A 72,089-nucleotide genomic window follows, 5' to 3' on the forward strand; every position below is an offset into this window, starting at 1 on the left:
CTTTCTTCCTTTCTATCCTGAATCCTTGAGAGACTCCAACTTGGTTACAGTTCTCTCTTCCTAGTGACAGAGCTAACAGGATGTCCTTGGTCACTCAGGTAACAAACCTCTGTTCTTCGCAGTTCTACTGCTGGTCAGGGCTAAAAATCTCTGAAGAGACAGTCTTCTAAAGATCTCAGATTCCACAGAGGCAGGGTTGTCTTCCTTTTGTTGTGCTCTTCTGAGGGGACCTCTGGCCTGTGCCTCTCTCTGCCCCAGAATTTAGACAACATCATTCCTAAGAGCATAGCAAAGTAGCTGCATTCCTCAGTCCAGTCACATACTGGTTCATTGCTGCTCCAGAAAACTAAACAGCCTGGGGAAACATGCAAAAATGAAAACAAAACCATCAGATAAAGGTATGGACACAGAAACAGCACACAAACCGAAGAGCATTGTTGTAGATGAATTTCTAAAATGGTCTTATTAAATAAAAAACATGGAGCCAAATATAGGGGTGAAAGCCTTAGAGAAAGATCAGGGAAATAGGGGGAGCCACCAGCCAACCTTACCTCACCAACTCAGCAGCTTCCAAATGCGAGCTGCTTCTTGTCTACTCACACCTTTATTGCCTTGCTGCTCTGCCCTCTCATTGGCTCTCTTAGCCCAGCTACCTCACTCACTTCCTCTTCCTACACCGCTCTGCCACTTTCTGTCTGTCTGTACAGACCTCCAGGTCTCTACAGTTGGTACTGGGATTAAAGGCGTGTGTCACCATGCTTGGCTCTGTTCCTTAGTGTGGCCTTGAACACACAGAGACCCTGCCTGCTAAGTGATATGATTAAGGGTGTGGGCTACCACTGCCTGACTTGTGTGTTTACTTAAAATGGCTTGCTATTTCCTCTGATCTCCAGGCAAACTTTGTTTATTAAAGCACAAATAAAATATCCCCACACATTGTCAGGGCCGGCACTCCTTTATCTCCCCCTCCTTCTGTTAGGATCCTGCCCTCACTCCTGCACATGCACAGTTCAGGGCTTTGCATCTTACATCATCAGTGTGCACCGGTGACTACGTACACGCCTTAAAAGCCAGAGCAGACCCCACCCTCTTTCTCTGCTCTGCTCCCCCCCCCCCATCTTTCTCTCTCTCCAGGCCTGGCTCTCCTCTTTCCCCACCCCCTTTCCCTCCTAGTAAAGTTCTGAGAACTAACACTGGGTTCTGTCGTGACCGTGACCGTGATCTTTCCACGCAGTAACCAGCACCACAATCAGCTCCATTTCTCGTCCTTTCACCTTCCTCATCACCAGGCTTGGGCTGGTTGTCTTGGAGTAGTCTGTACCACTTCACCTTCCAAAGCAACCCTAACACGCTGCTTTCTCCTGTACACAAGCGTCTGAGGGGGAATTCGTCTTTGCTCCTAGTTTCTCTTGTTGGATGATAACTGTTACATGCCTGTACAACACTTCAAACATCCTTGGTTTTTGCAGTTTCCTCTTTCTGGAATGGATTCCTCTGTCTCTTTACCGGAAGAACTCAGGTTCAGCTGATAAACATTATCATTACCTTTGTTATATGAGCCCAGGCTCCCTTTCACTGGAAACCCTGAAGCATGAGGTCAGCCCTGCTCTGTGCCCTCACAACTCCTTCTGTGCTCTCTATTATAGCTCTTACTCCATTGTGTCATTGTATTGTAATTAGTGTTTGGAATTGGTCTTTCCCCTATAGACTATGACTGCTTGAGACCTAGGGTAATTATGTCTTATTCTTTGTGCCTCCAGTGCCTGCAGTCTCTGCCACTCAGCGGGGGGTGCTGAAAAGGCTAAAAATGACTTTGTTGACTAAACATGTCATATATGCATGATCATTTTGTACAAATGTTGATAGGTGGAATGAAGTGATCCCTGGCACTCTGCTAATAAAAAGGGAGAAATTAATGCACAAAGATTGGGTGAAAAGTTTGTGGGTTTGCTGATAACCGTTCCGTCTTCACTCCCTTAAAACTGCAAAGAACACTTAATCCTGATGCTTTTCCACTATCCAGCCCAGGTCAACTGAAGAGTTTTGCTCTTATCAGTCTACGTGGAGGCTGGGCACAGAGATCTTAGAATTACAAACAAGAGGTGACTTATGGGATACAGCCGAGTTTGCTTTATGTTGCTGTGATGGAACACTGACCAAAAGGGACTTGTGGGGAGGAAACTTGGGCTTACAAATTACAGTCTATCACGTAGGGGGCCAGGGCAATGGCTCAAGGCTGGAACCTGGAAGCAAGACCTGGCACGGAGGCTATGAGGGAATACTAATGATTAGCTTACATCCTTGGCTTGCTCAGCTTCACCTGGCTTGCCTAGCTGTCTTTCTGATGCAGTCCAGGTCCACCTGCCTGGGGATGATGCCGAGAGCAGTGGTCTGGGCTCTCTTACATCAATCCTTAATTCACTAAATGCCCCCACAGACCCGCCCATAGGTCAATTTGATGCAGACAGCCCCTCAGTTGAGAGTGAGGTATATCTTCCAGGTATATCTAGGATTTTGTCAGCTTGACAAAAACCGGTGACAGAAATGTCTCTCCCTCCCCCCACCCCAAGAGGACAAGGGTCTGCTGCAAATCTGTCATCGACTAGGACCTCTTCTTGAGCAAGAAATTCCTCAGAATAATTTAGGTCTCTTTGGATCACTTATTAACAATGCTACCAGCCACCTTAATCTGACCTTTCAATTACCAATGATCTGTTGGCCCCAAGTTTCTTAGGCTCTTCAGTACAGGGGAGTAGCATTGCCTGAGAGAGAGACAGAAACTGAAGCAAACCAAAATCGAGTCCAACACCCAGCTCTGCTGCTGCCTTTCTGACGCCGGAACCCCACAACAAAGGCTTTTTGCTTCTGTTTCATTATGTGACAGTCACAGACTGTAAACACTGTCGGGAGCAGAGAAAACAGTGTCTAGAAACAAATAAGAAAAATTGAAGATGAAGCTAGGAATGTGCACGCAGTTTATGCTTTAGTAGTCTGTGGTCATGACAGCTTTTGCTCATCTGAAGGTACTGTGTGTGTGGTGTTCTTTTCTCTGTGGTGTAATGATCGCTGAAACTGTGTGACTTGTGGAATTTGCCTTCAAAAAAAAAAAAAATGCAGTGAGTGTTTAATCGCTCAGGGTGTGAGGAACCACATTCTGCTCAAGTGTGCTTCCAGCCCTCACATTCCTGCTTATCAGTGACAGTACTCCAAACACTTGTCTCAATTTTCAGATCAAAGCTGATGAAAAACAGACCTCTAAAGGGTTGAATTGCTTTTTGCATTTCTGTTCCTCAGAAGAAAATACACTACTTGAAAGAACTGCATTCTCTCTCTCTCTCTCTCTCTCTCTCTCTCTCTCTCTCTCTCTCTCTCTCTCTCTCTCCCTCCCTCCCTCCCTGTCTGCCTCCCTCCCTCCCTCTCTCCTTTTCAGACAGTGAATTCTGCTTCATCTTTCTGCTTTGCTTATTTCTTACTCTGTCAATGTCATCGGCTTCCTGGAATGTATCTTTTAATTAATTATTCTTGCCTAAAATGGTCTGCAGTGGCTTGCTGTCAAGACAAGAATACATATTAGCGAAGTAAGATCTGCCACCAAGGGAAATATCTTAGCTTATTTCAACACAAAATTAACCTTATTTACCTGATAGTAACCTCAATTGATTTTTCAGATAAATCTTTTTTGTTGTCTATGTTCTTTGAAGTTGCATGCTATGTGGTTTTTCTACAAAGAGTAGAAATTCAGATGCATGAAAACCCTGAATTATATACGAGCTAGAGGCCTGATTGAGAAAGCATTTGGAGAGAAAACCAAAGTTAGCAGCCAAATCCAGCAGCATAAACAATTCCATTCAGGCTTACTCTATGGGAGATCTTAAAAAAAAAAGAACACATCCTCCAAATGCATGTTAAATATGGGTAATTTTATACAGATTACATTATTCTCCGTAACTCTATTAAGATAATAGAAGAGATTCTAAATGACATAGCAAAGACCCAGGTAAATGAAAACCAGTGAACGGTAACAAACAGAAACAAGTCAAATGATCAGTCTGAAAGGAAATCTCTATGACTTTCATGGCAGACCTTAAAAACAATGGTAGATTTTCAAAGTTAAAAGATTTACTAAACTGAATAGAGCCAACCTTTCCTATGCTTTGTAGAGCTACAATTTAGCCCTCTGGGAAATGAATTGAGGTAGGAGGATTTACATATATTTCTACACTCTTTTCAGTGTAATCCTTCAGCAATGAGTGTACTTTTTCCTAAGAAGTGGAAATGAAGGTCACTCTTCTTTTAGTCCAGGTGCTAGGAACACAGTGAGCATTTGATGTCTAGTCATAAGGACTGACTGCATGGAGTTGAAAAGTCACCGGACTAGAAAGAAAGTATTCTCCGTCTTCACGCTACTTGCATTATTAATTGGCTTTCTGACCTTGGGGCGGGGGGGAATCAATGGATTTGACAGATTTTGCTTAAGTGTCTGGATATTATGTAAGTTGCTAGAGGTCCAAAGGCTGTGGAGATGTTTTCTTGAGTCAAGTGTTTCGTCCTTGTGGGTGGAGACTATGATGAACAGTAATGGCAGCAAAGAGCCTGAGAGGCAGTAGTGAGAACCAGATGGGATAGAGCTGAGGCTGAGGCTGGAGGAGAGACTTGGGAACCTCAGACCCTCTGGGCTTGCTGGCTGTATTCGTCCTTTCCTGTCGCATTGCTTGACGTGATGTTAATGTGCATGAAAAGGAAGTTTATTTAGCTCATGCGTTTTTTAGAGAGGGGCTTGCCGTCATTCTGCTGATGGTCCTTGGCTGCATCACAGCATGGCAGATAGCTTCATTGAGCGACCACGTGCTAGAAGAAGAAAGAAATCATATGGCAAGACAGGAAGTGAGAACAGTTTAACTTAACCTTTTTAATACAAACCTTTCCTGATTTCAGGGGCACTAGCCCTGTCAGTTACACTGATCCCTTCTAAGAGTGTAATCCCAATTACCAGCTAATCTTCCACTGGGTCAGACCTCAATATCATCACAGGAGGAACGAGCCTTTCTAGCACATGAAACCCCCGAGAGAGAACTGTCTGTCCATTGACCCTCAGAACCATGAGAAAGAATACTTACTTCTGCTTCAAACCACACAGTGGAAGGTGGTTTGTCATGCAAGAGTTAACTATAACCTTGGATGTCTATATTTTATCTTGCATGCAAATATTGCAGTCACTTTGATAAAAATGAGATTATGAACATATAGTGCAATCAGACAATTCTGCCTTCAAACTATGACTCTGCCACCCCTAGGCTCTGTAGCTTTGGAGAAATTATTCAACTTCTCAAAAAAATGTATTTTTCATCTGAAAAACAGGATGGGGTCTTCTAGTTCACAGAGAAATGGAAAGACTTAAGAAGCACAGTCTATATATTCTTCATGCAGGCTGACTATAAGGAGATTACAATGGTAGAAGACAGTTGACATACCAGCTTCCTTCCTTCGGATCCGAGGGAGGAGAAAAAGGATTTTGTAAATGAAAAGTGTGGATGTTAGCTCAAGAACTTCTGAGAATATGCATAGTGAGCAAGTGACTATAAAGCCTGTTCATGCTCTGTGGGTTTATGAAGATGCATTGATTTCTTGTGGTTTATTTCAGGTATAAAACATGTGAATTCAGATTGCTCAGAAGCATATTTCCCGGTTTTTAGCATTATCTGTCTCCTCGCTTTCCATCTCCTGTAGAGCTCTCCACTTTGGGCCCTCTCAGTGCATATCAGATGAGAGCAGAAAGGGGCAGAGGTCACGCCGTCAGTGCACTTGACTGTGGAACTAGTCTGTCTGAGAGGAGGAAGGAGAAGCATGCAACTGAATGTGATTTTTTTCCCCCTTGCAGGGTAAATTGAAGCCTGGAAAGAGAAGATAGAAGGGTGATTTTAAAGAAGCAACTTGTTTGAAAGACGATTATACTCCAGGAAGGGTGAAATGTGACCACTGAGTATCCCACAGATATCCTCACAGGATAATTAAAGGCACTTTTTACCCTTTCTAGGTTAGCTGGGTCCTCAAGCAACACGGTTGGGTTGAGGAGGATTAGCAAGACATCAACCAGGGGGTAAGCACTGTTGTTCTGAAGTGCTGGCTGCCCCATGGAGCCTGTGAACCACCAACATCAACATTGACTTGGGCTGCAGGGGCTATAATGGGAACCAGGCCCAGCATGGCTGCAGTCCGGGCAAGGGGCAGGCTCTCTGCTGCAGAACCTGGAGTGCATCAGGATCAGAGGACGACTTCCCTCTGTTCTCCACACTAACCAGGCCAGAACAAAAGGGATGGATCAGAATCCAGCAGGAGGCATTTGAGTTCGATGAGCTGCAGAAGTCTCTTTAAGCTCTTGTTCAATGAGCAGTTCATCCTTCTTATCTCGGAGAAGAGAACAGGGCATCTTTCTCATCTCCTGAGAAACTTGGTGCACTTTTGAAAAAAATTGTGCTTGTGAGATAGTCCTTGAATGTTCAAAAATTTCTTTGCTTTCCTAAAACAAAATTCAACTGCAGTTAAATGTTTAGATTCACCACAGAGCTGCTAAAGAATTTTGCATAATTTTTTCCATTATGTACTTCTCTCTTCATTAACTAAAATCGGAGAAGAAAACATAAGCTGCTTCTTTTCCCAATAAGTGCTACTACTTTCAATAATCTGTTGTGGTTCATAGCAGTAATCATAAGCATCGGAAGGTAGAGTAAAATCAGTGGTTTGAACCTCTGAGTAGAGGTTTGGTGCTGTCTCAGTCAGCTTTGCCTTACTGTGATGAAATATCCAAGTCATGAAAAAGAGAAGAACTTACTTGGCTCACAATTTTGGAGTTTGGGAGTCCAAGCAGTCTGGTGCAGGCTTTAGTAAGGTCCTTGTTGATGTCACCACATCATGGCAACAATACGAATGTGTTTTTGTCTGTGTAGTCTCTTTCTATTTCTTTAGAAAACCACAAGAATTCAGCTATACCTTTCTAAAGTTCTAATCTAATCTGATCACTTACTGAAGGTCCTACCTCTAAACACTAACACCATAGTCAAATTAAGGCCCCACATTCTTAATACCATTCTTAGAAATAATACTTTGTAGATTGAACTCCTGTGTGCATTTATGGAGACAGCCAATAGTCAAAACATACCTGTGATGTCTAAGCTCTGTTGTCAGGAAAGGGGAGGATCTCTGGACACTAGGAGACTGTGAGGGATCTTTGGTAGGTATGCGTGCATTATGTTCACCAGTACACAGGTAGAGGACAGTAGGCACATACCTGCACACTAATGGCAGGTAGCCGTATATAGGTATACACAGGATAACGTAGGAACACCTGTAGCTTGACACGCAGGAGGTTGAGTGGATGTAGGCATGCAGACCTACAAACAGACACACTTTTTGTAGGCTGGCAGCATCCAAGGTGAAGGCAAGGGCACTTTTCTCTGACCTGAAGGCCACGTTTATACAGAATTTCACAAAGTGGCATTTTGCCAGTAATAGTTATATAACAGATTGCATCATTGCTTACTTTGGGGTTCTCTAGACATCCAGTGCCAGCCATTTTGTGATGACTTACAGTCCCTGGAATGTCTAGTGTTAGCCATTTCGGCCGATATCAGATATTCATAACAGTTTTACGTTGTCTAAACATAAACTAGCCTGTACAGCCTTCTGTTCCCCTGAGTATCCTTTACCTATCAAGGTCTTGCATTGTTTCAGAATGTGAAATAGCGGGATTCTATTATTTTCCTTTCATTAGGTAGAAATACACTTAAATTCACATTCTAACTCACTATATTCCCCTAATACAGGGCAATGTGACAAAACCCTTTGAAACAATTTCACCTACAGAAAAATTGCAGATATAGGGCAAAGAACCTTCAAGTGAAATATCTGAAATCAATTCGCTGATCTCATATATTCGAGGACATATTTCTACAATACAAATGTAAAATATAGGTCTCGAATGTGGTATTTTAACTTCCCTCTATTCTTTAGATCTCATCCAAGGTTTACCAGTTGCCTTCATGATCTTCTTTGTAGAAAATAAAGACCTGTTTGTAGCAAGCTTTTCTTGACTTGACTTTCTTTGGCCGCCAAATAACACAGAGACTTATTTTTTATTATGAAAGCTTGGCTTTTAGCTTAAGCTTGTTTCCAACTAGCTCTTACAACTTAAATTAACTTGCTTCTATTAATCTATGTTCTGCCCTGTGACTTTTTACCTCTTCTCCATCCTATATGTCTGACTCCCTCCATGTCTCGCTGGTATGCTCCCCCCCCCCCAAGATTCTAACTCCTGAATTCCTCTCTCTGCCCAGAAATCCCGCCTAATCTCTCCTGCCTAGCTATTAGCTATTCATCCTTTTATTAAAACAATCACAGTGACATCTTCACTCAGTATAAACAAATGTTCCACAACACTTACTTCAAAATCAATCTAGTTATCTTATGTGTTTAGTTTTTTTCTAGTTGAATACATTATCTTAGTTTACCCTTGACTTTTGTGACCTCAGTACTTTTAAATATTAAGATAATTTCTTCATAATTAGGTCCATGTTATACATTTTTGTCAGGAATACCACTGAAAAAATTCTAGGATATCATTGTATTCTTTCTGAGGAAATGTGACTTTAATTCGTCTGATTAACTGATAGCATTAATTAGGTCACCTGATTAAAGTGTCATCTGCTCATCTTCTCTGTAGTTACATTCTCTTTTTGATTAATAAATATTTTTGCAGGTGTGATATTTTAAGCAACATAACTATCCCATTTCTCATGACTTTCAATTTGATTATTTATATCAATGTGCACCCATGGGTCCCTGTTTCATTCAATGGGTTATAAGCTTCTGTATTTACTTTAATAGTCAAACTACCCCAGATCTGAAGCTTGTTTTTGTGTCTTTCAATATATCTGTGCAATCCTTTTAACAATTCTTTAGGATAGGATGTGTCAGGACCATCTAGGCCTATCCCTCTTCCAGCTCTGGAACCAGCTATTCCTCTATGGACCTTTGTGCATTAAATCATGAATGGCGTGTGAAAACCAGATTTGGATGCTGGGGACACTTATTTTTACTAGGATATTGATGCTTCCTGATCCTCTTAGTACCTTTAAGATATTTTAAGGAAAGTATCCATTAGTCATGACTATAGCAAGGAGTTTTACTCAGTTTGAGGGTTTTCTTTGAACTCTTTGTGATTATTTTTGTTATGCAAAATAATTGATCAAATTATAGCTAATTTTATTGCAGTGAGTTGCTGGTCTGGTTCAAGGCCCCTGGTTTCTGGTACATCATCATCCCTGGATCCTCACCAGAACTCCTCTGGGATATCCTATGGCTGCCGTGGGTTTTGGAGATCTTCCTGGTTAATCCATAGGACCAGTCCCTTCACCAGCTCCAGCAGGTCCTTGACTCACTGCAATGAACATTTACCAGTAAAACTGATGGGACAAAGAGGTGTACTACATGGCAGACTGGAGCCTCCAGTGCCACCAGGACGAATGTAGAGGAGTTGGAGAAGCAGGAAAGAAGGAGAAGCAAAGAGATGTTTCTGCTGAAGCGGTTTTTGTTTTGTTTGGTTCCGTTTTTTGTTTTTGCTTTTGCTTTTGTTTGCTTGCTTGCATACTTTGATTTGTTTCCTTATGTGGTGGGGGGCATGTCAGGGATGAGGGGAGGATATGGGGGGACTGGAAGGTGAACAGAATTGGGGTGGATGATGTGAAACTCCCGAAAAGTCAATAAAGAAATTTTTAAAAACTTATAGCCAATTTATCAATATTTTAGCTTCTTAGATTTATGTTAGCCATTTTACTCTCCAGAATTGAGAACAGTTTTCAATATTTTCTTCTATTTTTATAGAAAAATACCACTAAAAATTTGAAGTGCACATACTTACATGCCGGTGAGAAGTTTTTGTGTCATTTGGAGAGAAATCTCAGTGGCATAGGCAGACACATTATTTGAAAGGTGAGTTGAGTCCTGATCCAATTGTTTGGATATATAAGTATTTTGTGGCAGGTTCTAAGACTTCCTTATCCCACCTTGGTTCATTATTTATGTAGGAGACTTTAGAAAACCTGTGGTACCCAATATTCACAGACAGCAATTGATGCAGAGCTTTTAGGATCTGAGTAAGGATCTTTTTTAGGCTTTCTAGGTATTCTGAGGTACTGCAAAGGCCAAGAACCATCTGACTAGTTATATATTCTCTCAACCACTGGAAACAGCTTCTTCTGGCCTAAGGAGTAAGCTCCTTTTTGATGATAATCTTTTTAAAGTAGCTTTAAAAATGTTACATCTTGAGTTCCTTCATTCTGAAAAATATTTGTTTACTGTGTGTATGTGTGGTCTGCACATATGTGTGGGTGAACATGTGTTGTGGTACACGCGTAGAGGACACAGGTAAGAGTCAATTCTCTTTATGGGACTCAGAGATCTAACTCTAATATGTCTGAATCATCCGGCTGGCTCAATAGCCCAAGTTTCCAGTAATTTCCTACTGATGATTTCATCAGACTTTAAGTGAAGGCACCAACATGAAGATTATGATGTGTAGAAATGATATATGCAGCATGCTTACTGTATACAGAAAGAACTAGCTATCTTGACAAAGGTGACAGCTTTGTTACTTTTATATTACTGGGACCAACACCCTGACAGAAAGAACCTAAGGAAGCAGGAGTTTACTTTGGCTCTCGCTGAGAACATACACAATGTGCTGGTGTGATGGGTTCAGTGAGAAGTGTTTCCAGGTGTCTCTCAGATATTTGAATACTTGGTCCCCAATTGACGGTGCTGTTCTGCTTGGAGGCTTAGTAAGTGTGGGCCTTGTTGGAGAAAGTATGGAGATGGGCTTTGAGAGTTTACTAAGACTCATTATTTCAAGTTTGCTCTTTCTGCTACCTGCTTAGGGCTTGAGATGAAAACTCTCAGCTTCCAGCTCCCAGCTCTAGGCACCATGCCGCCACCCTGCCATCATGGATGCTTATTTCTCTGGAAGACTAGCCCACATAAACTCTTGTGTAAATTGCCTCCATCATTATGTCTTATTACAGCAATAGAAAAGTAGCTAATACAGCCAGGAAGGCATGTGGGTGGGATTTACTCACATCTGTTGGCCACGGAAGTGTGAGATTGCTTGCTAACATCCTGTAGAAGCAGGAAGCAAAGAACTAGACCTATACCCTCAAGGCCCATCCCTACAGCCCTACATCCAGCAGCCAGGCCCCATGTCCAAAGGTTCCATAACTTCCTTAAACAGCACCATCAGATGGGGAACAAACACACGAGCCTGAGAGGAAAGGGTAAGCAATCAAACTAGAAATTTTGTCACTACAACAATCCAAAGAAGAACACCACGACAGATCTGACCTTTGGAGCAACTATTAAACCAGCGTCTTATTATCTGAATGATCGATCATAGAACAAGCAAACTAAGTTAGTAGAGCCTCATTTATCTGAATAAGAAAAAGTTTTATTCAGAAAAATGAGGCTGATGCTAATACCTATTTTGTAGGATTATTATGAGAAGCAGATGTATATGAGTTCCAACAACTTTCTCCATATGAGCCAAGTGGTATATTGGCTTAAATTTGCTTCTTGAGAGGTCTGTATGTAGTAATAGGGAATATGATTTAACATTAATTTTAGAATAAAATTCTGTGCTGAGACAACTATTTTTTGTAGTGAGTATGCATTTCTTGAGTTCCAAGAAAAGTCCAGCTAGAGAAAACTATAATTAAAATACATCCACTTTCAATAAATTGCGGAGTAATTGTTGGAGTTGCACTGAGGTGACAAATGGGTCCAAAGCGATCATTTTTCTATAATTATTTATTTCATTAAATTTCCAGTGCTGTTTGTATCTGTGCCATCATCTGTGAATATCATACAACCTGGGGGGAAAAGTGATGTTAGAACAGGAGGTGGTCATGGATACTACTCAACATGGAAATTTATTACGATGATGTTTAAGTTAATATGTATGTACATATTTCTCATCTTACCTGATGCATAAGAGGCAACTGACCTTATGACAGTTTGAAATAATAGATGAAGCATCTCAGAAACAGGCTCAGAATTATGTAGCCTGAGGCATGCCCAATTTCCTGTAGTGTCAAGTAAAATGAATATGAAGTGCATCTTTAATAAGCAGAAACAAAAACTGATAGCCCTTGCCAAGCAGGAATTCTCTTGAGCTGTGTGTGTGTGTGTGTGTGTGTGTGTGTGTGTGTGAGAGAGAGAGAGAGAGAGAGAGAGAGAGAGAGAGAGAGAGAGAGAGAGAGATATCCATCAACACAGTTCTTTTATTTAAAGAAAATTGATGGTCTAAGCAAACTGTATTTATACAGCCATCAATTCTCTTTATAAAGATCTTCCACCGGGAAAATTTTGCACCTGTTAATCAGTTCCACGACACAGTAAGTTGAGGGAGCTGCTATTGATGCCTAAATCAGGCCACAATTTGAGTAAGTAGGGAGAATATCAAACCTGCTCGCTTTCAGTCAGTACATTTTTATTAAGCATCCAGAATGAACTAGCTTTGTACAAGGGACTCAGGCAACTCAAAGCCTGTATAATCTAATAAAGAATATATGAAATATTAGAGGAAAAATGAACTTCTAAAAAACAAACCAAAGGGGAATGCATGTTTTGGATTAAAATCATCAGGGCATAATTTGTAGGGTATAAGTTGTGTCTTTTTTTTAAAAAAAAAAATATTTTATTTAACATTTTTTTTTTCATTTATTTTACATACCGACCACAGTTTCCCCACCCTGCTCTCATCCCGCCCCTCCCCCACTCCCATCCACTCCTCAGAGAGCCTTTACCCAGTAACTGATGCGCAGATGCAGAGATCCACAGCCAAGCACTGGGCTGAGCTCTGGGAGTCCTCCTGAAGAAAGGGAGAAGGGGTGGGACTGGGGGTGGGGGGTGGGAGGGTGGGGGCGCATCAAGGTTATAAGTTGTGTCTTACATGTGTTTGTACAGATCAGGGAGGGCAGAAGAAGGACACCGTTGGGAAGAACCATGATTTAAACACGGTGGTGCAAATTAGTAAGAAAGGAGCAGGGAGGGACTGTATACCTTACAAATCATCTTTCAGTCACTAAAAGTCACAAAGGCCTTTGGCTACCACCGTCTGTTATTCCAAGGCTGGCCAAGGGGTTCTGCCATTCTGGACCAGGCTGTTGGGCTTCCAGTCAGGCTGCAGTTAGCAGGGAGGTCCTCGGGGCTGGACTGAAAGAACTCACACATTAGGCTTATTGGGGTGTCTTGGTTGGCTAGCTACTGGAGCACCCGGGGTCACCTCCACAGGTTCTCACTTTTCAATAGGCTAATCTGTGTTTGTTTTAACGTGAGGAAGGATTGTGAGGCAGGAGTATAAGCTTGCCAAGGCCTTGAACCTGGCCCATTACCATTTCTTACGACATTCTGTTGATTAAAGAATATCTAATGATAGCCAAGACCGAAGGGGAGAGTGGGTAATTAAAGTTCACCTCTTACTGAAAGGGAGCTACAGTGTAGAGGATAGCTACAAGGATGGTGGTCATAGGTAGGGGGGCGGTGTTGTAATTTTTTCTTACGAGACTGTTCACTCAAGTGCAGAGAGCGTGAAAAGAAAATAGAAAAATTCTGTAAGGTCAGTTTTCCAACTGCACATGCTTGTGTTTGCGAAGTTCTAGAAAAGACTAAAATTTAGGAAATAGACAGCTGCATCAATCATTCACATAAAAAAGAAGAGGACCATGACAAGGATGCGGAAGTGTTGTAAAGATTTTGGTTTCTCTCCGTAAAGGTAGCTACCAAATAACGAATCCATTCCTCTGTGGATATTTTTGGATTGGTCTTGTCCCCATGCTCTATGATTTTGAGCTGTTTTTTGCTGTCTGTATCTCTAGGCTCCAGCCTGTCCTTGGTCTTTGGCAGATCATGACCTTACAACATTATGCTGACTCCCGAACAGTGCCACAGCCAGCAGATCTGCTGGGGTGAGCACTTTGGGTGAACATTCATCAGCATTCAGCTGTTCGACAACTGAAAGATTTTTTTCACCCCCGCAGTGTTTGTAAAAGAGTTTCCCAGAAGACTTGAAAGAAATTCTAATCTTGGTTTTTCATATCCTGTTTGCAACTTCTTGCGATTATTTCAAAACTGTACTAACTAGGTATTTGACTTTATTCCCTTCTTGATAGCAAGTTTCCCAGCACGATGTCCCCAACTGTGACCCACCAACACCTCCAGGTATTTGGCCTCAACTCACAAATAATAAATTACAATGTTTTTATGTCTTCTGGCAACTGCAGAAATCACATTGGCTTAAAAAGAAGAAAAGTATTTATACACCCTAAGATTTATGGGACAACCAACTCTCTCAAGAATTAGACAAAATAAAATGCCACGGTGGCTTAAAAATACTTTGTTTCTTCTGGAAATTTGAAAAAAAACATAATTGAATTAGGATTTGAAGAAATATTAAGTCACTCTGAGAATGCTTGTCTTAAAAGAGAAAAATCAGTTAGAACTAGGTAAAGATTTCAGATACTCATCATAGTTCCTCAATTGATTAAAAAAATTTATTGCTTTAATAACCCAAAGTCCAATTGCTATTACCAACCCCCATGCTTTCTCAAATACCCACATTGTTTTGTTCTAATGATTTTGCATTTTCAAAGACTTATAAACCTTATATGCAAAGATTTAATTGGCTGCTATGATGGAAGGAAGAGATGATGAAAATGCCCAATGTGCAGCCTGGGTATAGCAAAGCATTTATCTCTATTTCTGTCTGTTGAGAGGCTTTAAGGTTAATAATTTGGAATGGCTCATTTTAAAGCCACATTGCATTGAAAAAAAGACACATGCTTCCCACTGATAGGATTTTCAGACTGCCTGGGATTTATTGTAATTTTATGAGAAAAAAAAATCTTAATAGCTCAGTGATCAAATACATTATAAAATAATTTTATAAAACCCAAGTATTTATAATTTTTCTAACTGTTCCTTGTAAATTTCACGTCCCCCTCTTGCACACTTACGCTATCAGGGTTTGGAGTTTTAAATTGCAGCTTTCATTCACTTTACAACAGCATGAGGAGTGTTTTATCTTCCATGGGAATTATTATTTCCGGAGGTAATAAGAATGAGCCTTTGTGATACGGTCTGCATTTCTTGAGTTGTTTTCTGTTGTCAGCTTAGCAAAATTAATTAGATTAATTCCATACATCCTCGAGAATATTATGAGATGTTAATGAAGTATTCAAAGGTGGTTGTTTTAGGTGGTGTTATAGACTAATTTTTAAAGACAGTGGGCCCATCTACAGCCACTTCCTTCCTTCCTTCCTTCCTTCCTTCCTTCCTTCCTTCCTTCCTTCCTTCCTTCCTTCCTTCCTTCCTTCCTTCCTTCCTTGTCTTCATCAGGCAACCTAAAAATTTATTAATGCTTTCATTATGTTTACAGGCTTCTGGTACAAATTTGTTTATGTATATTCTCAGTAAAATATTGCCTGACTTTGAGCATTATTTTCCCAACTGTTTCTTTATCTGTCTTTTAAATAGACCTGAGTACTAGTACACATCTGCCATCCCCCCAAAGTACTAGTACATATCTGCCATCTCCCCAAAGTACTAGTACATGTCTGCCATCCCCTCAAAGTACTAGTACATGTCTGCCATTACCCTCCAAAATACTAGTACATGTCTGTCATCCCCTTCTGAAAAATAACAACTAGATAAGTGGCTTAAAGAAAACATATTCCCACACTGACCACCAGTTCTAAATATATTCTTGGACACTCACTTATGTGTGTTTTTATTAATTTCTACAGATTATTTTCCAAAGTAATTTTAAAAATCTACATGCATATAATTCAACTATTAGGTATCACAATACACAACAGTTCACTGCCCCACTTCTCAGAATCTTTGTGTGTGTGTGTTGCACATATGTGTACATATTCTGTTCTCATCTGGGCATGTGGATAGAGGCCAAAGATTGACAATGGATGTCTTCAATTGTTTTATATATATGTGTGTGTGTGTGTGTGTGTGTGTGTGTGTGTGTGTGTGCATGTGTGTAATTCAATATATATTGTTCAATACATATGTTTTAACTTACTCTTAGAGAATTCCAAGGATATATACAATGAACTTTGATCATATTCACCCTCACACTCCTCCAACTTCTCCTGGGGTGCTCCCTCATATTTCCTTTCAACTTCATGCCCTTTTTTCTCCTTTTAAATAAACCATCAAGTCCAATACAAAAGAATATACCTTCTTCTCAGCACCTCATGGAAGCTTTTCCAAAGTTGATCATATACTTAATCACAAACCAACTCTATTTAAATTGTTTATCTGGTCTTGATTTAATTTTGGTATGTGGTATCTATCAAGAAAATTGTCCAGTTCTTTTAGATTTTCCAATTTGGGGGAATACAGGTTTTTAAAGTATATCCTTATTATTCTTTGGATTTCCTCAGTGTCTGTTATGTCCCTGTTTTTGTTTCTAATTTTGTTTATTTGGATGTTTTCTCTGTCTTTTGGTTAGTTTGGAGAAGGGTTTGTCTATCTTTCTGATTTTCTCAAAGAACCAACTTGTTTCATTGATTCTTTATATTCTTCTCTTTGTTTCTATTTTATTATTTTTAACCCTCAGTTTGATTATTTCTTATTGTTTAGTCCTCATGGATGTGATTACTTCTTTTTTTTCTAGAGCTTCAAATGCTGCTAAGTTGCTAGTATGAGAACTCTTCAGGTTTTTGATTTGTTTGTTTGTTTTAACATAGTCACTTGGTGCTATGAACTTGCCTCTTAGAACTGCTCTTGTTGTGATCTATAAGTCTGGTTATGCTGTGTATTTATTTTCATTGAATTCTAGAAAGTCTTTATTTTCAGTTTTCATTCAGTAGAGAGGTCTTCAGTTTCTCGAGTTCATAAGCTTTCTGTTGCTTCTGTTGTTGAGATCCAGCTTTAGTTCATGGTTGTCTGATAGGATGCAGGGAGTTATTTCAATTTTCTTGTATTTGTTGAGATTTGCTTGTGTCTGAGGAACGTGATCAGTTTTAGAGAAAGTTCCATGAGGTGCTGAGAAGGTGTATTCTTTTGTGTTTGGGTGAAATGTTTTGTAAATATCTGTTAGGTCCAATTAGTTTACAGTATCTGTTAGCTCCAGTATCTCTCTGTTTATTTTTTGTCTAGATGACCTGTCCACTGGTGAGAGTGAGGTATTGAAGTCTCCCATTATCAGTGTGTGTATGAATATATGATTTATGTAATACAAATTGCTAAACAGTCTTATTAATAATAATAATAAAAAAAACAGAGCCAGATATTGGAGTAAATTCTGAAAGATCAGAGACAGAACAAGCCACAACCAACCTCACCTCTCCAACTCCCTAGCTGATCTTGGGTCATCAGACTATCACTTCCTGGAATTAAAGGTGTGTGTGCTTTCCAAGCAAAGACACAAGATCTCAAGTACTGAGATTAAAGGCATGTGCCACTACTACCTGACTCTGTTCCCAGTGTGGCCTTGAACTCACAGCAATCCAGATGGACCTCTGCCTCCCAAGTGATAGGATTGAAGGTATGTGCTACCACTGTTTGGCCTCTATGTCTAATCTAGTGGCTGTTCTGTTCTCTGATCCTCAGGAAAGCTTTACTAGGGTGCAAAATATTTCAACCACAGATTTAAGCTATAGTAGTGTTTCTTTTACAAATTTGGGTGCCCTTGTGTTTGGGGTATTGATGTTAAGAATTGAAATGTCATCTTGGTGGATTTTTCCCTTGATGAGTATGTAGTGTCCTTCCTCTTCTCTTTACAATCATCTCCTTCTTCAGGTTAAGAAAATTTTCTCCTATGATTTTGTTGAAAATATTTTCTGGACCTTTGAGCTGGGTTTCTTCTCTATACTTATTACCTCTTCCCTCTCCTCTATACCTATTATTCTTGGGTTTAGTCTCTTCATAGTGTTCCAGATTTCCTGAGTGTTTTTTTTTTTGGTCAGAAGTTTTTTTTAGATGTAACAACTTCTTTCACCTATCTATTAATTTCTTCTATCACATATTCAGTGCCTGAGCTTCTCTCTTCCATCTATTGTATTCTGTTGGTGAAGCTTGCCTTGGTAGTTCCTGTTAGAATGTCTAAATTTTTCATTTCCAGAATTGCCTCAGTTTGGGTTTTCTTTATTGATTCTACTTCTAATTTTAGGTCTTGAATCGTTTTATTTCCTTACACAATTTGTTTATATTTTCCTGAATTTTTAAAAGGTATTTACTCATTTCCCCTTAAGGACCTCTGTCATATTCATAAAAGCTGTTTTGGGTCTTTTTTTCTTGTGCTTCCACTCATGCCTAAGTGCTGATTTCTGGATTTGTTTTTGCTGGGTAGGTGTTTTCTTCCTTGATTTCTGTTTCCTCTTTGGTTTATAGAGTGTGTGATGACTCTATTTCCTGTTTTCCTGGCCTGCTCACCTGGTGTGCTCACAGGGAATGCCTTCTGGTGTTGGTAGCTGGGATAGTTGGTAGCTGGTAGTTGGTGTTGGGATGAGTTGGGGGAAAGAAGGTTGGAGGAGAAGGCTTTTGTGATCCATTTGGGATGGAATCAGAGAGAAAGGGAGACTACAGCAGGCTTCCAGCTACAGAGCTGGGGATAAGACTGGGGGATTAGATCTCAGGAGCAATAGGACAGCTCTGTGGGTTCACCCTACTTGTTGCTCTGGGAGGAGAGGCCCTTGGGTTAGCAGGGGTTGCCTGTTGGAGTTGGAGGCTGAAATAGAGCAAAGGGTTGGGGGAAGGAGGTTAGGAGGGGATGATCAGTGGGATCCACAGGAGATGTGGGCAGAGGGAGAGAAGTTACAGCTGATGTTGTTTTAGTTCTAGGGACCAGAATGGGAGATGGGGTCTGTGGGAACAGAGGGAGAGGAGGTCTGGGGCCAGAACTGACTCTTTTAAAAAAAAAATTAAACTTTTCTTTTTATTTACTCTTTATGTCTTTCACATCAAGCATCTTGATCTCATTCATTTGTCGTCGCCTTGTATCCACCTCTGCCCTTGCAACCTCCCCCCAAATAAAATAAAATGAAATTTAAGAGAAAAAAAAGGGGAGAAAAAGGGAAAAAAAAAAACTCATCTTGGAAGCTGTAGTGTGACACAGTGAGTCACACAGTAAGTCCTTTAATCCATACATCTTTATGTGCAAGTGTTCATTGCAACGAGTCATTGGTCTGGTTTGAGGCCTCTGGTTTCTGCTGCACTATCAATGCTGGGTCTTCATGGGGACTCCTCTTGGTTATCCTGCTGTTGCCCTGTGTCTTGGAGATCCTGCAGCTTTGGTCTTGCGGGTCACAAGAAAATATTATAGAAATTCAGCTGGATATTAAATCTATACCTAGAAATTTCTTGGTGTTTTTCTAGAGGCAATATTATGAAATACTTGGTGTTAGCCAGTTTTTAATATTTCAGCTGTCTTCTGCTATGAAATTCTTGTGTGCCCAAATACTGTAGACCATTTGGCAAACATCTAAGCTTCCCAGACCTGCTGAACTTCTAGGTAACTAATTCCCACTCCCCGACCCCCAACTGAGCTAGGAGAGACAAGCAGGCTCCTTTGTTTCTTATATAAATGAAGCTCAGACCATCCCCCTTCCCTCAGGCTAGGGGCATGGCATAGAAACTGACTGAGTACACAAGAGCTTTTTACATAACCAAGTATAGTAAGGACTGGAGTGGAATTCCACAGGGGACACAGAACTGCATGGCCAGAGAGAGGAGAAGTAGACAGGAGGTTTAGTAGAGGGTAAAGCAGATTTCTTGTAGAGTTTATCAGGGCCAGGGATAAGGAGCCAGGAAGGATGTAGATGGAGGATGAAGGAATGGAGGACGAAGATCAAGTCAAAAGCATAAGAGTTTACTAAAACTATGAGGACAGGAAAACTGGGCACAGAGAGGAGCTGAATGTGAGGAAAGGGCTGAAACTGTGTAGATAGAATTGATCTAGAAGAATAAAGTGAATGGACTAAAGAAGTCAGTGTGCTTAGATTCATTTGATATCCCTCAGATTAGTATCCTTAGCTGCTTGTAGCATCTGTTCTGGACCCTGATAGAAATCTCCTCAAGGTAGGCTTTTCAGGGGGAATGCGTTACTTTGGGTCTGCAGGACTGACCCCTTCATGTGCTCCAGCAGGTTACAGATGGGGTGGATGTGTGGATAGGCCAACTCATAACCCTAGTTCTGGGCCTGGGTAGTTGCAGGGTTGGTCAATCCACCAGCTCTCCCTATCTTCACCACCAGGGGGAGCTCTCCAGCATTAGCCTAGCTAGTTCACCCTGCAGCAATGGGCAAGGAACTGGGTGAGTTCTCCTGCTTTTTACACCCTCAGGGTTGGCTCTCTCACACCTACACCTTCAGGACCAGCTCTACTGTGTTGCCCAGGTGAGGTGTGAGTGCTGAAGCTGGTGAGAGGCAGGGACAGCTCTCCTGCTCTTAGGACCTCAGGGCCAGCTCTCCTACCTGCATCAGGCATAGAGGGGGGCATCTGCCCGCCCCCCCACCCATGCTGCCATATGGCAGGTGAGGGGCGGGCCCAGATCTTTCATGCTCACATTCTCAGAGGGGGGCTCACCTGTGCCCCTGTCAACAGTCAACAGGGTCAGCCCCACTGTGCTGCCAGACTAGGGGCGGGGCCTACTTTCCTGAGTGTTGCAGCTGGTAAAGGGCAGGGTCGTCTCCCTTACCAGCTGGAGGCAGGAGGGCAAGGAGGGAGGGTATCTTTCCCTCTCCTCCCCCACCACACCACAGATGAGGGTTGTGATACCAGCTACACCCCTCTCATGCCCTCAGGGCTGGGTCACCCACACCCCTGTCTACAGGGTCAGCTCCACTCTGGCAAGGCTTAGGGCCCATGCTCCGGAGTGCTGCAGCTGATGAGGAGTTTGGTCAGGTCCCCCACCTGCTGCAAGTGTTGAGGGGTGGAGAGAGGGGGTGCATCTTTCTGTCACCCACACCACCACATGGCAGACAAGAGGGGTGTGACTTGCTCTTGTCCCTGCCTCTGTGAACAGGGTCAGCTTGATTGTGCTGCCCAGGTGAGGTGTAGGACCCTCTCTCCTGAGTGCTACAGGCAGTGAGGGGCAGGACCAGTTCTCCCTAGTGTTGTAGTCAAGGAGGGGCGGGTCAAACTCTGTACAGCCCTATCTTCTTGGCCTTTGGTAGTATCAGAAGCGATGGACATCAGTACAGACCACCGCTGCATCAGGACCATGAACGGCAGCAGCCCAGGCTCTGATATTCGCCATTGCCCTGGATAGCAATGAAGCCACCCACCTCAGCCCACTCTTCACCAATTTCATCTCTTCAGATATCCCTCTGTCCACAAGAAATGAACCATTCTGTCTCTTCCTCTCCCATACCATTCCATTCATTTGCTCACTGTTATACCCAGATCATGACCCCAAAGAGACCACCAAAGACCATGGATGTCCAGAATGCAACAGCAAGGTTTATTCTATAGATAAAAGCCTAGGCAGGGAACTCATTCCTACACCCAATACAGTGAGGCAGGGAGGAGTTGCTCTTTCTTTGTGAAGCTAGCTATTTAAAGGTAAAACCTGCAAGCCCTTCAGGGGCGGTTGGGGGTTTGGCATGGGTGCAACTTGGATTGGTTTATTTTTATCTCTGTTCTCTTTTAATTGGGTGAGGGTATGTAACCTTTGAATTTACTGGTTGGGGGTTACAATTATCACTTTGGGGGCAGTCCAGGACAAGTCCCAGGCTTTGTCCTTGAGCTGCCATGGAGGCTGGCTGGCCTAGCACATACTGACTGTGGGGGCTGGCTCAGTGGTCTAGGCTTTGTCCTTGACTCATGCATATCTAAGTTGGTGAGGGGTCCCAGACAGTAAATATCTGGCTGAACTTTGAGCAGTCAAAGTACATGCAGAAAGGGAGCTACTGCAAGGACTATGTCTTTTGTTCATGGCCCTCCCAGAGACTGCTTGCTCAAGTCTCAGGAAACTGAAATTGAGGCCTGATCTCTGAGAAGAGACTGAGCAGCCTGTTTAGCATCTGCTTGGTCCTTTCACTCACAATAATAGTGCCTATCTGCCCAGGAGCCTGAGTTTTCTCCTCAGAGCCCAGTGTAGTCTGCCCCAGGCCTGCATGTGTGTCTCTTTCCCTTGTTCAGTCTGTCCTGGCACTGGGCAGGAACATGCTTCCTCCTGGAACCCGGGGCAGTCTGACCTTGGCCTATGTGTGTGCCTCTTTGCCCCGTTCAGTCCTTCATGATACTGGGCAAGAACATGCTTCGTTCTCCCGTAACTGGCTCTTTGAGTGGATTCTAGGTATCTGAACCTGCTCTTCATGCTTGTGTGGCAAACACTTTGCACACTGAACCACCCACCTCTTCAACCTAACAAAGACACAGACTTCATATTCAGCTCTTTCATAATTTTTGGTAGATGATATTTTCACTGCTGGCCTCTTTTTTTGTTTTATTTTGGCAAGAGCACATAAAATTTTCCTAACAATGACTTTCCTAACAATGTTTTAAACTGTACAATATAATGTTGACTAAGTTCTAAGTTGTAATCAGATCTCTAGAAGTTAACTCAACTTGCTTCATTTAAACTTTGAGCCTACTGATTAGTAGTAACTCCACATTTTCCCTTCCTCAGACCCAGGCAACCACTGCCCCACTGTTTGATTTTATAAATTTTATCCAAGATACCTCATTAAACTGTAATCAGGCAACACATGTTTCTCTGTATGGAACGATTTTTCTTAGTATGTTGTCCAGGTTCATCCAGGTTCTCATAGTGGTAATGTTTAGCTTTTTAAAGATTAAGAAATGTGCATATGGTATGTACATATCATATCTTCTTTGCCTATTCATCTGTTGAAGATATAGTTCCCCATATTGGCTAATGTGAGCCATACAATTAGTTTATATATGAATATTCATATTAGTTCAAGATTTTTTATTTCAATTTCTTAAATAAAGACAAAAAATCAAGTTGTTGGGTCATATGACAGTTCTATTTTAATTTATTAAGGCATATATTAAGGTATCACTGTTTCTGTTATACCCACATTATTCTTTATTCTTGCAACAGAATGGAAAAGGTTGCAATTTCTCCACATCTGTCCTGGATAGATTTGTGTCAGCTTGACACAGTCTAGAGGTATCTGGAAAGAGGGAAGAGTTGAGAAAGCATCTCCTAGGATTAGCCTGTGGAGCATTATCTTAACTAATGATGGTTGTGGGAGGGCCTGTGGAGCATTATCTTAACCAATGATGGTTGTGGGAGGGCCCAGTCCATTGTGAGTGATGCCAGCCTGGGGCAGGTGATCCTGGATGCAATAAATATCAGACTGAGAAAGCCATGGGAGCAATTCAGCAAGCCATGCCATGGCCTTTGCATCAGTTCCTGTCTCCAGGTCCTGGTCCTGCTTGAGTTCCTGTGCTAACTTCCCTCAGTGGTGGACTGTTAACTGGAGGAATAAGATACGGTAAACCCTTTCCTATCCAAGTTGCTTTTGGTCATGGTGTTTCAGCACAGCAATAGAAACCATAAGTAAGACAACAGCCAGTGGACACTTCCAGAATAGTTTTTATGGAACTTTAATCTGGGGGTAAAAGTACAGGCATCACACTTTCTGGTTTAAAATCTGTTACAAAGCCACATTTTAATATTTTTAATTTAAAATACATTTAAAGCTCATCTTTGTGTTTTGAGCCCCTACTCAAAAAGGCTCTGATGGTTTGAATCATATATGTCCCCCATAGGTTCATATATCTGAACACTTGGTCCCTACCTGGTGGAATTGTTTGGGGAGATTTAGAAGGTGTGGTCTTGCTGGAGGCAGTGTACCACTGGGTCCAGGCCTACTTCTAATTCACTCTCTGCTTTGTGCTTGTGGATAGAGATGTGATTGCTCAGCTTCCAGATCCTGTTGCCATGTCTATCATCTTCTGTCATGCCTCTTCACCATAATGGGCTCTTATCCCTATGGAACTGTAAACAAAAATGAAATCTTTATGCTATAAGTCACATTTGGTCATGATGTTTTTATAACAAAAACAAGGGTCTAGAAATGCATGATCAAATTACTTTTAACAAGAGTGCCACACAAACAAAATTTTTCTCTCCAGAAATTATGTGGATAAACAGATTACTAGCTTGTCTTATATCACATACAACAATCAACTTGACATAGATTAACAAGATGAAATCAAGGTATGAAACCATGGAGTCCAAAAGAACACACACACAAATCTTGACATTGTGTTAGATGATGATATAATGGAAGCTCTCTCCTGAATGTTGTATCCCCTAAATTTTTATGTTGAGACAAAATGCTACAGTGTAAAGGTGTGTTTTTATGTATTTGGAGGTGGTTAGATCATAAGGTCATGGGATTAGTATTCTTATAATAGAGAGTCTCAAAAAGATCTATCACCACTGTTGACCATGTGAGGTTTTACATGGAATAAAGTTATGGAAGAACATGATTATCCATACAGTAGGATCTTGCCAGACATCAAACATGTGGGGTCTTGATCTAGGACTTTCTAGTATCCAGAAGTATGAGAAATAACTTTCTGTCACTGTAAGTTACCCCGCCTACAATATTTTGCTACAAGGGACTGAGGGCAGATGTGGAGGGATGGGGAAATGAATGGGATCAAGATACATGATATAAAAGACACATAGAATAAATAAATTAGTTATTTAAAAACAATGAAAAAATATTTTGCTACAGCATCCTCAGCAGACTCTGTTGGTTAGTATTTGTCAGCTGGACAGAGATCTAGACGTATCTGGGGAGAGGAACCTCAGCTGAGAAATGCCTCTAGTAGATTTCCTGTAATCAAGTCTGTCGGGTATTACTTTTTGATTAATGATTGATACAGGAGAGCCCAGCTCACTGGGGGGGAGGGGCTGATGCCACCCCTGAGCAGGAGATATTGGGTGGGATAGGAGGCTGAGCAAGCCATGAGAGCAAGCCAGGAAGCATCACTTCTCCATGGCTTCCACTTCAGTTCCTGGCTCCAGTTCCTGCCCTGACCTCTTTTGATGATGGACTATGGTGTAGACATGGAAGTGGAGATGAACCCTTTCTTTCCTCAAGTTGCCTTTGGTCACGATGTTTGTTTTATCACAGCAAGAGAAACGAGACATAATACATGGACTCAGGCAATAGATATGACATCCCCCAAATAAGCAACAAAATGCAAACAAGCAAGAAGAACTGTCTCAAACGAAACGCTTCTTTCTACCCAGCTAGCAGAGTAAATAATTATAATAATAAAACACAGAATGGGAAGCATATTGACAAACCAGGAGTCAGATAAGTGATTAATCTCTAAAATACATGGGGAATTCCTACAATTTGAGAGAAAAACTGATAACCGTATTAAAAAGTGGACAAGGTTCTTGTGTCGATGTTTTGTTTTGTTTTGTTTTTTTCCCTATAGAGGACAAACATTTAAAAAGTTTGTGAAAAAGTTCTACATTAGTCATTATCAAGTGAATGCATATGAATACAGTGGTACCACCTGCTTTGTATTATGCTACACTGATAACAAAATACATGGGGATCTCTGTTGGTTTTAATTCATTAATTTGGGAGGAGTGAGGGATATTTTATTAAACATAAACTGGAAATTGTCTTTGGGATCTGGAGACTACAGAACACTCTAATAAGCAGATTTGCCTATTTTCTGTCTACCATTGGTGCTCAGTTCATATCCATATCTGCACAAAAGCAGAGTCTGTCACTTCTGTCTTCCACTTATTCTTGCATAGTCTCAAGTATCAAAATTGATTTTTTAAAATGTTAATTTGTAAAACAGCAGAGATAAGATTCAAGGATGCTTGCTCAGAGGAGGATTATTTATTAAGGAAAAGACTTACCCTTTGAAAATTATTATCATAATTATCAGTAAGAACTCAATTCTATGTTTATTATTAAGGCAAAGTCCCCATTAGGCTAACACAAGACGGATGTTGATTGCAGTGGGATATCTGACTGAACAGGCTTTGTAATCAGCTTCAAAATGTCAGTCATGGAGCCAGCGGGGCAGGGGTTATTCTGTGGCATGTTTCAGTAGTTATGTATTTATTTATTTATTTTCAGAACTGTGAAGGATTTCCTCTTGACACCTTCCATCTTCCTTGTATGGGTAATTGTTCTGGATAGCTTAGAAGCAATATTTAGTACTTGAAGGTCAATTATGTGAAAACAGCTTAGATGTCCAAGGAGCTGCATCAATTCAATGAATATGTGGAGAGTCATTGAATCACGTCCTCTCTGAGTTAAAGATGTTTGTTCTCAGTCCACACTGATGAGTAATTCTACCCCACAGTCACCTTGCCATAATGTTTTCCGTCTCACACCAGGAAAATTGGAGGCCTGCAATGACAGCCCACTTCAGCCTGTTTACTGACACCCTTGTCTTCACTTGTAGGGCTTGACTCTGTGCCTTGAGACCACAGAAGAGCTTTGGAAGTAAATAATGAGCGTGCTATTTAGCTTAAATCATGCAAAACCTTTAAACTTTTCAATACAATAGACACTTGACTTTTAGAAGCTTTATTCCCCAATGCTCGATGTGCTCAGGACACAAATATATTGCCATAGAACATAATTTCTCTCCTAAAGTGTATTAAGTCCTCAAGGAGGAAATTAGAGCCACCTACCACTGTGTTGCCATGTGCTTAGCACTTAACACAGTTTCACTCTGTCCTGAAGAACTTTGTAGAACATTCTGTAATTGTTCCAGCTCGTGCTTTTTCATTCCTTTACTTCATCTACAAACATTTTTAGAGACCTATTATATCATAGAGACTGTTTTAAATTCTGGGCACTTTGTAGGAGAAAATGGATTTATTCCCTCACCTTAGGTGCTATCAGTCTAGAGAAGGGGTAGCCAGTATAAAATTAAATAAATAAAGAGAAGTCTGACCAAAGACAAATGGCAGATGAAACATTGTTGAAGAAGACCTTTTTTGAGAAACTTGTATTTAAGCTGAGACTTGACTGAGTCTGTCCCTTAAAAAGAAAGTGGGAAAATAGATACAGTGAGAGAAATATTCCCAGCTTATGCAAAATCCTTGAGACTAGAAATATCATGGGATATTGACAGTTGAGTTTTTCTCAGACAGGTAAGGACGGGAGCACGTTGGGTATTTGTCCGCCATTGTTAGGAGATTGGATTTGTTCTTAGCGAGTAGGAAAGCTTGCTTCAGTGAAGCCAGGGTAGACCCAGGCTGTGGGCTCATAGATTGTGCAGTAGTGGACTGACTCTCTGCCCTTGAGATGTTAGCGGACTTCTGAAGAGGAAGGCCAAAGACTAGCTGGGATCTGCAAATCAGAGCTCAGAGGGCAGGCTTGCGGTGTGAATGAACTCAAAGAGCACAGAGTTGGAGTGTAAAATCAAAGGGCGCTGAGAAGATCACCCAAAGAGAAGGAACGTGGAAAAAAAAGACTCCGGACTGAATCCTAGAGAAGGGCAACAATTAGAGACCAAAGAGAAGGAATGGTCCTCAAAAGATTCAGAAGGGTGGGTGGCAAGAGCATCCAAGATCTAAGAAGTGTGGTGTGAAGTAAGCATTGAGCTGAGGTGAGCAGGGGAGAGCAGTGAAGTGTCTTCAGTATTGAATGCTGGGGGGAGACTGGTTCCTGGTTTCCTAGACCACAGCATCCACTCCAATTCAACACGTTATCACCTTACAAATCTCGTGTGTTTTCACCCTTGTTTCTTCTGTTCATTTGTAAAAACTGATGATGACTGGGTGAGACGTGAACACTGCTAAAGAGAAGTCCTTCATCTGTTTTTCTGTATGAATTCTGATTATCACTGAATTCTTGGGATCATCCTTACCATTGTATTTTGCCATCATGTGCAGAATCTAAAAGTCACCACTTTTCAAATGTGAATCTATTTTAGATGCGGTTTATTATTTTTGAAAATTATCCATGCTCATTTTAAAACATATTAGCTCTTCACCTTCAATGGATTTGAATTGCAGTATTGTAAGAGCCTTGGAATATTAAGCTTATCAGAAAGTTAGGACAAGTTTTCCCTCGAGCATAGAGAGTAGTTTAAAATTCAAAGTGGAAAAAAATTCCATATCTTAAAATAGAAGCAAATTTTTTTCTCTGTTTCACATTCTCTCAAGATATCCGCAATCCTTTTTAAACTCTCTATTTATTATTAAATACAAGCAATTTAGCTCCTTTGTAAGGTTATGCAAATAACTCATCCAAAATTAGCATTTAACATGCAGTTCTTATATCCACAGGAATGTTTTGTATAAAGTTGTTTTAAAAAGATTCAAATCTTTATAATTAGGAAGGGAAAATATATTAATAGGAATAAAGGGATACTCTGCTAATCTTCCATATGTAAATTAGCTTATAATTTTCATCATTTCCTTTAGAAGCAGCAGAACAATGGAACTTTTATTCTTCAATGGTGCTGTTTCTCTCCTGCTGGAAAGTCTGTGCTTCCCTGTGTGTACATAAGGACAAATAGGAACTTATTTGAGTTTTGTGGGGAAGAGATGGTTGAGTAACTTGTTAGTGAGGTTGGCTCTTGGTAATCTCGGGGCACACAGAGAAGCTGCCTCTCACATTCTCATGTCCTTGTTTCCTTTGCTAGTGGGCTGGATCCACCCACACTCACCTAGGTCACCTTGCCCCAGTCGTTAGCCACAGGACACGTATCATTAGCTTTCTTGTCACCATGAACAACTAACCGACAGAAGCAACGTGCGAGAGGTAAGACTTACTTCGGCTCACTGTTCCAACGGGTTCAGTGCATCTGGCAGAGAAAGCGTGGGTGGGGCAGTTGACGTCATAGCTGCCGGGGCGGGGGGGGGGGGGGGGCGGAGCAGAAGGGAACAGGAAGGCATCAGGAAAAGATACAGCTCCCCTAGACATGCCTTCGATGATTTACATCTTTCAAATTATGCCCCACTGCCTACCTTACACCACCTTGAAATAATGTCACCGTATTACAAATCCTTCAAGGGATCAAGCCCTTTATTAGGTCAGAGCCCTCAAATGCATTTTTCTAATCTCTCAGATGTTTATTAAGCTTATCAGGTTGATAAGTAAAATTAACTATCTCAATATCATGTTTTAAGGGAACTGCTCACTTCTTTGATGGTCTTTCTCTTTACTTAAAGTCTCTAGTTTGGATTTTGGAAAAGGATCCTGCAGGCTGAGGTGGGTGTTGGTCAGCCATCTAGTTAGTACTGGCTAGATTTTTCTCAGTCTCATGGATCTTACGAAACGTGATCTTTTTCATTCAAGATTCCAGAAATGGAATGCATGGTCCTAGGAATTCACAAGGGCAGTGAATGATTTCAAACCAAGGCAGACTGACAACTATTACAAGGATTTAATTGTCAAGCCCAGCAGTGAAGAAATGACTTCTGAAGAGCCCTTTGATAGAAAAAGCGTTTAAATGGGATTCTTACGGTTGCCAAGTAGTAGGACCAAGACATGGATGAAATGTATTAAGGATATATGATTCCCCCTTCAGCAAACATCTAGCAAGCTACCAGTTATTAGGGAGAACCCTGGCAAACTAGATAAAAGGTGAAAAAAGCACTTTCTCATTTCAAGGACGTTACTTTCCAGTGGTAAAATGGACGCTCAAGCTGACATTCAGCTGGGCCATGATAAATACAACAGAGGCCAGTGTGTAACAGCGGAATGGAGGGAAGTGTCCTGTAACTGCCTTGGGAGCCGAGGAGCTTGGACCACAGCTGCTTTCCTCTGTTTTCACTGTCATCCCCCCACCTCAAATGCAGGCGTCTTTCCTTGAAAATCTCCATTGTCTCAGGCTGGTCTTCCTTGGCCCCAGTTTTTCTGCAGCCAAAGTCATAGTTCTCAAAGGGAACCTATTTCCCCACTAAAAAGCCTTCAGTGGCTTTCTATTATGCCCTAGAGTCCAAACCCTTAATCTAGCTGCTGCTTTATTGCTGATTTTTACTTGAATTTCCCTAAATTGCCATTTCTTTCCAACCTCTGGGGTTCTGTACATGTAAAACTCTCTGCTTAAAACAACTGATCCTTCCTCAGAACTCATGAGTGTTCGTGTACAAAAAGACGTGTATCTTTGCTTATTCACATGTGTACACACACACACACACACACACACACACACACACACACGCAACACAGGCGTCCATCTTCACATCCTTTCCATTTCTTTTCTGAGCTATAGTTACGGATTCTTTTTTCCTTCTTGTCCACGTCATCTACACACATAAACCTATCAGACGAAGCTTCAAACAGATGGAAATGGCGAGGTGAGGCCATCCTCCTTAGGAAGGTTTAGCTTGACAGGCAGGAGACTACAACTGGATGCTGGGTTAGAGGGTCACATTTACAGGAGGTTTCACAGAACGTTGCTTTTCTCACACCTAGGCATCTCCTCCCTGGAGTAGGTCAAAATGTGATGGAAACTGAGTAGACAATAGCTAGACATAGCCATTCCTATCCACAATTGGAGATTCCCTGGTGGGAATTAGATACAATGATCAGAAAACTCTCACTTGAAAGTATTCATTTCCATTCTGTCTCTAAATTAGAGAAATGTCAGTGAAATAAAACCCTCCACATTTAGTGTTGGGACCTCACTGCTTATTTACTTCTACCACCCGGTTTTGTTCACAAAGAAACTGAGGTTCAGGAAAGGACAATGAGATAGATGCCCTTAGACTCCAAGCTTACAGATTTGTTCTCCATTGCTCTTTCTACCACATCCCATGACCGCACAAACAAAGTTGGCTGAGTTAACTGGGTAACTGGAATTTTGCAATACCCTTCTGGTTTATAATTAGTTGAGATGAGATTTTTCTCCTAGAGATTATCCTTCTAAATGGAGACCAACACTAGTCCTACCAAATCTGCTATGCCAAGGCCTCTAAGAGACTCATTCAGTTAAGAGCCTTCTATGTTCAGGTAACCAAGCATGAGGCTTTGGGCATGTTTTGTCTTAAGAACAAAGCTTGGCAGTGTTAAGGAGGAGAAAGTGTCAATAGTTTGTTTAGGGTTGAGTTTTTCCCCTTTAGGCAATCACAGTAGAAGATGCCTCTGCACCCATTTGGATTGCTTCTGTTGGTACTGTCACAAGCCACATCCACACCAACCTGCCACCAAACAGTGGTATTAAATCTTCATAGTCCAAATTTTTGTCAGTCATGTGGTCTGAAGAGGGTTCACCATAAGAAAGAATGTAGATTTTATTTATCATTTCATAGCCTTAGGAGGCAGTTTCATGCCCCTCAGGAATACTCTTTGTTGATGCCACGGTCCCAAGGATTCAGGTTATTTTAACTAACAAGAACTCACCATGAAAAACCCATACAGGAACAACGTAGCAAGTATATCAGAGAATGAAATAATTTCTCTTTAAGCCTTATGGGGAAGGTCTGCATTCTGAGTCTGTGTTGTCCTGTATGTAGTTGCTGGATAGCAAATCCAGAGCCTTCCATGCTAATCAAGCACTCTATCACTGGCATCCATCCTGGCCCCTGGCATTTTGTGATTAAGTCCATGTGGTTTCTTGTTGTTTCTGAGGAATTTCTCTCCGTCTGCCCATTTCCTCCTTTAGGACTCTGGCTTTATTAGAACGTCTAACTCAGTGCTAACCCTTCCTGCCTTCTCTCCACAGATGGCTTCCCCTTGTTTGTACGTTATCACTTTTAGTCCCCCTGCTACATGTTCAGCTCTGCGTTTTTATCTCACTTCCAAATCCCTGACAGAAAGCTCTCATTGCCCTACTCAATTAACACCATCCTTTAAAGGACAAAGCTGTTAGGTCAAAACACCTAAATAATCCTCTGCACAGCCACTTGCTAGGCCGGCCGTTCATTCACTTGTTCTATGTAATGATGTGTCACAGAACATGGTATGCAAAATGCTTCAAGGACAATCCAGATCTGCCTTGACATGGCTAGAGATCGAGGCCCTTTAGGAGCATTGGCAAACTTCGGCCAATTCAATCTATGTCTCTCAAGGAGTGTATGTGATGATGTCTGTCCTTAGTCCCAGGAGATTTTGTTCACAGCACCTCACCTTGATGAACAGGATAAAGTGACCTTAGAACCTCTAGGTAAGTGATAGACTATGCTGCTCCTGTTAACTCCCACCTGGCAGACGTTCCAGATCTCTGTTGAGAGAAACTGGTAGCCTAAAAATACATACACACACACTCCCACACACTGACAGACACACACACACACACACACACACACACACACACACACAGACATATGCACACACTCACAGACACACACACACACACACACAGACATATGCACACACTCACAGACACACACACACACACATACACACATACACACACACACACACACACACACACACACACACACACACACACACACACGAACATCATCAATTGCTTTTCTCATTGCTGCGATCAAATACCCGATAGACCCTAAGGAAGGAAGGACTTACTTTGGCTTCTAGTTGGGGAGTACAGCCCCTCATTGTGGAGAAGACACAGCAGCAAAGGTGTGAGGCCGCAGATCACAATGTGCCGCAGGCAGAGAACAGCGGTGAATGTTAGTGTTCAGCTCACTTCCTCCTTTGTGTTCAGTCCAGGGCCCAACCTACGGAATGGTGCTGCCCACAGTTAGGGCGGGCTTTCCCACCTCCCTAGAAACTCCATCATAGATAGGCTCAGGTGTTTGTCTCCTAGATGGTAACCAATAGTAACCATCACAGAATATCTTTAGAGGCCCATGTGTTCAACTTCATTCCACACAGTCATTTAGGCAGCATGAAAAACTGGACTCAAGGTTTTTTTTTGAGTGAAAATTTTAAGTACATCTTATCACATGATTTAGTTTCAGAAAGAAAAAAAAAGATTATTGTCTGGGAACCTACTTCATGATAATTTGTATATCGAAAAACAATACCCCTGTGTTCTGGGTCATCCCTATGGACAGAGGCTATAGGTCATTTATTCCTCACCGTACAAAGTAGTCATCATTACTAAATGTAGTTTAAATTGGAGAGACACTGTACATTACACGTGGAAAAAATTTGCATTTTATCATCTCCAGAATGCTATTAAATATCTCAGAGGTATCCATAAAGGAAAGTGTGTCCTACAGCTTGAAATAGAAAATGATTGGAAAAAGTAGAAATAGAGTTAGTATTTTTCAGAAAGGAGCCATATCGTCCCATAAATCTTCGAAAGAAAGTTTTCTTGGGCTCTGCTCTAAGCATTCAAATGCTTCCCAGGAGCGCCTTGACCTTAAATTAACATTTATAGAGTTTAGCTGACATCAAGCTTTGCAGTTTAGTGGGAGGTTTAACGCTGAAGAAGGTAAGTAGTCTAAATTGGTATTGTATATTAAGTCTCAAATAAGAATGCATTTCGGCAACTGCCACCATTTTCATTTATTTCCCCCTCTAGAACAATAATAACAATTGGTAAAATATATGAAATGCATTTTCCATCATGCATAATGCATTTTTATATGTTAACCTCATGGAAACAGGAATAGCTCGACAGTAACAGAACATTCAGGCTGTCTTCTACACAAAGGGTGTGTGTGGCAATCTGCACTCTATGACCTTGGTAATGTTGTTTTCTGTAGAGTCTGTGATGTACATACAGTTTGTAAGAAATATTAACCCAACACTAAAATAATAACGAGGCCCCTTGAAAGAGTAGAAAAAATACATGCTGTTACATGTAAATCATATTACAGATCAAATGAAAATGAGGTGAGTTGCATTCTGTTCAGACCACGAGCACATTTCAATAGGGCATGAGTATCCAGAGAGTAATAAACGAAGTATGAAGATGGTTATGTAACATTGCTGATGAGGTGCCCCTTGGTTGTATTACAGTTAAGAACTGTCTTCATGTAGTACACACACACACACACACACACACACACACACACACACACACACACACACAGCAGGGTGGATCAGATATTTTCACAGTATATAAAGCTTCAGTGAGCAATTGATGGAAACAGATGCAGACCCACAGCCAAACATTAGGCAGAGCCCAGGGAATGCTGCAGAAGAGAGGGAGAAAGAATTGTAGAATCAACTAACCTGTGCTCATCTGGGATCGTAGAGACTGAACCAACAACCAGGGAGCCTGCATGGGACTGACCTAGGCCCTCTGCCTATATGTTACAGTTGTGTAGCTTGGTCCTCTTGTGGGACTCCTAACAGTGGGAACAGGGGCTGTGTCTGACTCTTTTGCTGGCTTTTGGGACTCTACTCCTCAAACTGACTCACCTTGCCCAGCCTTAGTACATGGGGAGGTGCTCAGTCTTACTGCAACTTGATAGGCCATGTTTTGTTGGTACTCATAGGAGACCTGCCCTTTCCTGAACAGAAACAGAGGATGAGTAGATTGGGGGCTGGGAACAGGGAGGGACTGTGAAGAGAGGGAGGGGAAACTGTGGCCAGGATGTACAATAAATAAACAAATTAATTAATTAAAAATATAGGTGGTATAAATACACAGAGGAAAAACCCAATCCTCCAAGTGTTTAAGTCTGTCAGAATAACTGACTTGGCCTGTAGAAAATATGCTTTTGAGAAAGCAGTTAGAAGTAGTACTGCTTTTAGAGCCAAGCTCTCTAGGCTCTGAGTGGCCTTGGAAGAGGGGAGAAAATCTCATCTGCTTGTGGATTCACTGAAGATGTCCTGTGTCCTCATCTATCAGTTAGAATCACCCCGAGGAGTAGCAGCTCTCTTCAAGCAGAGTGCCTTGAGCCAGCTTGGGACCTGTTTGGGCCAGGGTCCCCAGTGCTGCTCTTAGGGTGACTCAAGACCTCTCTATCCATCCTGGAGGTGTGAAGTTGGCCATATGTTCTAAGGAACTGCAGGACTCCTATCTATGGGTTGTTCTTAGGGCCCTTTAGTGAGTTCTCAGTTCCCAGATGACAGCATGGTGGGCAAGTCATTTCTGCTGCAGCCCAGTGTCTCTTTCTCTGGATTCTATGACATGGATCAGTGGTCTCAAGGTTTTTAAAAATATATTTGCTTTCCACACCTCTAAGGCAGGCATGTTCCCACAGATAGTTATAGTAAACAACAAGTTACAATCTAAGCAAGCAAGATGAAGAAGAACATTTCCTTTTAGCAAAATGAAATGGGGAGAGAGATAGAGGGGTAATATTAGCTAAACATGATGGGTGCTTACTTACAAAAGCAATCATTGTAGTCAAATGGGCCAGATATTCTGTGGAACACTTCCTTATTTAAATTTTGTTTCCAGCTCCTGAGATTCCTCTTGGGCTCTGTGTCTAGCTTCCTGTTGTAGTCAAGACTACTGGGAAAGGGTTTGTGTAAGCTATAACAATTTGATGCTAAAAGCTCTCCTGTCACAAGCTGCTGTGGAGGCCTACCATGCGATGCTCAGACCCTGGGTGTGGGATTGAATTCCTTTCCAGTGGGCAACTCGAACCCTCTCAAGAGACAGTCAACAATTCGCAGCTAACAGTTCTCCTTGTGGGCTTCTGGCTGGCCCTTCTCCTTAGACAGTTGAGGAAGCATCAAGGATGATGCTCCAGTAGCCCAAAGTGGTAGCTGACTTAATAGCACAACCTCAGTTTTCTTCTGCTTTCTTCATTTCATTCTTACTTGTCATTTACTCCAGTTCTCAGGGACTGCTTCCAAAATAAACTTCCAGAACAAAGCCTTGCTTTCCAGAGGAGGACAGCAGTCTCATATTACGATTCATGGTATTTGTTCCCTTATTTCCACATGCTCGTACACCATCAAATATCTATCACCTAAACAACCTTAAGTAAATTTTTAAAAAGCCCTACTTTGTGCACAACTTTATTAAATTTATCAAACTGATATGGTGACATATATGCCATCTTATTAGTTTCTGCTGGAGACTATTGATCAATGAAAAGGCTCGGAGCCACACATCCTTTAGTATCTCTAACTAGCATCTAGGGCATTGTTCCAAACTCACTAGAAAGTCCATGGTTCTGAGCCTGCAGAAAGTGACTCTTTTACAAATGGTTTATTTACTGTGGGCCTCATTTATTACAACCACATAAATGAAGGTAAGAAACACATTATCTTTTATCAACCTAGCAAATGCCTTTGATCTTGAGAGAAAAATCATTAACTGCTACATTTGTACAAACATTCAGAAAATTATTATTATTCCCAGGATTTCTGTTTTAGAGAAAATACTCACAGTTACAGCATCATTCATTCAGAACAATGAAGCCGAACTACAAAATACTTGTTTCCTTAAGACTTGAGAGCATATAGGATATGTATGAAATTAGGTGTTTGTTTAAATGACTAGTCACGTCAGAAGTTATATATACTCGCACAGATCTCTTCATACATGATCAGTTAAGCTGGCAGCATTTGCAAGCGGCAATTTTTCGTACCCCCAGAGGGAGAGTGGGATGATTAAAGTGTTTTTCTTGGACAGGCTTCATTGGTCTTTAAAAAGGAGAAAACTCTGGTTAACATCTGGGCATGATACATTATTGAAATACATTCCAGACATTGCTTCCTTTGGTCAAACAGCTGGAATCCTATTTTTCAAAGCCTCATCATGCACCTTGTCTGGGGTTTAGAAAAAAAGAAAGCATGAACAGAAAAGAAACCTACCCTTTATCTAAAGGTATAAAGTATACCTTCCTATTCCAGGTGTGCAATATAAAGTTTCATATGTGTTGTTGCTAGTTGGGGTGCAGAAAGATATAAAGCTGATAGGCTATATGAAAACAAGTATAGACAGCAAGCATGCAGACTACTGTATTTCCTTATTCTCTCTATATGCACATGTGTGTATGTGTGTGCTTCCATATGTATACATAGAGAGGAGGTATGTATTTTGAGACAGGGTCTTGCTATAGAAGCTCAGGCTAGCCTGGAATGCAATATGTAGCCCAGGTTGCCTTTCAACTTACAATCCTCTTTTCTTTGCCTTCCAAGTGTTGGAACTGTAGGTGTGTGTAACCATGTCTGGCCTAAGGTGGTGGATAATATTATCAATTTCACAGGATCTAGACGCCTCTAGGAGAAAAGTCTTTGAATATGACAGCAAGGGATTGACTAGATCGGTTAATGAAGGTGGGAAGGCCTACATTGACTGTAGATGGCACTGTTCTGTGGCTGGGGTCTCGGACTAAAACTGAAAGTAAACAGACACTAGCCTCCATCTTCCCGGGGTTCTTGACCAGTGGTCACACAGTGATGTGATGTGACCAGTCATCCTAAGTCCTACCAATCCTGCCATCACCACCATGATGAACGCATAAGAACTTCAAACTGTCAACAAAGATAAACACTTCCTTCCTTAAGTTGCTTTTTGTAGGTTCTTGGTCACAAAGAAGAGAAAAGTAACTAATATACCTTATATCTAGTACTAATCGTTTAGTTGTTAGAGTATTACAGGTTCTAGACAGAAAAATAGAAGCAATAATAAATATTTCAAGCAGACTGAGAATTATTTGTACTGGACTTTGAAGGCTGAAAGATCAGAAAGACAATGCTGATATAGTCTTATATTAGTTATGAGAAAAAGAACTAACAGAATATTGTCTTTCTCTCTATCTAGACCAGTGGTTCTCAACCTGTGGGTCAAGACCCTTTTAAGGGTTGTCTAAGACCATCGGAAAACACAGATATTGGCATTACAATTTATAATAGTAGCAAAATTACAGTTATGAAAATAATTTTATGGTTGGGGGTCACCACGACATGAGGAAATGTATTAAAGGGTTGAATCATTAGGAAGGTTGAGAACCAGTAGTCTAGATATAGATATATAGAAAGTGATTCATTACCAAGCATGTAATACATATTGGCCATTCTAGGATTCATGAAGTAGAGACAGGAGGATAAGGAATTTCAAATTATCCTCAGTTAAATTGAGGTCAATTGAGGTCAACCTCACCTGTATATAATCCTTTCTCAAAACAACAACAAACCAACAAAAGAATGAAAATTATTAAGAAGGAGAAGTTCCTACCATTTTTGGAGGCTGGGAGTCTCAAACCTCCTTCAAGAGAAGATGGATGACTTCACTCAAGGAAGAGGGAGAGGGAGGTAGAGATAGAGTTGGGTGGGTAGGTAGATTGATGTATAGATAGATGATAGACTAGAAAGATGATAGACTAAATGGATGATAGATAGATAGATAGATAGATAGATAGATAGATAGATAGATAGATAGATAGATAGATTCTTCTAAATGTGCCTATGGGGATATGTTTCAGAAAGATGTGTCTGAGAACTACCTTGAATGTAGGTGGTATCACCCCATTGCGTGAGGTCCCTGATGGACTAAAAAGGAAAAAAAATCAGTCTATTTCCTGTGGATATAACAGGATCACTCTGGCTGCCATATCTTCCCAAACACAATTGGCGGTATTCTTGTTCTGTGAGTCAAAATAAGCCTTTTTCTTCCTTAGGAAAGTAATATCCTGATACCTATTGTTCTGTTCATGCCACAAATATGTTGGATGAAGCTTATTCACATTGGTCAGAGTAGATGTTTTCACTCACTCTACCTTCTGATTTCTATTCCCTTCTAGACACACATTTACATGCACCCCCACCCCAATCATGTTTATCATCAGTCTAGGCAACTCTCAGCTCAGTCAAGTTATACATAAATTGTCCCAAACTAAGATTACCTACAGCCTAAATCCCAGGGTACAAAAGAGAGGAGACAGGTCATTAACACCTAGCAGCTAAGAATGACCTAATCTCAGCCACACTGTGCTGAACCTCTGGGCGGGAGAACATGTTTGCTGCTGACCATACTCAAGGATTCTGAGACTGGAACAGTAGCTTTCCAGAAAATATAGAGCGTTACAGAAACGCTGTCCCTCTTCCTGTTGCCTATTGCTGTCTTGTCTGTGCTGTCCATTAGAGAGCCCGAGACATGGCAAAGGTGTGGTAACAGACAAATTCCAGATCCAGAATCACATTGTAACATGGAAAGTTGGCTTTAGAACTGCAATCAGCAATTCAGAGTTCTGCAATAAATATCCAAATATAGTACAGTTTGTGTTTAAATTTTTATACAAAGCAGGCAGTTTTTACTTGTTCCTTTAAGACTTTAAAATCTTTTACAGTTTAATGTTTTGGAACCTTGTGATCACAGAGGGAACAAAATAAGATTGGATCCGGTCACCTGTAATACTTCTAAAAAGGAAACTAGAATATCTTATTATTAGAATATTATGTTGGGGGATTTGATATTATTAGATTATTATACTATAAATTAGAATACTATATTGATGTTTCATTAACTTATATATTCACAGGGATGGTGGCATTTGATTGTAGTCCCAGTACATAAGAAACTGAGACTGGAGAATCCATCACAACATGTAGGCTAACCTTGGCTAGGTAGAGACACTTTGTCTTAAAAATAAATTAATATACTCACATATTTATTGAAAGGATAGTCCTAAACTTTGAAAAAATAGGACTCAGTGAACAAAAATGAATAATTGCAAAGTAACATGAATTTCTACTGGCTATAAATCTAAGGAGCAATACAACTTCAGGTGTAGGTCTCCAAATTTCGTGCAATGAATGTGATTCCAGAGCTCCTGTCACTGAACACTACTGAACCCAAGTTCCTACAGAGCTGCCATAGGCTTGCCTCCTTAATTGGCTCTTAATTAGCAACTTGTAGTAACTTTTCAATTGGCCACCTGATGGCCCTTTCTCTATGCCTTACAAGAATATTATCTTTTAAATATTGTAACTTTACACATTAAAAAGTAATTATGTACTCACTTTAAGTCAATGCCTAATGTTAGAAGATGAATTGGTCTTCTTTTTAGTGAGGGAAGCTAGAGAGTAGAAAATAATTTTGGAGTCATAAAAACTTAAATTCAAACTCATTTATGGCATCTCTTACCTGTTGTCTTGTTAGGGTTTCTATTGCAATGAAGAGACACTATGGCCGCAGCACCTCTTATAAATGAAAACATTTAGTTGGGGGTGGCTGACAGTTTAGAGGTTTAGTCCATCATCATCACAGCAGGAAGCATGGTAGCCTGCAGGCAGTTGTGGTGCTGGAGAAGTAGCTGAGAATTCTACATCTGGATCTGAAGGCAGCAGGAAGAGTGACACTGGCCTGGCTTGAGCATCTGAAACCTCAAAGGTCCCCCCCCCCCACCAGCATGCCAGTGACACAATTCCTCCAATAGGCCACTCCCTATGAGCCTATGGGGCCATTTTCATTCTTAACACTACACCTGTGGTATATAACAATATGTTTATCCGAGGGTTTCTCACTTGTAACACTTTAACATCTTAGGCCAAATAATTCTTTGTTGTGAGGCATTATCTTGCACATTGTATGATTGATGATTAATACAATCGGACATATACATACTAGATGTCAATGGACCCTGTTAATCTTATGACAATCAAATGTATCTCCTCACATTGGTAAATCTCTCCAGGGACACAGAATTGCCCCTCCCCATGATAGAGATCCTTTGTGCTAGAGTATGTTTTATTGGTTAATTAAGAGTCCTTCATATTATTGTTATAATGATGAGGGGTGTGTGTGTGTGTGTGTGTGTGTGTGTGTGTGTGTGTGTGTGTCCCTTAGCAAAAACCCAAGCTAGCAAATTAGCACATGATTAATAAAGTAGGGTACACAATCCCTTGAAGTAAATTGTAATATGCTTAATTATGAAAACTTCTTTCCATAAATATAGCATGATCAACATTAACTGGTCTATTTAATTTTATAATATTATATTAGAATATTATTTATCTTAATTACTAAATTTTTGTCACCACCTTCAAATTTTGTCTCCAGCATTGACCTGATGAATGCTTAATCTCAGATCCCATAGCATCTTTACTAAATCGGAATTTGCATAATAGCAGGTCCCTAAATGATTGAGATACATGACAAAATTGCAAGAAGAAACGCTGTGGTTGAGTCAGGAAGTAGTGCTGGGAGAAGCATGTGGAGGGGATGCAGATGTGTGTTAAAAGAGTTGAGGACTCTGAGGGCAGCTGGGAGCCATTTCAGATATCTGTTCTTCAAGTCTTCCTCATAAGCTCTGTGTAATTGGTGGAAACGCGGAGAGAGCTGTTTCCCTGGGGACTATGCAAGACATCTGCTCTTCAGATGCTTATTTGATAAAGTGAGGTACCAAGCCAGGGAAGGAGTGTCCCCTCCTTGCCTGTGACAAGCACTGTGACATGTGTATGAGAAGTCATCAGGGAGTATGGCAATTCTCTGGAACAACTCGTTTGCTTTGGAAGGAAGCTCTGGGAGACTGCTTTCTTCTGGAGGGTGCTGGTGCCCTCAAGTGGATCTCTGGGCTGCAACTGAGCTGAGAAACAGGAAAACACAGACCTATTCTGAAGACAGACAAATGTGGGTAGGGTTTTCATGGGGCCAAAGGCCTGCACGCAGTATGCTGGTGGGCAAACGGGCCACTGGAGGTACACATGAATCAAGAAAACTCACGGGTAACCATGGCTGGTGGGATGGGGCAGACACAGGTGACCTATAGTTATTTATTTGTGTTTGAAATTTTGGCAGTTTACTGTACTCTAAGCAACACCGTACATATGGTCAATGCTCAATAAACACTAATTAGACGACAGCATGAATCCTGGCTTGAAGCACTTGGTTCTGGCTATATTATCAACCCAGATGTTGTTGCATTATCATATCCCTGACCAGTGGTTCAGTTTCTGCACCTAGGTAGAGTTCAGTTGTTTCATCTGAGTTTTTATAGATAGCTTTATGTATAGCAAAATTACACAGAAAACTGATATGTCTCTGACCTGTTTTTATCATCTTACTAGAGAATATGTATAGCTACTATTTTGAGTAATAAAATACAAATTTCATTAAAACTTAATTAGCTTTTCATTCTGTATATTTTTTTTTTTTTTTTGGTTTTTTCGAGACAGGGTTTCTCTATGTAGCTTTGTGCCTTTCCTGGAACTCACTTGGTAGCCCAGGCTGGCCTCGAACTCACAGAGATCCACCTGGCTCTGCCTCCCGAGTGCTGGGATTAAAGGCGTGCGCCACCACCGCCCGGCTATCTGTATATTTTAAAGTATAGCAAACATATAATTAATTCCACACAAGTCTCTCTGCATGTGTACACATATATTTGTTGAAAATTATTAAATATGTATACATATATGCATATATTTTTTTAAAAGTTGAAAATCCTAATGAAGATTATGCTTTTAAGCTCTCACTTAGCAGGCAAAGATATTCTAAGAAACTGAAGTTTTTCCCAAATAATTAAACACTATCCAGTGGTAAAAGCAGGGATTAGAATTCTGTGCTTGAGTCTCTCCTGTCCTTGGGCTCCATTCTCTCTGCTACTTTACCTCAGCAGAGAAAAAAGTAAACTACAAGAAAGCAAACTATTTTAACTATGAAAGGTGACCTGAAGAAAAATCATTTCAAGACCAAGTCCGTTGCAGCAAAATTCATTAGCCTCCTCCAGGATGAAAGCTGGTGTCTGGACGACATTCCAAGGTTACTAATACTTGTCAGTCCGACGACTTGCAGACTGTACATGATGGGGAATCTTTGGGGTTTGGCATCAAAGGAGAAAGGATGTAAAAATGGCCCTGATGGATGTTCTGAGGTTGTTTGATCTAAATCCAGAGAAAATAGCAGCTATCACAGCTGATGGAGTACCCGCTATGACTGGGAAGATGAATAGGAGGGAGGAAAAAAAAAATTAAAGTCAGAAAAGCTTGTGCCAGACATTTTATCATATCTTTTTATTTTATTTTTTACAAACCAAGCTTGACAACTTGGAAATCCCTTTGTGCGGTTTATAAAATAATGAATTCTAAATGAAGGCCCAGATTCACCAACAGACCAAGCAATTATGTAAACAATTTCTGTTCCCCAATATGGCTCCTTGTCATCGCATTTTCTAGTCAAATCACTTCCGTGAGGTGGAACAGTAATACATATGATGCATATCTTTGAAGTGTGGGCTTTCAGACATGCTGAGGTGCCAGTTTCCCGGCGTCCTAGTGACAATAAAGGTACCTGGGCTGTATTTCCACTTCTGATTTACACTCGGGGAAGAGTCAACTGAAAGACAAAAGTGCTGGCAGATCATTTGTATTCTTGTATCATTTTTTTCCTGCGTTTAGTGGCGTGCATTCTCCGGTATCTTTACCCTGGCTGCTTGTTAGTGCACACTTACTTTACATGTGTGCGTATGTACATACGCACGTGTGTGGTCACACGCGCACACACACCAGGGCACACACAGGCACAGGCTCTCACACATGATTCTTTCAAGCTACAGCTAGCGTGAGGTTGCTTTAAAAGTCCTTCCCTGGGTCCGTGCTGGTTGGTTCGTTAGTTTACAATCTCCCGGAGAACAAGTGCCCAGTGTATTATGCCCTTTGTGTTCTCCCCACACAGTGAGTGTTCGATAAACGCTATTGACTGACTGACACATCTCCCCCTTTTCCCTTTGTCTCCGACACCTCTGCTTTCTTTCAGAAATGGTATTTTTTAAAGTGGCAATAGTCCCCACTCCGGGCTTATCAAAAGCTCTTCTCAGCCTCTAACTTTTTCTTTATGTAAGATTTTTTTTTTTAACAATGGACAAAATACAGGTGGAAGGAAACTGATATTCTAGTGCCCCGTAACAATAAATCCTGTTTTTAATTGGAGCGTGGCAAGGGTCTTGCAAAATGGAAGCTTTTACCCCAAGAACAATGAGAGCAGGAACATCTCTGTTGAAGGAGCCATTAAAAAATAATAGTGCCTCCTGCCTGCCCTACCCACTCCAATAACTGAATTCAGGCCAGGGTATTAATGGACAGCCTGTTTTATTTTTCTTCTGTTATACAATGGGTCAGAGACACTGTCTATACTCAGTGTCTCGCACAGAACTTAAATAACAGTTGGTTCTCCTTTTGAAGGAGACACCCAAATCACAATTATTTTTTTTTTATCCTTATCTTTGGAAAAGACTTGGTGGTTCAGTGATACCCAGAAATGTGTGGACTTTTCAAGAAGATTAAAGTGTAGTCCCCATCAAGTTGAACATTGTTTGATCTTTCACGGGCAAGGCTGGGTGCCTTGATGGCTGTTGGCTTTCTGTATTACAGCTATTATGGATTGTGTAGTTGTGTTGATGATGGCTAAGGCGAAACTGTGCCCGTGTCACATCCCTCCATCTGTGTCAGCCTCCTGTGAGAGGTGCTGGTGAGGAAAATCGCAACTCGATGTGGCACCTGCTTTTCACAGCAATTATAGCTTGGGGCAGCGTTCTCTTGGGGGCTGCTTCTGCGTCCTCTTTCTCCTCTGCTCACAGTCCTTGTTTGATGCTGAGCAGAACAAGAGAATATTCAGAAAAAAAAGACATACATGGAAGGGATGAAGATCAGTATACAATGAGAATGTGATGGCATCTCTAACTTGGTTCACTTGCTGGCAAGGTGTCTGCCTGGAGCAGATGCTGACACCGTATCTATAACCACTGACGCTCCCTCCCCTATTCAAGTCTTACTGGCACCACCATAAAAATGATGACTGTGAGGTGTGCTGGCTCCCACGTGTAATCCCAGCACTTGGGAGGCTGAGAGAAGTGGATCAGGGAATTCAGGGCCAGCCTAAACTACATAGCAAAATGAGACTCTTTCTCAAAAAATGAAAACAAACAGTGTATATTAGTTTGGGTAAGGCTCAACACAAATTCTATGGCAGCAAGTGTCAGTCTCAGAAAGTGGTACATTAGGCCTCAAAGGTCCAGTGCTCTTCACAACGATGGAGGCTGTGAGACAGATGCTACAGTTTCTGAATGGCACCTGGTGTCTCTCCCTGCACTTGGAAACACAGCAAGTTATGAATGACAGTATGAAGAAAATGAAAAATTGCAAGAGATATTGGGGCCCCAGCTTGCTGCCCAGGTCTCTTTCCCTGTGGGAGGTACCTGTGGAGTGATATTCCTGCTCAGACCAGACTCAGGAGAAACAGCAGTTCAGACAATAGACCATTCCACGGAGCCAGGACTGACATTGCCAAGTGCAGTTGTGAGAGGGTCTTGGAATTGCCTTAGGACTTTTTGAACCAAATAGAAGAAACTGAATTAATGGAGGCAAGAACAACATCTGTATTCCTAAGGGCCAGGAAGATACAGTGTGCACACCAGGCCAACGCTGGGGGATGTCTTTCTGTACGCTGTGAATATATGTTGTTCCCGTTGGTTAATATATAAGCTGCTTTGGCCTATGGCAAGGCAGCTTAGAGACAGGCAGGAAACCCAAGGAGAGAGACAGGAAAGAGAAAGGCAGAGTCTGGGAAGATGCCAGCCTGCTGCCCAAGGAGCAATGTGCCAGCAGACCAGTAAAGCCATGGAATATAGATTAATAGGAATGGGTTAATTTAAGATATAAAAGCTAGCTAGCAATTGGCCTGTCATAGGCGGCCATACAGTTTGTAAATAATATTAAACTGCTGAATGATTATTTTATAAATGGCTGCAGGACTGCCAGGCGTGACCGGAGAAACTTCCAACTACAGGTCTTGACTTGGGAGGTGGCCACATTTCACAGAAGAAAGCCATGGTGCAGATATAGTGGCTAACCAGCCCACAGGCACACAGCTGTCAGGAAGGAGAGCAGGCATTAAGCAGTCTGGTTCAAGCCTGTTCTTGTGACCACTAGACAATTGTCACAGGGAGATACCACATACTGACATATCTGCTGACCTTCACATCTTGTCATTTTCCCCACAAGGAAGAAATGAAGGTGTGGTGTCTTGGGATGGACATAGAAGTTTCCTTTGTGAGATTCCTGGGTCTTGGTGTCATCTCTGGGGGTTACTTCTCAGATAATGCTCCTTATGATGCCTTCTACAAGTCAAAGTGTGATTTACTAAAGGAAATGGGCCCAGGATAGTTCATTAGAATATGCAAGGGGCCCATTCCGGAGTCATAAATCCTTCACTTTTTTGTCTCCTCTTTCTACTGGTATCCCACTACTTTAACGTACATATCCATTTTCCTCATCAAAATGATTTGAGTAAAGATGTTGAAACCCATACTGTTTCTCAGACAGTGAGTACAATCAACCCATCAGGGAAATCTAGCCAGTGAAATCCTCTAATATTCATGTCTGGAAAATATACAAGATGTGATAATTATTCGGGTGAGGTTTTTTTTTTTTCCTCCCAGGAGGACAGGTAGTTATTTTGACAGCTAATTTCACTGTTACAGATAAAGTTTACACTGTCAATTGATGGGAACACACCAGGTAATAATCATGAGCTCTGAGGGAATAATCTTGATGCCATTTCCAAATGTCCTTTATGGAAGCATATGGCCACATCCTCCACTCCATCACCAGGTCAATCCACACTTGCACTTTAATATGGTGTGTTCTTCATGCACCAGCGCAAATTTCCAAGCTCCTCACATTTGTTTTCTCCCCTATGGTGCTGGAAAGTTGCTTAAGCCTCTGATTATTGCCTTGCCATGAACTCTGATCACTCTTCTGGATGGTAGGCTTTCAGATGTCATCTTTAATTTGCGATATTAATATTGAACTCCATCACCGTTCAGTGGTTTTACTGAAGTATTTACATATAGACTAGCAAAGTGTTTGAGCGGTGCATTGCAAACTGTCCGTTCCTAATTGGAACCGTAAAGTTTCCCACAGCATCTGGATGACATGGATATGATTTCTGGTTATAAAGCAGCCACGGAAGTTTGCTTTCAAAACAAATGAGATCTGCTTTTACAGCTCTGGATTGCCTCACCCATTCAGACCATTAATGACGGGTGGTGACAGGGCCCTGAGAACTGTTTTTTACAATCTCACACACTTTTGAGAAAGATTAACTATCTCAAAGAGTTTTTTACTGGGAACCACATTTAAAATTAATGAACTAATTAGTTAAGAAATGTATTACTTTATTATGGAAAGAGAAACCTTGCACCATAATGATCCTATGAAATGCATGAAGTGTCCTTTTATTTTATGACATTAGAGGAAGGTGGACTTGTTAAGGAACATTTGGACTGCTGCTATTAATTATCTGTTTAAAGATCACCTCACTCTGTGAGAAAGATGGATTATCAGTCACCGTGTGTGAGTTTCCGAAGGATGAAAGAGAGAGAGAAAGGATAGAAAAGGGGCATCTTCCCGCTGTGTTGTTTGATGACCTTGTGCCCCGGTGTGTTTAAATTGCTTACTTCCTATAACTCTATAAACTTCTGTGTTTTCATTTGCCGGATTAGATTGAAGTGTCAACTATATTTGATGAATGGCATTGGTAATATATGTTCATGTTCGTCTTTGCTCTTTCTGCTTTTATTTATATAGAGTCAGTATAATTTATTTCTCCTGAAAAAGCTTTCAGCAAAAAACATTTTTTAAAGTACAAATACTTTTTAACAGGGCTCTGGGGTTTGTGATGATCAAATCACTCATGCTTCCTTCTTCTTTTCAAGCTTCCCCAAACCTTGCTTACTTTTTTTTTTTTTTTAAACAAAGGACCAAAAAAGAACATAGGGAAGCTCAGTGGTTGCACCCGAGCAAAATGAACAGATAGCATTGGAGGCAAGACTCTAGCTAGGTTTGTGCACATTAGTGAAATGAAATGAAGAATTGCATAATTATCTGGATAATTTAATTTTAAAATACCAGTCGGAAGCTTTTCCTCTTCAGATACTTTATTCTCTCTTATAGCAGGCCAGACATTGACTGTGGACTTATTCATTCTCTCTCTCTCTCTCTCTCTCTCTCTCTCTCTCTCTCTCTCTCTCTCTCTCTCTCTCTCTCTTTCCTTCATTCTTTCTTTCCTCCTCTTCCTCCTCCTCCTCCGTGGTAGTTCTAGCTAAATAAAAGGACTTTATTTCTTTCTAAGGGGCCATTGGGAAGGAAGCCCTGGTAATTTTAGGTTAAAATGGAGTGCTTAAGTATTCATACAACCACTTACTCTGTTTTTTGTTTAGAAAAAAAAAATTATGTTTTGGTTAGTTGGCATCCAACCTATTTCAAAGATGTCTGTGATGTAATGGGAGTGAAAGAGGGAGGAAGAAGAGAGAGAGAGAGAGAGAGAGAGAGAGAGAGAGAGAGAGAGAGAGAGAGAGAGAGATATGGAGGAACAGAGATTACAATGTCATCCTATTTACAATGTAAAAACTACCCCGCCCCTCCACCCCAGTAGTTGCTATGAAATAGACCAATAAACACAAGGAAAAGTTAGGCAAATGCCTTGCCTCTCCTCTGTATCTTTCCTCTTGGCCACCTCATCATTTTTTTTCTTCAAATATTATATCTTCATCTTCAACCCTAAGACTCTTGTTCATTTCTGGTTTTGTTTGTTGGTTTTTTGTTTGTTTGTGTTTGTTTTATATATATATATTTTTTGCCTTCCAAGTATTTCCCCTGCTGATTGGAATCTGAGGCTTTTACAGTTTCTTAAAGACTGCAGAGATATACACGTGCTAATGTGCCCAGGTTAAGTCAGTTCAGTCACATAATAACATGTATGTAGCTCTGTTTCTGCTTCTCATGTCCTTTTGCCTCTATGCCACAGTGATAAACATCACTGGGACCTACCGTCAGGTGTCAAAATCGCAGCACATTTAGTTATAGATCGTATTGACTTTTGTTGGGGATTCATGAATCCGGGTGGCCTCCTTTCTGCAAAGCAGACTGGCCATCCAGCTGGGCAACAGTGGCGTTTGTATGACAGGGACTAGGGGACAGGGAGAGACTGGAAAAATAAGTGGCTAATGAAAGTTGGGTTTAGGTTACTTCGGTGTGCATACCATTTAAGTGGAGTCTTATTTTCTAGAAAAAAAATGGATCTGTTTGGGGATCTATGCACTTCCTAAAATTTTAGTTTGATTATGTAGCATTTAGAATGAATGCTTCCATTTAGGTTTGGTCTCTGGTCTGTGGGGGTATTTGGGGAGCTCAGTCCACAGCAGCCTTCCCAAAGTAAGATTTGTTCCCCAGAAACTGTCCACCTTGTTTATTGAGACAGGTCCCTCATTGGCCTGGAATTCACTTATTTGACTAGAATGACTGGCCAGTGAGTCCAAGGCATGCTCCTGCCCCAGCCTTTATGGGTTAAGATTACAGACATGCGTCAATACACACAGTTTAATATATTTTTTATTTTTTAAATTAATTCTTTGAGAATTTGATATAGGCATACATATTTAACTCCCACTGTCCCCCTTAATCCTCCTAGATCTACCGCTAATGCTCCCCAATTTCATGTCCATTTTTAAAAATAACACTTGGGTCCAATTTGTTCTACCCATATATGCTTGGGTGTGGGGCCAGTCACTGGATCATGGTTGACTTACCAGGGGACATACCCTCAAAGAAAACTGATTGGCCCTCCCTCAGAAGACATCATTTATCATAGCAACTCAGCTAGGAGTGTAGCTCTTCCAGCCTCCAGGCTGCAGTGCTGACAGGCTGGAGCTTGAACAGGCAACTACAGTAGCTGCGAGTTCCTGAGTGCACCAGTTCTGCTTTGTGAAGAAGACTCTGGTCTTCTCTGACCTCTGGCTCTTATAGTCTTCACCCTATCTTCCAACATGGTCCCTGAGCTTTGAGTGGAGCAGGTATGATATAGACGTCCCATCTGTGGCCAAACATTCACTTTTTGTCTGCACTTAGACCCGTTTTGAATTTTTGTATTAACTGCTGTCTACCACACAAAGACACTTCTCTGATGAGGTAGGTCTGAGGGCCGCACTAACCTATGGGTTTGAAGATATGAATTTAGAAGACAGTTTGATACTGTGTCCTTTTAGCAATTTAGTAGTAGGCTAAACGTTGGGGATGAAAGGCTACCCAACCATTGGTTCCTGGCCAGATTATAGTGCCAAGCGTGCATTTTCTTGAGTGGAGTGGGGCTTAAATCCATTTAGGAAGGGCTTGGTGACCCACATGACACTAGTGTCACTATCACACACATGGACATGTCTAACAACAACATCAGAGTGTTGGTCATTGGTGAAGCTCACAAGGCTCACAGCTAGCGGTCTCCTTCAAAAGTAAACCAGGGAGTCTGGGAAGGGCACTCAGGTCCTCATGCTTTGAGTTGTGTCTCCTGCCTCCATAATTTTTGTTAAACAACATTTATCTACAACCTGTGTCCTGGGCATGTCAGACATACAGCTTAACTTCTCTAAGATTCTATGAAACAAAAAGGGATGATGAGCACATCTTGGAAGATTTTGGACTTTTTTTTTTTCTGACACCAGACAGTCAAAGAAAAATGAAGAGAATGTAGGAGTAGCAAATTACAGTCCTGCATGACTAACGACTAGAAATAGTGCAATTTCATGAATTTAAAAAATTAGAAATAAGTCAAATTTCCCTCTCAAATACCTGAAGATACAATGAAGGATGTGTTTAACTTTTTAAATTCAATAGTTCCCAAATTATACGATCAAATTGTAAAATGAATTTGATCAAAGTCTACCTTTGCTTATTTGTATGTAGCCAGTTAGAATTCCTGCTCATTCGAGAAAAAAAATATGCTAACACTGGGCTACAATAAAGTTAATTCTAAACCACTAGGAATAGATAAGTACACAAGCAATCATTTGAAAGAACTTGAAGCTATAAATATATGGAAATGTTTATCTTTGACTCTGGAATGAATATCTTTATGTGTTGACATTTAGACATCTAATAATTTCCCATCTTTAACAAAATCTGAACAGAAATCTTCAGATTTTATCATCCCACACACTAGCACTAACTGCTTCTACTGTAATTTTCCTATATTATGTTTTTTGGGAAGATTTTTCAGTTGTTTAGTTCAAAAAGTTAAGTCTTCCTCAGCCCTATGTCTTTCTCAGATGCCACATCCCCTATTTCAGCAAATCAATTCTGTCTACTCTCAAATGATGACCAACTATGGTCCAAGCTATCTGCTTCTCACCATCTCAATCCTACTACTCCGTCCTGAGTCACCAAAGTTTGTGTAACTCACATCCCTGCATCCATTTACTCCTAAAAAGTCTATCATGAACAAAGCACCAGAGGGACTCTTTAAAACACAAGCTGAAGCTGAAACACCCTCCAATGACTTCTCTGTCTTTACAGTAAAAGCCAAACGCTTTCCAATGCCTTGGATTTCCCCACTCACTTCCTAAACACTGCTTACTTTTCTTCACTAGACCCATTCTGCTTCTGTCATCTTGAAGTTCTGATGTTTTCCCTTCTTGAATACTTTCTCAGGTGTCCTCATGCTTTATCCCTGTGTCCTTTCGATACATTTGCTCAAAAGCTGGTTTACCAGTGAAGACTTTCCTAATCGGGCTGTGTACCACGTTTCCTGCAGTCCCCAGTTTCCATTCTGCTTATAGTGCATATTACTATAAATTTTTATATAGAGACACATATACATTTGATATACATATTAATACATTTTAATATAAAATGTTACATATTGATAGATAACAATTCTATGATACTACATATATGTATATATACATTGAGTATATTGTCAATACTTTTTTGTGTGTACATTTGCATATACATGAATATAAGATGCCTTTTGTAATAGAATCTCAATGTTTGTGAGGGCAGACATTTGGATGTCCATCTTATTAATGAATACAGGTGCCCAAACAGTATCTGGCACATAGTAGAAGCTCAGTGAATCATTTTTCAATTAATGATAAAATATAACAGTAAACCAACAAATAATATAACAGAACTTATTTCCATTTTGAAGCACCTCATAAGTGAGACTGTACTGTCTCTTTTTTATTAAGCTAAATATCATGAAATTTCTGATATTCGTGTGTGTGTGTGTGTGTGTGTGTGTGTGTTGTATTTTCATGTGTGTGTATCTATGTGTCTTAGGGTTACTATTGCTGTGATAAAACACCATGACCAAAGCAACTTGTAGAGGAAAGGATTTATTTTGCTTACATTTCCAGGTGATAGTTCATTACTGAAGGAGGCCCTGTCAGGAACTGCACAGAAACCTGGAGGCACACTGTTTGCTCATGGCTTGCTCAGCCTGATTTTTATAGCGGCCAGAATCACTTTCTTGGGATGGCACCACCCACAATCAGCTGTGCCCTCCCACATAAATTCTCAGTTAAGAATATGTGCACAGGTTTGCCCACAGGCCAGTCTGGTGAGTGGGAGCATTTTTTTTTTCTCAGCTGAGGGTCCCTCTTCCATAATGACTCTAGCTTGCATCAAGGTGACATAAAAACTAGCCAGCACACCATGTGTGCAAGGAGGCGAAGAGGAGCATCTTGAATGCCTCGCTCACCACTTTGCCTCATTCCCTTGCAGCAGGGCCTCTCACTGAGCTAGGCTGGCAGCTAACAAGCCACAGTAACCTACCTTTACCTGTTGCCGCCTCACAGCATTGGAGTCCCACGCATGTGCAGACACATGCAACTTTTAATGTGTGTACTAGAGATTCAAATTCAGGTTCTCATGCTTGCGCGTGCACACACACGCGCACATTCAGCCCTCATATTCTGTTTTTTAGCTACAAAAGTGGCTATCTCATAGGGCTTGACTTGTATCTCATCTATATTAGACTGTTTTTTTACCTTTTGCCTCCAGTGTCTTCTCATATTTTAGCTTCTATTCCTTGAGAGCTAGCATGACCTATGCATTTCATGATCTTCTCTCCTAATACTATAGTTAGAGCCCATGTGAGTAAGATTCTCTCCATATCAACTACTACCTCATCAGTACCTGCAAAAATACTGGGAGGGAAATGTGTGGGAGCAGTAAAAATGTGGGATAATGGGGACACTTACCTCTTTCCTTAGTCTCTCTTGGATGTTTCCGAGTCTAGATTGGCCAAAGTATGTTGGCAGCTGTAAATAATTATGCTGATATTTCCATGTGTATGTCTGTGGTGTGCCACAATAAACAGGGCAGAGTAATTTTAAACAGAATGATCATGAACAAGGAAGGGTAAAGGAAAACATTAATGGTTCATTTGAGCATTTTCTGGGAACAGAGTTCTGCGTAGCTTAATGGGAAATTAGACTATGAGCTTTGGGGAAGGACGTGGCCGTGGGGTAAGTGTGGGGCTGAAGAAGGGACAGTGGGAGTAACCCAGTAGTAGCACAGGCAGTTCAAAGTTACGTTTAGTCTCTGGGTGGATGGGTGATCCAGAAAGTCTGGGCTGTTTTTCTCATAGCTAATAAGGGTAGTAGTGAGGCTGCAGGGACATAAAGGCAGGAAGTAGAGGGTCCACAAGGAGGCTCACCTCTTTCCCTGCCCCCGGAGGGGAGTGCCAGTCCCTGGGCGCAGCCAGGAACTACTTCAAGTATGGGACATAGATTTATGCACAGATCTTCTCAGCATGTGCACCAAGCACTCCTAAACCACGGGTTTCACTTTCCTGTTGGAAACAGTATTTTCTGTGATTTCAATATGTAATTTAAATATTGTCTCCCTGCAAATTCATGTTCCCCAATGTGGTAGTATTGAGAAGTAGAGCCTAATGGGAGATGTTTGGGTCATGAAGGTGGAGCACGTACCAATGGATGCATGCCTTTCTTGCTTGTATGCTTACTGCCATAGGGTCTGATTAGCTACTATGAGAATGGCTTATTACAAAGCTAGCTCACTCCCCATTTGGTCTCTCATGTGTCCCCTCTTGCTCTTTTGTGTCCTATCATGAACTGAAGCAGCACAAGGTTCTCACCACTGCAGAAGGGAAATGCAGAAGTGTGAGCAAAACTTAACTCTTTGGTTAAATTACTCAGTCTTGGCATTTTCCTCCCTTAGCAGAAAGTGGACTAAGACCCACATGGAAGCTCTAATACCACAGCCTGTCCCGGTACTGTACTTGCATAGAATGGGCCCACTCTTTGTGCCTTCTTGGCCTTAAAGCAGTGTGTAAGGTGGCAATCTAACGCAACAAGATGGGAAGGCAGCTGCTTCCCCCGATGCTAATGCAGGCCATCCTTTCTTGACTAATGGATCACTGGACATAGGCTGACACAAATTCATATGCAGTTCAATCTTTATATTTTGTTTTGCTTGACATTTGAAACTTTTTAGGCAAGGCTCACAAACCACAGAAATTTCGATGTACCCTCTCTGCCCAGCTTTTTCCAATAATAGCCTGTTACATAATCATAATGTATTATTAAAATCTGGAAACTGACAGTGCTATGCTCCTATTAGCAGACAGAAGGACCTGAGTTTATAATGACCTAGAAGGAAGGACTTCTGTCTTCAATTGCATCTGCTTTTGCCCGGGGCAATACAAAGTCACTCAGAGCAGCAGCCTCCCTTTTACATTTTCCTGTGTCTTACTGATGACCTATCATCATTAAGAACTAGATGGTCGAATAACAAATGTACAAGTGAGCTTTCATCCAGTCATGCCTCCCAATTTTACCTCTCCTCTGGTGTTCACGTTCGCTTGGACCGTAGGTCTTTGCTGATCTCTGGGATCTGTGACTTCCCATTCAATTCACGTTATCACAGTGCCAATTCCCAGTTCTTGGACACATGTCGGACCTACCCCAGGAGCAGTGCTTTGTCGCCAGGTTGCTGCGAGAGGCCGGGCTGTGTTCTAGCTGATGAGCTTCCATCTCTTTAAATCAGCCCCAGCTATTTCTAGAACACCATGTGGCTTCTTCATTTCCCCTCTCCTGCCGTCCATCTCGGACTTTATTATTGCAGTCCGCACAGCCTAAAAATTGATTTTCCATGTGACTTGACTATAGATGGAGACGGCTGATGAAAGCGCTTCGGACATGGCTCAAGCACGAGTGAGAAAATTATTCTGTCTTCCTTACCTGTGTTTTCAAATTTCAGCCACAGGAACTCAAAGGCTTCCCTGCATCATCTTGAAAAATCTCTTACAGGACTATGTGAAGATGAATTAAAGATGCATGGGGACACCTCAATGGCAATGGAATGACTAGTAGTCTTGTCCTGTGGAAGATCTAACATCTTGTCAACCCGGGGTGTAGCTGTAGGTTGATGCAGTCATCATGGATGCACCTAAAGGGCTCCTCCAAAAATAAGACAATTATTTCCAAGGTTCCACAGTGAGATGGGTCCCCATTCACTGCAGTTGGACAAATTGATGCTACTATGCACTAAAGATTCGATTGCCTTTCTATGTTCACATCTACTTGCTGGTCAGACAAGTTTTGTTGATGAGATGCTTACAAGTTTTCTTCATCTGACAAAGTTTTGGTGAAAATGGAAGAGACACGTCCATGAAGACGTTTTTTTGGCCAGCTAAAGGAGGAGGGTAAACTGGCTTGTCCTCAAGCAGACCTACTCTGACCCTTGGACCACTGCAGCAATTAGAGTAGAAGTTGTAGGTAGACCCCCAAGCCCCACCCACTGATATCATCTTCAGGGACTGAAATATTAAATAGAAACAAAGTTTCAATATGTTATTGCTGAGTGTCTACCTCCTGCATCTATGGGGCTGTGAAAATGACCTCTCTTATCAGTTGGAGGAAAAGCAATTTCTGCAAGCAAGGATAACCTGGGAGAATTGGGGTCTTATGCATTCATTTCTCAGCTACAGCAAGGTATATATGGATCTCTGACAGTTTGCTAAAGGATATTCACAAGAAAAAGTATGGAAACTACATGGAAAATTAAAGTATAATCTGATGGTTATATAATTAGGATTCTAGATTATGATATTTGGCAAAAGATGTAAAGGGAAAAGCTTAGTATTTGTTGGGGGTAATTTCCAATCTTGGAATCCATGTCAATAACTAATGCTTGCTTTGGTTTCGTGTGTGTGTGTGTGTGTGTGTGTGTGTGTGTGTGTGTGTGTGTGTGTTTCTGTGATGAGCTCCATTTTCTGTAAAGAGAAGGTTTTTTTTTTTGATGAGGGGTATAGCCACCCTTATCTGTGGATGTAAAGATAAAGTTTAGAATGTAATAAGGAATTATGATGGTCTAGCAAGTGATGCGTATAGATTCTTCTATAAGGTCTATGCCCTCACTAGCCCCGGGAAGCTGGCTAGGTTTCTTTCCTGTTGAGTGAGTGTTGGTTTTCACTAACATGTGTGAATTCTTACACCTTTATGCATATCTTGTCAATTGTCATAGGTATTGCAGCAGGATAGAACTGTTTAATTGTTTTGCTCCTTGGCAGCTTTTGTAGTATTTTCTGGAACCAGGGAAGCGAGACTGCAAGAAAGAGGCTTTCTTGTCAGGTCTACCTTCAGTCATTGTATGATATCTTCGGTAATGGGGGCTTACCCTCAACCCCTGAGAGGCAACCAGTGATAATCTATACTGTTTGGGAAGTCATTTGAACTACCTTGATCAATGACAAGTTTCTCATTTCTGTATTTTAGTCTATGACTATTGTGGGGAGCATTGACAGCCCAAATGGTTTAAATTCTGTGTGTACATATGTATGTATACACATGCTTATATTCTCTCTCTCTCTCTCTCTCTCTCTCTCTCTCTCTCTCTCTCTCTCTCTCCATATATCTACACACACACACACACACACACACACACACACACATATATCCATACATATTGTGTATAATTTTATCATAAATACAAAATAATATGATTCCTTGAGGCTTTTTCCTTGATCATATTTGTTCCTACTCTTTCTTCTTCTGTATTCGGCTTCCCTCCTTCCTCCCAAGTTGGGGACCCCTATCCATTATTCCATTTGCCATTTCACATCACCTGGATCCTGCTGTTACCCTCCCAAGCCTCACTACCACCTATGGTCCCTTTATATTTTCCTGGTTTCAGTGATTATTTCATGTTGTATACTCACACCTGAGTGTTGAGAGCTAGTAATCCCAGATGAGAGATAACATGTGTCATTTGTCTTTCTGGGTCTGGGTTATCTTACTCAATATAATTGCAGCTGAAGAGTTTCTCTCCAGGTCCCACCAAGCCCTGGCAGTCCCGCAGCCACTCAGACCCAACCAAGTAAACACACAGAGACTTATATTACTTATAAACTGTATGGTCATGGCAGGCTTCTTGCTAACTGTTCTTCTATCTTAAGTCAACTCATTTCTATTAATCTATAAGTTGCCATGTGGCTCGTGGCTTACTGGTATCTTAAATGTTGGTACTCATGGCAGCGGCTGGCGGCGTCTCCTGACTCAGCCTTCCTGTTCCCAGATTTCTCTTCTCTGCTTGTCCCGCCTAAACTTCTTGCCTGGCTACTGGCCAATCAGCATTTTATTTATACAGAGCGATATCCACAGCATATAATCTTTTTTAAGTCCATCAATTTACCTGGAAATTTCATTTTTCTTCATAGCTAAATAATATTCTATAGTATATATGTACCACATTTTCATTATCCATTCATCTGTTGAAGGACATTTTTCTTTTACTGACTGTTGTGAATAGGGTAGTTGTGAACATTGCTGAGTAAGTAACTGGACACAGAACAGAGATCAATGGATCAGGGGGAGCCCAAGCACAATGGATACTGCATCACGGTGCCAGCATTTATATGGCTTCTCAGGTAACATTGCAGAAAAGGGGGGTAGAAACATTGTAAAAGCCAGAATACCAGAAAATCTGCAGGGAAAAGGGTTTTCTAGAAATGGCTGCACATATATGACCAGAATAATGACAATATCCATAGATATGTTAGCATGGAGGGGTAAAAATTCTTGGGGCCCTACCCATGGACACAGAAACAACAAAAACAGACTCAGTAGGTTGTATTTATATATATATATATTTGCATTTTACATACGTGTGTGTGTATGTGTGTGTGTGTGTGTGTGTGTACATGTGTGTGTATGTAACAAATATAAAATAAAAAGAGACTGTCTATTTGAAAGGGGACAAGGGAAAAATTTGAGGAGAGTAGCTGGGAAGGGCTGGAGGGAAGAATCTAGGTAAGGGGGCATGAAGACCTTTTGTAAGTCCTGACCACTTGGCACATGGACTAGTTATATTCATGCCTGTATGCTGTTACCCTACCTCCTACCTAATCCCCTCCTGTGCCTCAAGCCAGTCACCTTCCAGAACTTTGCTTCATCTTTATGTTCTCTTTCAAGGATCCAAAATCTGTGCAGAAATTTCTCTGCTAAGCTAAAGACCCTGGAAGAATCTACTGTCTTTTCACTTTGGTTAGCATTTTCCACTAATATCCTACACTAGATTGATATTTAAATTCCCTTTCATTGGCAGGGCCAAAGATCCATTGGGAGAGAATAGAATTGCATACAAATTTATTCGTCACATTGATTATTTCTTCTTGAAATATTTTTACAAAATATTAACCTGGTACCTATGGAAAAGCAATTAGAGCCAGTCTTTTCTATATTTAAAAAGCATAATTCAACTCATATTCTCTGCTAATTCAAAAAGAAGTTTTATCTCATTTAAACACCTGTTCTTTTAAAAAAAATAATAGAGCATATATACTCTTATTTGCTGGTATTTTGATAATTCACGCTAATTACACTGGGTTAATTTCATTTTTATGCTCATAGTTCCTCCTTTTGATGTGATATTATTATTAAAATATAACATTTAATTTTTTTAAATCTGCAGAAAAATTGAGCTCATCATTTCCTTTTTATTATAATTCTACAGCAAAAACATTTTATAGTGACTTTTAACAAAATCCTTTTTCTTGCTCTGCTGTTTCACTGAGGCATACAGGCAGTATGGCCATCAGTGACAAATAATGGTACACACACTAGTGACGGCAAAGTTAACGTCAGTATGTGGTGCACAGGCACACAGCACACCACAGCATCACAGTCTCTCCATCCCTTCGATGGTAAGAACAGGGACATGGGTGGCCACTGTTGGGAATGTCTTTCCTCAGATGAGAAAATTAGGACACAGAAATATTAAGAGATGACATGAACGTGACAATGTAGAACACAGAGCTATGTCGTCCAACATTTGACATGCTATTCAAGATGAGCCTGGTGACCCAGCATTACCTTCCTGGGAGATTTAGGCAGAGTGATCTTGAGTTCAGGCCTTTCCTGATTCAATAATAAAAAGAGAAGAGGGGCAGCGCATGTAGGTCATCTGCATCATGCTTATGTGGCATGTATGCATGAGGCCTTACATTCAAACACCATTACCACAAACAAAGAAACCACCCCTCCCCAGACAGAACATTTGGCTCAGAGACGTGTTCACAAACATAAGGAAAAATTTTGAGAGGGGCCTGAGGTGGTAGAACTGCTTCCCACACACTTCAAGTATTCAGAGCTGGGTGTGGAGGTTCAAGTCTGTGGTCCTAGCGCTTGAGAGACCGAGGCTGAGGCCAGCCTGAGACGACAACCACCACAAAACTAAGAAATGGGGCCAGTGAGAAGGCTCAGCAGGTAAAGGTGCTTAAACTGTGGAACCCTGGAACTTAAACTGCGGAAGGAAAGAATCAGCTTCCACAGGCTGTCTCTGCCCAACTCCTCCTCCTCCTCCTCCTCCTCCTCCTCCTCCTCCTCCTCCTCCTCCTCCTCCTCCTCCTCCTCCTCCTCCTCCTCCTCCTCAGTGAAGCCCTGCTCACCTTTCCCATCTACATATTTGAATGTGAAGCTCACGAGTCCTCTCCGCTAGAGATGAGGATATGCTGTCTGTCTGTACCGCTGTCGGTCGGTACCGCGTTGCCGTGTCCTCGCCCACGCCTTCCCCGCCTCCTTCAGTGAGCTTATATCCCATCATCTCGCAATTTCGTAATTTGTTTTGGGCAGAGCCTTCATTTGATTCTGAGCTTTCGCCCACTTTCTCATTGTGCAATGCCTTTGAAGTTCAGGCTGTAAACCCCGCCATCCTTTCTCCCTGTTCCGTAGCTTTTGCCTCTGGTTATTCTCGTCTCTGATTACTTCCCTCAGGTCCTATTCATGGAGGTGGCCCCTTGCCACTGGCAGGGCACCTACTGCTAGATCATCCACAGAACCCTGGGAGAGAGAGTAATTGCCTCCCAAACGCTTTGCATCTCCCTTCCTGTTTGCTCTCTTATCCTTCTGTGTTATACTCAATGTGGGCTCCACTTTTTGCAAATTGCTTTTCTCCGGTTTTTTTTTTTTTTCAGATTAACTCACCCCCATCATTAGCATTATTTGAAACGACCATATCATCCCTCTCTGTCACTCAGACCCGACAGGCGGACTTTTGCAGCCTCCTTTTGTACCGGGCTGGTGCCTCAAATCTCTTATTCTGATGGAGCTCCTTGTTTTACATGCTAAGAATATTTAAACCTAACTTCAAATTGTTTCGAGAGTAGGCCAAAAATAGTCTAAAATATTTCTTTGTATTGCTTTCTAAAGCTGGGACATATGAAGGAAAGTTCTACTATAAACAAGACTTCAGGAGTATGTTGAAAGTCCTAGAGTTATGCCGTATGTTACAATGATATAATTTTATAAAATAACTACAAATGAATTACTCATTAACAAGAAAAATCAAACTAGAGCATTTAATAGGTAATTGTCTCAACAGTATAAGAGATGAAATATTTCTATTATATCTTTTTCATTTAAAGAATTCCTCCTGAATTTGCCTCGGGGATGGCTTTGCTTTTGTGGACTGTGTCTTTCTTGGAGGTTTGGGTTCTACTTGTTTGGGGGCTTCCTCTCTGTTGCTGTTCTTCACTGTATCCAGGTCTCGGTGTGTGTCCTATTTTCATCATTTTATGATTTTGGAATTTCACATATGCAGAATAATGAGTTTTGATCAAACCCACCTCCCATTCCTTTCCCCTCGACCTCTACCTTACCCCCCCACTACTTTTGCATCCCAATTCCGTGAGTTCTTTTTCTTTTCTTAAGCCCACTCAGTCCATTTGATGCTGCCATTATGTCCATGAGTGTAAAGCTAGCTCCTGGAGCCCGGTAGCCTCACAGAGGCTGCATCTCAGAAAAAAAAAAAAAAAAAAAAAAAAAAAAAACTTACCCAGCCTCTCCCAGCAGCTATCAATCGCCAATACCTAGTCAGCTGTGTGGGGAGGAGACTTTGTGCCCACCCCCATCCCATGCTGAGATTTTGTCTGACCTAATTCTGTGCAGAGCTTGTGCAGCTAGTCACAGAACTGTGAGTTCGTATGTGCAGCTGCCCTGTTATATCTAGAAAACAGTTCCACTGTAGTTACCCATTGCCTTTGAGTCTGATAATCTTTCTGTTGCTTCTTTTTTGATGATTACTGAGCCTTGAGAGGAAGGAGTGTGATATAGATGTCCAATTTAGGGCTAATCACCTTGCTGTTTCTGTTCTGCATGTTGACCAGTTGTGGGTCTCCATGTTAATTTATACCTCCTGCAGAAATGAACTTCTCTAATGAAGACTGAGTGATACACTAATCTACAAGGATAATGGTGTCTTGAAGCGTTGGTTTAGTACTAGACCCATTCACCAAAATAATGGTAGTAGGTTCTCCTCTAGATCCTGTGACCTATCTAGTCTCTGGTTCTTGGCCCTGTGAATAGTGCCAGGCATTGTGGAGTGGGTCTTAAATCCAACCAGAAGGTGGTGGTTATGCTCATATTTGTACCACTGTTGCACAGGGAAGCATATTTTGCCGGGTTGGTTATTATTACAGTGTTCGTAGATGAAACGAATGCTTACTTTTTCTCCGTGGTAACACATCTCCAGAAGCTAGTAAGGGTAAAGCTTCCACATTGATACAAGCTTGATTTCTCCATGTTGTATGACTCACATATGTGTCATCTTCAGCAATATGTTCTTACCATCGGCCTCTAGAGGGTCACTAAGAGCAGCGACAATAGCCTATAATATTTAGGGGTCTATTAGACCCCACTTACCAGAAACTTCAAAAGAGGTAATACATTTCAGACAATGAGCTTTTTATTTGATAATCTATGGTGTCTTGGAGAGGCACTGTCCCCGTTTTAGGGTAAATCTATTTAAACTCCTCTTATATGTGTATATGTATACATTTTATGAAGCTTCTACAGTAGTAGGTTTATGTATGGCTTTTTCTAAGTTCTTTAGTGTTATTTATCATTCCACATACTTCCTCCTTTTCCCTGTCCTCTCTTTCCCCAATCCAACCTTCTTGCATTATTATATCTCATTTCCCCCTTTATACCACTTCTATTCTATCCTGTCTTCTCTCCCTTGAAGACCTCATCCCATGACCTCTGTATTGATTTATTGACATCAGTGGGTTAGTTTAAACACACATGTCTAAAGATTAAAAACTAGTATCCACACATGAGTGAGAACATGTGGTATTTGTATTTCTGGATTTGGGTTACCTCACTCAGCATGATTATTCCAACAATTTATCTGAAAATTTTATAATTTCATTTTTCATGACAGATGAATAATATTCCACTATGTAAATGTACCACATTTTCATTATCCATTCATCAGCTGATGCATGTCTATGTATTTCCACTTCCTGGCTATTGTGAATAGGTTGAATATGGATAAGCAAATATCTCTGTAGGAAAATATAAGCTCAAGATCACAAGGTAGACTATTTCTATTGTTTTGAGGAAAATATGCCCTAATTTTTATAATTTAATTTCTGTTGCTATGATAAAAAGATCCTGACAAAAAGAAATTAGGGAAGAAGGGGCCTTTTTTTTAGCTTACAATTCTACATTATGATCCTGTGGAGAAGTCAAGACATCAAGCACTTAAAACAGGTACATGACATCCACAGTTGAGAGTAAAGCAAAATGAGTGTATATATGTGTTTACTACTCAGCTCACTCTTACTCTCATAGAGCCCAGGACCCAGACCTAGACAATGGTGCCACCCACAGTGGACTGGATGTTCCAGTGTCAATTAACATTGTCAAAACAGTCTACCAGAAACATGCCCACATGTTTCTGGTAAACCCAATCTAGACAATCTCTCACTGAGACCCTCTTCCTAGACAATTCTGCTGTGGATATCATTCTATATAAATAAAACACTGATGGCCAGTGACCAGACAGGAAGTGTAGGCGGGACAAGGAGAGAGGAGAATTGGGGAAACAGGAAGAAGGAGGGGGAGAGACACTGCAGCCACCGCCAGGACAAGCAACATGTAAAGACGCCTGTAAGCCACTAGCCACATGGCAAGGTATAGATTTATTGAAATGGGTGAATTTAAGATATAAGAACAGTTAGCAAGAAGCCTGCCATGGCCATACAGTTTGTAAGCAATATAAGTCTCTGTGTTCACTTGGTTGGGTCTGAGCGGCTGTGGGACTGGCGGGTGACAAAGATTTGTCCTGACTGTGGGCAAGACAGGAAAACTCTAGCTACACAATTCTAGGTGTATCAAGAATATAATTAAAACTAACCATCACACTGTATATTCATTTATATAAAACTTTATATTTTTCTGTGTCACATTTTTAAGTCTTCATACTTAACATTTTCTTTCTGGAAGTTTTGTTTTTTAAAGGTAAAATCTGTAAAACATTACACATTTTTAAGTGATTAGGACTGAGTGGTATTTAATATGTTCATAGCATTGATAAGCCACCACTTCCATCTAGTTCCAGAACATTTTTCTTGCCATTTACCCGCTCAATAGTTACTTTCTCTTCCCAATATTCTCCATGGATTTCTTTACTATGACATTTCATACAAATAGAATACAATTCATGACTGAACTAACTTCTTTTGCTTAGCATAGATTTGCCTGTAGCTGGAGAGCTTCTCTCCGGGTCCACAGCCCACTTATAAAATAAACACATAGATGCTTATATTATTTAAACTGTTTGGCCTTCTTGCTATCTAGTTCCTATATCTCAAATTAACCCATATCTATTAGTCTATAAGTTGCCATATGGCTCGTAGCTTACCAGTACCTTACATCTTGCTTTTCATGGCAGCGGCTGGCAGCATCACTCTGCCTCAGCCTTCCACCTCCAAGCATTCTCCTCCTCCTTGTCCCGCCTACACGATCCTTCCTGCCTGGCTACTGGCCCAATCAGTGTTTTATTTATCAATCAATCATAGCAACATATATTTACAGCATACAGGACATCCCACAGTATTTGCCTATTGTTGCAACATGTATCAGTACTTCATTTCCTCCCTATGGCCAAATAATATTCCATTGTCATCCATTAATGGACATTTGGGCTGCCTGCCCTGTGACTATTATGGATAGTGGTGCTACTGGTACATGTGTGTATATTAAACACCTGTTCTCAAGTCTCTTGGGCATGTATCAAGGAGTGTAATGGCTGTATAATAAGGTCATTCTATATTGTATTTCTTATAAAAGAACTGCCAAGATATTTTCTCTTTAGGTTTTTCATGATTTAGTCAACATGAAAACTAAAGTTTCAGGTAGTATGTTCCTGGTCAGTATTCCTTGAATGATGCCATGTTTAAAATTGAAACTATTAGTAACTTGATGAATTGTGCTGTTACTTCAAATGAAATGAGTTTTAAGGAAACATGCTCCAAGAAATCAGTAAGTGAGACCATGTGATGGTAGCCATAAGATTCTCTACTATGCTAGGCATTGGCAGACAGGAAGAAGCAATAACACTGGTCCTGTCATATAAAACTCACTCTGCTTTGTGATCAGGACAGGGGACCTCAGGAAGGGAAGCCCCACTGAGAAAGGGACTTCAGTTTCAGGCAACTTCCCTTCCTGGTTCCTGTGTTCTTTTTTTTTTTTTTAATCTTAGATGTCACCTTCAAAATAGCACAAAGCAAATGCAAGAAAGAAAACAGGGAGTAAGAAAACAGAGAGAGAGAGAGAGAGAGAGAGAGAGAGAGAGAGAGAGAGAGAGAGAGAGAGAGAGAGAGAGAGAGCCCTGAGGTCATCAACGAAGCAGCATCAAGCAAACATCTCTTAAAAGATCAGTTTTGTCAATCACTTGACATTGACTTCTGGTTCCCCTCTCATTACTCACACTCGGGACCCTTGTCAATCACATACTCCTGTTTATTCAGGTCTCCTGATTTCTCACAATTGATATTTTTGTCTTTCCTGCAGGAAGAAAATGTAAGTTTAAATGTCCAAATAAAAAACTAATTTTAATGGAGAAAAGTAACCATCTCTCTTTCTGTTTATGTGTCCACCTGTGTACCTAATAGTCTTAGGTCAGAGTCCAGCATGGTACTACACACCTCTGGGTCCCAGCTCTTGACACACATTAGAAACAGGATCAGGAGTACAAGGTCATTCTTGCCCATTGTTTCTATGACATGGAAATTGTTGACTAAATTCATACGTTGCAAGATGAGAATATTCATTTTCATCTGCCTCTTGCATTATTGGCCAATATTTTGAGGAAAATTAAATAACTCTTGAGGACTGAAAGGCAAAGATGAAAATATATACTATTGTGGCCAAGTTCTGTTGTTTTTACTTTTATTAAAAACAAATGCATCCGTTTAGATTACGCTGACAATGGCTTATGCCATCGGAGTGTAAGCTTTGAAGGCTCATGCAGTAATAGCAATACTTCAGCAAGACACAGCTCTCTGATTTAAGGAGTCTCCTTCATAAGTGAGGTTCACCCTCTGCTTCCTACAGTAATAGTCATGTTTCTTTGCAGGATTTTAGATGGGATGCTATGTTTCCCTTTCTCCTCCCTTTTAGACCTCTTGCCCTCTAAAAAGGGGTTTTCTTTTCTGTAGCCTGTAAAGGAAGTGGGGGGGGGAACTGGCTTGACTCGATTTTTTTTCCCAAGGCAGCTTTGTCAATGTGTTTCAAATTGCTTTCTGAGCACTGTCTCTCGTGTTACTGTTGAGGTGTTTTGTTGTAGGTGAGACAGAAAATAGGAAAAGGAACACTTAGATGCCTGCGACTGCCATTAAAAAGTATAGCTCCAACTCCACACAAAATGGCTTTTTTTTTTCAGGTTTCTGTCTTTGAAGCTTTTGATGTTTAAACAGTTTATGTAACAACTGAGAAAAGTGTGTTTAAATATGCATAGGAAGCAATGCAAAACATCTCCCCTCAACCACTTAAAACCTCCGCGTAGAGGAGTGAATTTGGAAACAGAGGGTGATGTGCGCCCTCGTTCCTGTGATTTAGAAGGACACTCCTCCTTTGCTCTTCTGAGCACTTTCCCAGCAGATTAAAAGTCTCATTATGAAGCTGTTGTGGGTCTAAAAGGTACATTGAGGCCTAAGCTGGCCTGAGCCACTCCCAATACAATCTATCTTGTCCATTTTCTGCTCATGTCTTTGGACAGGACATCTTTTTCTAGGTCCTGTGAAAGAAAGGAACACTCTAGGGTGGTGTAGCTTCTCAAGGGTGGCAGCATGTCCAATGGACAGCCAAGGCCACAGTCAAGGACAATCCCAACAGTGATGGTATAAAGAGGAGGTGTCCACGTTGTTCTTAAGAACCTCGGCCTGAGATGCTTCAAAGCCATATTGAGAATGTCTGGCTCCCCATGAAATCCTACTGTACCCAGGTTTACCAGGAAATTTCTGTAGGAATGAGGTTAATTTCCTTCCTCCTTCATAAAATGAGGAGTGCGGATAAGAAAGTAAAGCCTGGGAAGGCTTCAGTCCTCCACCTGCCCAGAGCCGTCATTAACAGCTCCCTGAGTCCACTCAAGATGAAGAATCCTGTCAGCTAAACTTAAGCAGGCTGTGTTAGATGGAAACATGGAACATCACTGTACACTCATCTAAGTACCACTGACAATGTGGCATCAATAAGTGTATCTGAGATACATCAAATGAAGACAAAAAAGAAGACCCCCAGGACAGCAACAAGAAAGAGCAGTCACTCCAGAGCTGGGCCCTAGAACAAGGCAGTTAATTAGTGCCTTGAATCTGTTTTCTTCCCTTCCTTCCCTCCCTCCCTCCCTCCTTCCTTCCTTTCTTCCTTCTTTCCTTCCTTCCATGTATGGTGTATATGTGTATACATATTTGTGTGTGTTCATGTGTGTATGGATGTGTATGCATGTATGTGTGCACATGGAGGCCAGGGGTCACATAGCTTCCCTCTATCACTCTCTCTCTTGTTTTTCAAGACAGGGTCTCTCTCAAAATGACCAAGAGCTCATCGGTTGGCCACACGACTAGACTGAGCTCCAGAAATCCACCTATCTCCACATCCCCCATAACACCTCAGGATCAAGGTTACAGGCATGTGCTGCCACACCTGGCTGGGTTTATATTTTTAATTTTTAATTTTATTTTATGTGCATGGATGTTTTGCCTGAAATTTTATATATATATATATATATATATATATATATATATATATATATATATATATATACTGTGTATGTACCTGGTGTCCCTGGGGGCCTAAAGATCGCTCGGGGTCCCTGGGATCTATAGTTACAGGTAGTTATGGGTTGCTATGTGTGCTGAGAACACACATCCTCCCAAAGAGCAGCAAGTGCTCTTGATCACTGATCCATCCATGCCTGTTTTTGTTTGTTTGGGTTTTAGGGTGCTGTTTTTTGTTTTCATACAGGTACTGGGGATCTGAACTCAGGTCCTCAGGCTTATGCAGCAAACACTTTACAAACGGAACCATCTCCCCGACCTCTAGAGTATTTCTTCCTCTGTGAAATGGGAGCAATGCTATCTGCACTTCAGCTGGCACAAAGATTCAGAGAAGTATTTGATGACTAATAAGTGGTAGTTATCATTGCTTCATTTTAAACAGACCTTAAAGTACTGCTGTTGAAAACCGAACTCAGTTTCACAGAACCCGTTGAATCGGAGAGTATTTAGGGAGTTAAACTTCTCAAATTCATCCTCTTTCAACATTATCAAAACAAACAGTAGACACTCCAGAAGTCTCCTGGAGGAGGCCGTTCAGACAGCCCAAATTGAAGTGTGGGGGAAGAAGCATATTTCCACTTCTCCAGCAATTAATCTCTCTCTGTCCTATTCCTGCTTCCTGAGTTCCGTGTACTCTGTGGTACCTGGAGGCTCTTAAACAGCTTTTATTTCATTTTTTTCCTGTGACGACAAATATTTCAGCATTACTGATTCTCAATGTGAAAAGACTAGAAATGGAGGAATAACATCAGACCTTCCAAGATTTACCTAAATATATTCTCAGGTCTCTTTTTCCTGGTTCCATTGTGCTTAGCTGTACAGTTTAATTACACTGTGGTATAAATGCACATCATGGAGATAGTCATGCCAAACGGCATAGGGGTGTTTTCATTATTTTACTGTAGAAGGGTGACTTTAGAATGATTTTCTGTAACATGGAAGAAAAAGTATGTGTAATTTTTTTATAAACATGATATTAAAGCTGCTGTATCCCCACTGTGTGCTGGGCATTATTTATAAATATATTAAAGCTGCTGTATTCCCACTGTGTGCTGGGTATTTTCTGAGGTGTTGTAAAATTTTCCAGAGACATACTGGCCCTTACCTTTTCAGAGCTGAGAGACACGGGAGAGGAAGGGGAGCAAAAAAGAACATTTTCACAAATACCAAAACTATAAAGCATGTAGGGAGTGCAGCAAAGGTTAAAGAAAAGTATTTATGGGAACAACAAAATAATGGAAGGCGAGGACTTCCTGCAGGGACCTTTAGGAAAGCATTCGGATGGTGGCATTTAGACTGGATAGGATTTTTGACAGAAGGGACAGGTGAGGTTAGGAGGATCCTGAAGAAGAGAAGAGTGTGAACAAAGGCATGGCGGCATCAGTGGTCTGTGTTGGCTGCAAACACACGGGCAGGAAGAGGTGAAGCTCACGCTGGTACCATCATGGGTAGTGCTGGGGAGGTCACCATATCTGAGAGCCACTGGCAGGATACGAAGCATCAGGAAAGAAGAATAAGGAGGAAGGAAAGGCCTCCGGTGTTAAAGATGTAAGGAGAAGGGTCATTTGTAATAAAACCAGAAAGAGAACATGTGTTAGTGCTGGAGCCAAGCAGAAGGCTAGGGAGACAACCAACAGCGCTGGTGATACAGCTCATCGGTAGAGTGCTTGCTTGCCTAGCGCCTGTGATCCCTAAGTTCAAGTTCTAGCACCACCACCACCCCCGAAAAAAAAGAAAAGAAAAAGACCAATGATGAGGTGTCCCCCACTTCCCTCTTGACAGAGATGTTTCTGGGGTGAAGCAGAGGGACAGAAGGAAGTGTTGAAGGACAATGGAGAAGCCGTTGGTCCTCTTTAACTCAAGCCTTGTTCAATTCAGCTGGATTCGCCAGCTCTCTGCTCTGAGGCAGGATCCCAGAAGGAAAAGGGTGACTTCAGCATGGAGACGGTTCATGAGCTGCATGCAAGGGTGGTGAGGTACTGCGACCACCCCTCATCCTGAGTGGTGACGGCAGCAAGTGCTCCGAGCAACTGATGGAGGAATGCAACTTACCCTCCTTGGGGAAGCCACAATAACGTGAAACACAGTGCAAGCGTTTAGAATCAAATGGAGTATTTTATCAACCCCATAAAAAGGGTATATGAGCAAGGCAAATTTTAAAATGAGGTTAAAAAGGAAGGGTCCTCAGACATGAATGGATGCTTGATGGCAATGGTCATAGTTGATACTGCTTGCACAGAGTTGATACCAAACTTGCACAGAGGCCACCATAGAGAACTTCTACAAGGTCACGTGCCCATGGATAACATTCAAGTATTAATCATTGTGACCAAAGATTATTGCTTCAAAGTATCTGTTGGAGGAGCTGGGGAGATAGCTCAGTGGGAAAGAACATTTGCTCTACAAATAGGAGTGTCTGAGCTCAAATCCCCAGCATCTGCATAAAACACCAGGCATGGCTTCATGTGCCTGTAACCCTAACATAAGGGGGCAGAGATAGATGTAGCCCAAGAGCTTTCTGGCTGCCAGGATAGTCAAACATCAGGCTACCTCTTCAGCGGCTTCATGGCAATAAAGTGGAGATGGAGAGAGGAAGACATCCAATGTCATCTCCTTGTTCATGAACCATATGTGCACGCACCATACATAACAACTCTCTCTCTCTCTCTCTCTCTCTCTCTCTCTCTCTCTCTCTCTCTCTCTCTCTCTCTCTCTCTCTGATTTTTGTCTTTAAAATGTCCTCTTCATTCTTTCCATATGCCCACTGCTTCACTATGGCGTGTGTATTCCCATCACAATGCTCTGCTGTTCTGCTGTCCCCAGATAAGTATGAGTGCACTCTGGAGAACCTCTCTCTGATTGTTCTTCATTAAGATGACTGTCATTGCCCTGACCTCAGTCGCCATCATCAGCCCCCCTCCCCTTTCCTGTTCAGCCCAAAGGAAAGCCTGAGCACAAATGGGCTCCCGGCAGTGCCAGGCAAAGACAGGAAGCGATGTGCCTGGAGGCTGTGAGAAAGTGTCCGAGTCCTCTCGGTGTCTTCTTTGTAGCATTTGTCACGACAGTGACTAAGGTAGGATCATGGAACAGTTGTGTGGCATCCACCTTCCTAGAACCCCGCCACCGGGTCTTCTGCTCTGCTGTGTTTCTGTTGCCGACCCTCATGTTTTACATATCACCAATTTCAAGAAGGAACAAGACCAGCAAACACTGCATTCTCCACTCTTCATTGCAGGAGTTTTGTAAAAAGTTCAAAAGAACTGAAAAGAGATACACTATTCATTTGCTTTTGGGTTTGTTTTACGCCATACTTAGAATAAATCTATGGAGCTATAGTCTTTCTCTCCCTGGAGTCAGGTCCTCAGGAGATACCACAGTGTGACTAACAGTAGAAAGTTGACGGTCCTAAACAGCCATCCCATTGAACGAGCCGTGGCGGTGGCAGCTGGTGGCACCGGAGAAACTGTGCTTACATGAAGAAGGCTTATGTGTCTGAACCTTCTATAAACAGCAAAAAAAATAAAAATAAAAAAATAAAAAAAAAGCTTGCTTATCTAATTTGCTCCATTTTTGTCAATAAATCTGTATTGATGAAATTGTTTGCTTAAGCAGTAACAAAATTCCTTATCAGTTGTGCGTGGGGAGAAGGCTGTAACAGAACATTGCCACGTGTGAAGTATAGCGGCTCCAGGGAAGGTGTATACGGAGGGGAAGGTCATTTATGTGTTGGTAGTACAATCACTGTTTTCAAAACACTGCGCTGAGGCCTGGGGTATAACTATAAACACAATAGGTCTGTCTCCTGCTCCAAACATTTTTGGATTTATGTTCTAATTTGTAATATCGAAGCAGGAGGATAAAAAGGGGAATCAGGTTTTAGGAAACATGTTGTAAAGGGAGAGTGAACCCCTCCGTGACAACTGATTCTGAGTTCGGGTTAGGATAAAGGGAAAGGCTATAGAGAGTGTATGCCATTTGGGCTGAACATTAAGAGAAGATTGGTGGGTCCAAGGTGATTCTGGAGCATTGTTCAGGATGCCACTTAAGGATGTGCTAAAGGGTCCAGAGAAAAGAATTTGTCCTTTGTGTCAAAAACTGCAGAAAGGTTGGGGTAAAGACATAAAGGCATCAGATTTATTTAGTGGCCTAGAGGTCACTAGGCACCCAGAAAGTAGCAGCGTTTCAGTAGAATAATGGGCGCAGAAAACCTACTGATGCCATTTGAAGAAGAGAGAATGGGATGAAGAAGTATCCGTGGTCGGGACTGAACGACTTTGGCCGTTATTTTGCTACACAATGCAAAAGGAGGAAAAAGCAAGAAGGAAATGCCAGGTGACCGAAGACAATGGCCACTTACAATAGGACGACACAAGAGTGTGTTTATTGTTTAAAGAGATGATGATGCTGGAGATGGGAAACGATCAAAGGAATTAAATGCTAAAGCAGGAACAGAAGAGAGGATCTGAGACACAAGACGTAATACTGAGAGGAGGAGGCGGCAGAGGGAGGCAGGGGCCTGAGAAGTGGGCAGGGCTTTTTGCCTGAATGTAGGAAGACAGTTTCTCATGCTCCTTTGTGGGGAATGGTCAGAGCAGCGATGCGATGCGAGGCAGTGTGGGAAGATGGGTGGTGTAAAAGAGTGGTTCACAAGGAAATATGTTGGTCACTGTTGGATGCTTATTTGGGGGCTATGGCCAGTAATTTGAATCCAACCTTACAGTCTCCGGTGTCATTTTCCTAGCAAAGGCTAACATCTTTTATGCGGTTACGTGTCCGAACAAGTTGTAGTTTTGACAGCTGAACGGGAAGTAAGAAGAAAGGAAAATTTGTTGTGAGCGGTCATGGGAGTGATGGGCCGTGAAATCTAAG

General features: G+C 41.3%; 1 long non-coding RNA gene across 1 annotated transcript; it reads right to left on the reverse strand.

Moving 5' to 3' along the window:
- Positions 1-23,028: 23,028 nt before the first annotated feature.
- LOC143267191 (uncharacterized) lies at positions 23,029-28,864 on the reverse strand. Its single transcript, XR_013042107.1, has 3 exons — positions 28,813-28,864; positions 23,831-24,030; positions 23,029-23,200 (listed from the first exon to the last, which is right to left on the reverse strand). It is a non-coding gene; the product is annotated as an uncharacterized LOC143267191 (long non-coding RNA).
- Between the last annotated feature and the right edge of the window lie 43,225 nt (positions 28,865-72,089).

Source organism: Peromyscus maniculatus, chromosome 9, assembly GCF_049852395.1.
Source record: "Peromyscus maniculatus bairdii isolate BWxNUB_F1_BW_parent chromosome 9, HU_Pman_BW_mat_3.1, whole genome shotgun sequence".
NCBI lineage: Eukaryota > Metazoa > Chordata > Mammalia > Rodentia > Cricetidae > Peromyscus > Peromyscus maniculatus.